The sequence below is a fragment of the Mangifera indica genome, chromosome 12 (genome assembly GCF_011075055.1).
Source record: "Mangifera indica cultivar Alphonso chromosome 12, CATAS_Mindica_2.1, whole genome shotgun sequence".
Lineage (NCBI taxonomy): Eukaryota > Viridiplantae > Streptophyta > Magnoliopsida > Sapindales > Anacardiaceae > Mangifera > Mangifera indica.
The window spans coordinates 7,134,342-7,206,430 of record NC_058148.1 but is presented as its reverse complement, the minus strand read 5'-3'; the positions used below and the strand labels follow the sequence as shown (position 1 = coordinate 7,206,430).

General features: G+C 32.1%; 4 protein-coding genes and 2 long non-coding RNA genes across 9 annotated transcripts; all 6 read left to right on the top strand.

Moving 5' to 3' along the window:
• Positions 1-139: 139 nt before the first annotated feature.
• LOC123192752 lies at positions 140-3,124 on the top strand. Its single transcript, XM_044605399.1, has 10 exons — positions 140-293; positions 721-763; positions 870-1,083; positions 1,165-1,266; positions 1,346-1,456; positions 1,538-1,639; positions 1,743-1,817; positions 1,886-2,052; positions 2,219-2,332; positions 2,679-3,124. The coding sequence occupies exons 1-10, from the start codon at positions 283-285 to the stop codon at positions 2,727-2,729; spliced, it is 990 nt and encodes a 329-aa protein (XP_044461334.1). The 5' UTR covers positions 140-282; the 3' UTR covers positions 2,730-3,124.
• Positions 3,125-3,239: 115 nt separating this feature from the next.
• On the top strand, positions 3,240-4,594 carry LOC123192753 (calmodulin-binding transcription activator 3-like). Of its 2 annotated transcripts, none has more exons than XM_044605401.1 (4): positions 3,240-3,648; positions 3,739-3,885; positions 3,976-4,163; positions 4,248-4,594. In XM_044605401.1, the coding sequence occupies exons 2-4, from the start codon at positions 3,817-3,819 to the stop codon at positions 4,408-4,410; spliced, it is 420 nt and encodes a 139-aa protein (XP_044461336.1). In that variant the 5' UTR covers positions 3,240-3,648; positions 3,739-3,816; the 3' UTR covers positions 4,411-4,594. The 2 variants fall into 2 exon arrangements, with proteins under 2 accessions (XP_044461336.1, XP_044461335.1); XM_044605400.1 differs by having other exon boundaries at positions 3,955-4,163.
• A 21,208-nt stretch (positions 4,595-25,802) lies between these two features.
• Positions 25,803-31,488, top strand: LOC123192751. The gene is made up of 14 exons (XM_044605398.1): positions 25,803-25,912; positions 26,032-26,120; positions 28,495-28,537; positions 28,645-28,858; positions 28,938-29,045; positions 29,127-29,234; positions 29,314-29,421; positions 29,526-29,585; positions 29,660-29,796; positions 30,056-30,160; positions 30,499-30,577; positions 30,685-30,779; positions 30,872-31,018; positions 31,104-31,488. Exons 2-14 carry the CDS (start codon positions 26,110-26,112, stop codon positions 31,185-31,187), a joined length of 1,299 nt encoding a protein of 432 aa, XP_044461333.1. The 5' UTR covers positions 25,803-25,912; positions 26,032-26,109; the 3' UTR covers positions 31,188-31,488.
• Positions 31,489-50,198: 18,710 nt separating this feature from the next.
• Positions 50,199-52,775, top strand: LOC123192711 (calmodulin-binding transcription activator 1-like). 2 transcript variants are annotated; one of them, XM_044605357.1, is made up of 9 exons: positions 50,199-50,354; positions 50,448-50,570; positions 50,654-50,769; positions 50,890-50,978; positions 51,409-51,451; positions 51,682-51,760; positions 51,843-51,950; positions 52,096-52,140; positions 52,580-52,775. In XM_044605357.1, exons 1-9 carry the CDS (start codon positions 50,318-50,320, stop codon positions 52,633-52,635), a joined length of 696 nt encoding a protein of 231 aa, XP_044461292.1. In that variant the 5' UTR covers positions 50,199-50,317; the 3' UTR covers positions 52,636-52,775. The 2 variants fall into 2 exon arrangements, with proteins under 2 accessions (XP_044461292.1, XP_044461291.1); XM_044605356.1 differs by having other exon boundaries at positions 51,840-51,950.
• Positions 52,776-59,352: 6,577 nt separating this feature from the next.
• Positions 59,353-61,312, top strand: LOC123192712. 2 transcript variants are annotated; one of them, XR_006496926.1, is made up of 5 exons: positions 59,353-59,560; positions 59,681-59,769; positions 60,391-60,590; positions 60,721-60,768; positions 60,932-61,312. It is a non-coding gene; the product is annotated as an uncharacterized LOC123192712 (long non-coding RNA). The 2 variants fall into 2 exon arrangements; XR_006496927.1 differs by having other exon boundaries at positions 59,353-59,606.
• An 802-nt stretch (positions 61,313-62,114) lies between these two features.
• LOC123192713 lies at positions 62,115-64,072 on the top strand. The gene is made up of 5 exons (XR_006496928.1): positions 62,115-62,252; positions 62,373-62,471; positions 63,133-63,336; positions 63,421-63,528; positions 63,691-64,072. It is a non-coding gene; the product is annotated as an uncharacterized LOC123192713 (long non-coding RNA).
• Positions 64,073-72,089: the final 8,017 nt, after the last annotated feature.

Sequence of the window (72,089 nt, the reverse complement as noted above, 5' to 3'; positions counted from 1 at the left end):
TACATGGCTTCTCAGACGTTTGTTTTTTTAAGAAGTACAGGGGAAAGTTAGTGAAACGGTGCGTTTTGAGTTATTCAAACGCAGCGTGTTGAGTTAGTCAAAACGCAGCGTTTTGGTTATATGGAGATAAAAGAGAGCAGTCCAGACTATTGCTGTGTTTTTCCTTCTCTCTTTTGTTTTTCACTTTGTCACACTAGAAGGCGATCTAGGGTTGTACATCAGTCCTTCAATCCAGCCTGAAATCGACGGTGATGATAAAAATATGGTGACGATATTAAATAAATGCATCTATGGTGAGTTTTCCTCTAACTGTTGCTTTCGATTTATAAAATGTAAGGTGTAGATCAATCCTGCCGGCCTGTAATGAGTTGTTCAGTTGTATAAAAGTTGTAATCAAGATATGTTTCAGTGAGTGGTTCTTGTTTTACCGTTAATCAATGAGAAGCTGAGGTATTTTTTCATTGTTGATATGTTCTTGAACGCTGGTGTTGTGTTTGTTGTTCTATTGTTGGTGTTTGTTTCTGTTTTGCTGAAGGAAAGATTAGAACTTTGCTGTGATTTGTTTAGCTCTTGGTGAACGGTTGAGTTGATATTAGTTTCTATGTGGAAGTAAATGCTTCAGGTTAATTGAGTTCACTTTTTGCCTTTAATTTTGAATGAAAGTACCAATTCTTTCTAGACTGATTTTGGTGCCAAGCTAATTGAATGCTATTGATGCAGGGAACATGGAGATATAGTTATCTTTCATTACCGAAAAATCGCGGTTAGCTCACATTATACCCTAAGGTCATGCTCCTTAACCCTTGCATATTGTGTACAGATACAGAGCCATAATTTGAGTATTTTTGATTTTTTTTTTTCAATGAAAGAAGAGTCAGGAAAACAGGAAAATTTGGAGACGTGGCATAGAAGCCATCATAGTAACCCCTCAGTCTATCCAAGAAGCTGGAAAAGCTATACCCACTTTGGTTTTAATGGGGTTTTCCTTTGGCATTGTTGATCATAGCAGTAACCAATTGCCTTTGCCTCCACAAACTGCAAATACAAGCAACCTGAACATTCAGGAAAATGTTGAATCTGCAGGTGCATTGTTGTCACTTCTTTATGTTCTCTCAGGTTTTTCTTAATAATCACGAATCAGTAGTGTCATGTAATTGGTTATAGCAGGTTGTTCTTCTAGCGTTGCTGATCATAGCAGTAACCGATTGCCTTTGCCTCCACAAATTGCAAGTAACCTGAACATTCAGGAAAATGTTGAATTTGCAGGTACATTGTTGTAGCTTCTTTATGTTCTCAAGTTTTACTTAATAATCAGGAATCACTAATGTCATGTAATTTGTTATAGCAGGTTGTTCCTCTGGCACTGTCAATCATGAGGACTACCAATTTCCTTTGGCTCCAAAAACTGCAGATACAGTCAACCAGAACAGCATCCAGGCTAATGCTCAATCTTCAGGTGAATTGTTGTAGCTTCTTTATCCATAGCTTTTAGTTTATAATAATTAACCACTGGGGTGTCATGTAATTTTGGTGACAGCAGGTTCTTCCTTTGGCATTGTCAATCATGAAAACTACCAATTGCCTTTGCCTACAGATTCAAGTAACCAGAGCGACATTCAGGCAAACGCTGAATCTGCAGGTGCTATATTTGTTGTCATTTCTTTTATGTTTCAAGTGCTTTCAGTTTATAATTATGAAACACTAGTGCTATTGGTAAATGTTCTTTTCTCATTATCTCTCAGATTTACAGCAGCATTTGATGCAGATAACAGAAAAAGCAGAATTCTCTAGCTCTTATATCTTTAAATCATTTACAGGTAATCAGTCAGTTTGCTTTGATTTATTAAACGATGTGTCTGCCAAAACACCTCTTGCTTACTTTCAGTTTCAGGAGATGGCATGCTACAATATGATTACGAGTTTGAAAACCAGACTTTTCCTCAAGTGACTACGAATGATTTCTTCACCAACCCTGCTACACCTAATTTCCTCCCCAGTCCTACACCTGGCAGCCTGAGTGAATTGCCAGACTTTATGGAACTGTCTTTGGAGGTGAAGCACCGATAAATATCAGTACATTTTGACTTAAAACTTTTCTTTGTTTACCAAAAAAATTTAGCCTGTAAATCAGTCTCATTGTTCCTAGTTCTGAATATGGCCCCATATTGTACAGTCATGATTTAGATCTTCCTTTTTTTTTTTAAAAAAAATTTGTTAGGGAAATAAGAAAAATCTTAAACGAGGGAAGGAAAGTCTGGGAGAGCTTCCTGCTAACAGCCTTGGTGAAGGATATCAAGATCATATGAGTTTTCAACAGAACCCAGAGTTGCAGGTAAAGAATGAATGATAGAGCTTGAACCATGTTGCTTTCAAGTCTCAACCGACACATACTCCATTCACATACATTTCTCACTTCTTTTGGTTATACCATGTTGCTCTCACTGCCAAAATGAAAGAATGAGCCAATGAAACAGCATTTATAAACACTTTCAGTAATAAAAATGCATGGAATTAGAACATTGATGTTAATGTTAGTAGGAATGCTATGACTGCTGTGTCATTAGCCTATATCTTAAGCTCATGCTCCATACAGATACAAAGCCATAAATGTGATCTTACTTTTTACCTTTTGTTTCTGAAACTGATAGAGGCCTGATCACAAAGGTATATTTTCGTAGGCCCAAAAAGAAGGAAGTGGGAGATGGTCCAGTGGAGAAAAGAGACGGTGATCCAGCGAGGCTCTCAGCTGAAGATTCAGAGAGCAGTGATGAGGAGGGCAATCTGGGAATCAAGGAAGCTGCACTGGAACAAAATGATCTTGTCCATCCAGTTGGTACAGATGGCAGCATGTGAGGAAGCAGAGTAGAGGATTCTGTTAGAGACTGCGCATCCTTTATATGGCAGAAAAAGGAGGAGGAAAAGGGGACTTTTATTCTGGAGAATTTGTTAATTGTTGGCTAAGTAGACTAGGAGAGGACTGGCTCTCGAATTCCAGTACTAGAATAGTTATTATTATTGTTATTGTTATTTTTGCTTGTTTTCCCTTGATTTGGAGAATTATGAACACTGGAAGTGAAACATGTATTGCTGTTATGGATTAATGAAAGGATCTGCAGTTTCCTTATTTCTTCTTGCATTAGTTAGCATTATTTGCTTAGCTTGGTTGAATGATAAATGCTGGTGCTGCTTGTTTGATGAGAATATTGGAGTCTGCTGTTAGATAAAACAGAACAGGTGATCTGCTGTGGGAAGAGTTCATAGGATTGGAATCAAAATTTGGAAAGGAAACCTGCCAACTTGCCAGGTTCCTAACAGAAACCATCAGGAAGACTGGAATAATTGTAAACGCAGCAGGAAGTTGCATATCTTGGCGATGCCATGTTCTCTGCCTGACACTGTTCATCATAACATTCAAGGATCTGCTGCATCAGGTTCATTCTTGTAGCACCTATTTTGTCTCAGAGCTTTTAGTATATAATTATATTCATACAACTTTATATCATTTACATCTTCTGTTTATTTTTTGTTTAAGGAGTTTGTGTGCCTTTTGAAAAAGAGATTGAGAATGATTTCCTCCCAAGAGCTGGTATACCTGCTATACCTTGTGAATGGCCGGAGTTGATAAAGAACGTGGAGCAGTTTCCAGAAGTGAGATAATAAATATTAGCTCTTTGACACTTGAGCATAATTTGTTACTAATAATTTCTAACTTGATATTTTTTTTCCTTTCACAAGCAGTTTATTTTTCCTGCTGTGAACCCTGTTGATTATTTTGGTGACATAACAAATGAAAGTCTCCTTATAAGATTCGAAAACATGTTATCTCTAAGCTTTGTCCATCCAAGTGGTCTCGGGAGCAATACGGGCAAAATTTCATTAGAAGAGGTATCAGAAAAACTTCTGTTGTGTTAAATTAATCATTCTTTTAATTTGAATAAAAATTATATGTTGCAGAAATTTCATTTCTGGCTCCAGGAGAAGGCATCTGAAGGTGAAAATGGGGTCACTGTTTTGGATGAGGGTGGTGCAGGTGTGATACACCTAGCAGCTGGTCTTGGATATGATTGGGCCATAGAAACCTTAATTGTTGATGCTAAAATTGATATCAATTTCAATGATAAAAACGGATGTACTGCACTTCATTGGGCAGCATATTGTGGCAGGTAATAGCTCAGATTTTTCATTTATTTATGGGTTTGATTAGGTACGTTTTCCTTTTTCTAACTAGAATTTGTTTGGATAAACAGAAAGAATACAGTTGAGTTTCTCATCTCTAAAGATGCAGCTCATGCATTACCATCTTTTCCACCTGGTTCCGGGGAAAACACACCGGCGAATTTGGCTTTTGCCACGGGCCACCAAGAAATTGGTCATTATCTAGAAGAAAAAGTAGAGCTCTCATGGATATAACCCTGACATTTCACCTTGACGAGTACTCTATATAACTTATAAAGTATAGACAGCTCCTAAAACGGTTTCTTTAAGTTATTGTTTGGTTGAAGAGACTAAGTTATTAATGTGGTGTTGTAAAAAATTGTAGAGATGTGAAAGGTGACTGTAAAACTATTAACGACAAGTTTTTACTTCCTTTTGATCCCTCTTTGTTTTTTTTTCTTTTCTTTTATATTCCATCATCAATATATGTTGCGGAAGGTGAGGAGTGCTGCTACTAAAATGGGAAAATTAGATTTAGATTTGGTATCGTGGAGCCAAATTCTATGCCCATTTGGTTTTGTTTCTCATTTAAGGCCCATTTATTGGAAAACTTTTCGAGATTTTTTTATATGACAAGAACTTTACTGAGAATCATCATTAATAATTTCTTGATACACTCATAATTTATTTTACGTTTTGGTTTAAGTTTTTAACCTTTTATTTCTTACGTAAACCGTAAGTATATTTTAAATATTTCCTTTTTAATGAAAATATATAAAGCAAATTAATCACACAAAAGTAAAAAAATCTAAATCGGAAGAAGAAAACATTTGTTTCAATTTGAATTAGGGGAAAGTTGGTGTAAACTAAAAAAATTTAATTAAGTTTGAAATTAAGAGAAAATGGTATAAATGAAACAATAAAATTATACATATTTATTTTAGATACATAAATATGTATACATTTATATATATCATTATATGATTGAATAATTTTAAATTAATAATAAAGTGATGAATAATTTTAAATTAATAATAAAGCGACATCTAATTACATGATAATATATATAAATATGTATATAATTATATAGAATACATATAGAGTTTATGGAAATAACACCCAATTATTGCTCATAAACGAAAACCAGTTTGAAATTGGTGAGCACATTAAAAAAAAAAAAAGGCAATTAAGTTTGAAAATGGGGAAATATGAGGTGCAAACAAAAATAGTACTTAAACATTACTATCTTAGGCATTAAATGAAGATTGAAAAACTTTTTTGTTTTTAACTAGAATAAAGATGAATTTAGTACTGGGAGATATTGATTGGTTTAATGGAGACTAAAAAGTGTAGAGCCTATGCAGATATAGCCACTAGAAGGGGTTGGACGAATTTGTCCGAATATATAAATGAGGTATTGATCGAAGTTTATTTATATTTTAACTGAGCATCTGAAAGTCAAAGAATTTTCAGCAGAAAATCACTTATTCGCAAATCAAATTTTACTTAAAATAGATTCAAAGATTAGTATAGAATGTTTAATGTTTTTATTTAGAGAAATAGTCATGTAGCTAGATAAGATCTTATAAGATTAATCATATGAGAAGACACAGACTTATATAATAGATATATCAGGGATGTCGAGGATAAAAGAATAGTAGTGGTACGTCAAAAATTATCATGTATTGGTGGTGGTGTCCCAATTCATTACTTATTTATTGAGTGTTTTCACACTCTTGTGTTTCTTTGTGTTGCTTTGCAGATAGGAGATAATGTTGGGTTACAGAGGATTAACGAGTCAATCATAAGTAGATTTGTATGAGGAGGGGGCTTTACTATTTATTTTAGATTATGATATCATATTTTCACTTCTAGATTGTTTTATGTATTTTAAAATTATACACACTTTGGATTATGTTTATGGATAGTATGTTTTGATATATGGATGATAATTATTTATTATATTTGATGACACATTTTTGCACATAGTTGAGTTTTGTTTATTATGGCTATGTTTATAATTTAATTTCTATTGGATTTGTCTCTTGAAAGAGGTGTTACATTGCGGTTTTAACAACTTAAAAATAGAGCTAATAAATAATACTTGTGTATCCTTAAACCTTTCTCAATGCAAAATGGTGAAATTACCGAGTGACTTACATTACCAACTTCACAATCTCCTCCCACATTAGGCTCAAAATTCAATTGTAATTTTGGAGTATACTTGATTGACAATATTAAAAGAATACTTCCTACACCTAAAAATGGCTATTGAGTGTATTTGAACTAAGCTTATTCATATCGCATTTGCACCCTTAACCACTATAATTATACTTGTATTTACCTTCCCCATTTAATTCTTTCCTTCATATCTTTCTTGTCTATTTTATTTTAAGAATAAAACTATACATACATTTTTTATATACAATTTAAATATACATATTATATGTTATCATAAGATTAGATGATTTTAAATTAAAAATAAAGTAATATTCAATCGCATGATGATACATCATCTATATACTTAAATTATATATAAAAAATATATACTCATAACATTACTCTTATTTTAAAGCATTACTTTTTTCCTATCAATATGCGGTGAATAAGTTCAAATCAAAATTTTGTATGTTTTCATATTTACAACTATCTTATAACTCTTATATCAATTCATCAACAAAAATTGTAAACATGTAATGACAAAATAAACATAAAAATGAACTTCATCAACAATGTAAACATAAAAATAAACATAAAAGAAATACACAACGAAGAGAAAATCAACAAGTCATTAACATCATAACCACTAATAACCAATTAGAAAACTCAAATTGATGGGGCATGTGCAAAGGCAGGGCCAAACTTATTAGTGAAAGAGGTCTCCATGTAAGAGTGGACATAAATTGAATTAAACTTGAACATCTTTTGATTCAAATATAACTTAAATAAAAAATAGTTTGATTTGAGTTCAGCTCAAATATGTTACGCTAATATTGATGATGACTCGGGTTCGCTCAAATAAAAAATGATTCGGTTAATACTTAGATCTCTTTAATTGTGATGATAATCTGAAATTATCTTGTTAGCTCATATAATTCATTAATTAAATTAGAAATGTGTCTAGGCATGTGTGGAAGATTTAGGCAGGTGTACATAAAAGCTAATCCAACTCCTAAACGCTAGTGCCAATATATCCAGCTTAGTTATTTGACCTCTCAACATCAATTTCTTAACACTAAAAGTTAGAAGTTAGGAATATAAAAATTCATAGAATAATATAGTGAAAAATAAAATAAATCTCAAACACAGTAATCACTTATTTTTTGAGCAATACTATAAGTACTTATTTTAGATATATAAATATGTACATACTTATATATGTCATCATATAATTACATGTTGTTTTATTTTTAATTTAAAATCACTCAATCATATGATGATACATATAAGTGTATACATATTTATATATTTTAAATGGGTATATATAATTTTATTGATATATTTTTGCATTCTACTTTGAATATATAATTTGAGAAATCTCTTGTACACACACTTTTGAGTATACAAATATATATATATATATATATATATATATATATATATATATATATATATATATATATTTTGTATGTCATCATGTAATTATTTAATTAAATATTATTTTATCTTTAATTTAAAATCATCTAATTATATTATAATATATAAATTATATAGGGAAATTAAAATAATTGCCCCTTTTACTGGGGCAATAAAAAATTTATCCCAAATTTTGGGGTTAAAGAAAAATATCCTTAAATTAAAGTATTTAAACAAAAATACCCCAAATATCCCCTTAAATACCAAAACTACCCTTCTAAATTAAATTATTATTTTATTTAAGGGTAATAAACAAATTACCCCTAATGTTGGGGTTTAAACCAAAATACCCCTAATCTAAAGCATTTAAACAAAAATGCCCCAAAATAATACCAAAACTACCCTTCCTCTATTTCTATATAAACCACATATCTTCCTTCATTTTTAACATATCTGAGAGAGATTTCTGAAGAGAGAAAATAAGTTCGTGTTCAGGATTTCAAGCGTGAAGAGAAAAGTTTGTCATTTCGAGGTATTTATCCTTATTATTACTTCAATCGTTATTATTTTATTAATAATGTAATTATATGTGATATTTTATATAATAAATTATAGTTATATGTAATAAGTAAAATAATAAAAATTAGATAGGTTATGTTGTCAATATTATAGTACTATAGGATAACATGATATTACTTCACTTATTATTATTTTATTAATAATGCAATTATATGTAATATTTTATATAATAAATTATAGTTGTGTGTAATAAGTAAAATAATAAAAATTAGTAGGCTATGTTTAATAATATTATTTTGTCAAATTGAATTATGGAATAGGTATAATTGTGCAATAGACATTTGTAAATAGTATTTTCAGTTGTATTATTTATGTTGATTATATATTTTATTTGGGCAATATACAAATTTACCCCAAATTTTGGGGTTTAAGCAAAAATACCCTTATATTAAAGTATTTAAACGAAAATGCCCTAAATATCTCCTTAAATACCAAAACTACTCTTTTAAATTAAATTATTATTTTTTTAAAGGGTAATACCAAAACATAATATATTTAAGTAGTTACAATATATAATTGAATTATGGAATATGTATAAATGTGCAATAGACATCTGTAAATAGTCGTATTATTTATATTGATTATATATTTTATTGTAGGATTAATTTAAATGGTTGGATATGTTTCAGTTAGATATGGGGGAAATTGGATAGAAAATGATGTCAATGTTATAAAATATGTTGGAAGTACTAGGAAATTGATTAAAATTCCAGAACACACATGATTCGAAGAGTTAATCCAAATAGTGAGCGACAAGTGTAATATAGATCGAAAGATATTCAACATTCAGTTAAGCATGAAACCAAAACATCTTGACGATGACATTCCTATAGAAATTTCGAATGATGAAGATATTGAGGTTCTTAACAGTCTATTTAATCTCTTCAAAGAATATGTTCCAGTTTTTGTTATAACTACAGTTAATGATGATAGTTATGAGGCTTAACAAATAGATGAAGATTTACAAGGTGGTGAGCCGAGCAGTTATCCAGAAAATCAAACAATTAGTGTAGAAGAGATTCAAAATATTGAGATAAATCTGAAACAAGAATTTATAGAGAAAGATTTTGCATATATAAATGAAGTTATTATTGATGCATTGTATCGCACAAAAGAATTTCTTAATAGGTACGAAGCAACTTTTCTAGATTGAAGTGAATTTGAAGGAAAGGTTGTACATAATATTCCAATTGAAGAAAAAACCTATGTTAATAAAGATATTGGAGGTACAAACAATTTTCTAGAAACAAATCTTGTTGGTGGGAATGTTTATACTAATGCATTTCATTGGTTACCACATTTTTTTGATTAACCATCTATATCCAAAAGCTCAAAAGCACCGATCGATGGTGATTCTCCAAAAGTTGATATATTATTTCTAAGTAAACAACATATCATTAATATGATATGTCAAAACGCGCTTTGTAGGGGATATCAATTTTTGGTGGATAAATCAGACACGATTAGATGGGTGGTTAAATGTTGTAATGAAGAATGTAAATGGGGTGCACGAGCAGTTAGGGTGGGAGAAAGTGATAGTTTTGAATTACGTCATTTGGATACCCATCACACATGTTGCAGAGATCAAATATTACCTCATTATAGGCAAACTGGTGCCCGAGCTTTAGGTCAAATTTTGAGGACCAGATTCATATTAGTTGATCGTGTTTATCGATCGAAGGAAATCATTGTTGATATTGCAAACCGATATAAAATTGATATATCATACGCACAAGCATAACGGGTAAGAAATTAGGCGTTTCAATCATTGAGAGGGACACCAGAAGAGTCGTTTATGTTGCTGCCAAAGTATTGCCTCAATTTAGAATGTTGTAGTCCGCGAACGGTGACATATACACTAACAGATGAGCAAGATCGATTTAAATACTTTTATATGACATTCGATTGTAGTATCTATGCATTCCAACATCATATTCGACTGGTTATTTACATTGATGCTACTTTCTTAAAGGGTAGATATTTGGGTGAACTATTTATTGCTGTTGCATTGGATGAGAATAATCATATATATTCCCTTGCTTTTGGGATTGGTTCTAGAGAATATCATAACACATGGTGTTGGTTTTTAACAAAGCTGAGGGATTGTATCGGTGAGATACCCCATTTGGCCATCATTTTAGATTGACATGTCAGCATATTTTCCGCAATGACTGAAGTATTCCCTAGTGTGCATCACGGTTATTGTTGTCACCACCTCTATTGTAACATGTGGTCCAAGTACAAAAAGAATGTCAAAGTCACATGGGTGTATTGGAAAATAGCTAAGGCATACACTGAATATGAATTCCAACAGGTCATGAAGTCACTAGCCCGTATGCACCCTGATGCAGCTACATACCTATGTGAGGTAGGTTTTGATCGATGGGTACAAGCATATTTTCTAGGGCATAGGTACAATGTAATGACTACCAATATTGTTGAGTCATTTAATGTCTTGGTCAGACACGCTCGAGGCTTACCTATTACGATGCTGATTGAGTTTATTAGAGGTACATTGTAGCGATGGTTTTATGAAAGAAGGAATCATACTAGGAAGTTCATATTCAATGTTATAATATGTTATAATTGTGTGTTAGTAGACTTATACTTGATTACTCACCAGGTCTGTTTATATTTATTCTATTTACAGATGCTTGTACCAACCCAGTCACACCTTGGGTTAAAGATAAGATTGCCAAACGTATACGAAAGTCTTCAAACTTAGAGGTGCGTCCTATAACAACTGATCGATACCAAGTCTTTGGTAGTGGCCAATATGATGCCTTGGTCGACCTAACGGAGCAGACATGTACTTATAGAAAATTTCAATTATCACAGATTTCGTGCATGCATGTTATTGTTGTAGCCAGATATATAAGCTCACAACCTGTATTCAGTAGGTGAATCTATATTACAATACAACTTTTTATCGTACAGTATATGTGGAGGCAGTTAATCCATTGGGAGATCAATCGGAGTGGATTCATCCAGAGGAGGCAAGTGTTATCCATCTACCGTTTGTGCATTGTCATCGTGTGGGCTGTCCAGCAAATAAAAACAGACGTCCTTTGCAAGGAGAGGTTGTTGAACAACTTATTTGTAGCCGATGTCACCAACCTGGACATACAAGACAAAATTACAAAAACCCTGTTCCAGTACTGAGTTCAGTACCATCAAGTTCAGGAAGAAAAAAGAAGGATGGAAAATAATTGCACTTGTTAATTGTACTTGTTGATTTTAATATAGTAGTTGTTTTTTGCACTTGTTTCTATAACTCTAATGTTTGTGGTTGTTAATTTTAATATAAATATTGTCTTTGTACTTGTTTCTGTAACTCTAATGTTTGTGCTATTAATTTTAATATAAATGTTGTCTTTGTACTTGTTTTTGTAAATCTAATACTTGTTCTGTACTTGTTTTTGTCGCTTATGGTAACTATATAAAAGACAAATGTATATAAATGAATCAATATTTGGATAAACATATATACAAATACAAATAACATATAAAATAATCATCAATCAATATCCTGAAAATATAACTGCGTGCTTAAATAAGTGCGTAGGCGTAACGAGTCCTCCCCTTCAAAGGATAACGATCGACAAAGTGCGAGACACTCGATGTATCATAACATGAACACCCCACAATCATTTAATAGGGGTGCCTGTTGCGGTATATCCACTACCCTATGCAGTGCAAATGGATCGTCCCGTGGACTTCAGCGCGTCTCAAACCAAAATGATGTCGCAGCTAGCAAATGTGATATCATCGACGTATGTCCCAACATCTTTCGCCTAAATAGCTTCGGTCAACAGTGAAACTCTATAAGGAGTTGTAAACCATAATCTTCCACTCCTTCAAATCCAACACCCCTGCTACCCAATGCACATTATCGAAGTTTATTGGGATATAAACCTGCACACATTGGTATAATACATATTAGATCTTAATCCATTATTCTTCGAAAGATACTTGAAATTCGTATACTAACCTCATTGATCATACCCCAAGGTTGCAAATGTAACTAAGATAGGTAATCTATATCCACCATATGTGTAAAGAACGAAGGGAAATGGTAGTTCTCTTGATCTCTCGTCCAGACGACATACTTATGAGGGATGTATCCAACAAAGCAACTCAAAACTGTCGTCCAGTTTTGTTGAACATTCGTAGTATCATCATACTGGCATCAACATAACACGTTAGGTAAAATGAATAATAAATTATTCAAACCGAACTTATTAAATTTTTTAAAAATCTAAACTTTTTAATACCTTCTTGTATCACTGGAGTCATAGTTGGAGAATTCACAAGTGAAGCTAAATCGAATACATTTTCTTTCGGGACCTGCTGTATTCAAATACACGAATTGATTAAATGGAATGATAAATTATTTCAGTTGTACTTATTAAATTTCTTGAAAATTCAATTGCCTGCTTTCAGTCCTCATGTGCAGGGATCTCAAAACATCATTAGTGACTTCGTTATCCTGGGAGACAATATCGATCACCTGTTTTCTTTTGCTTGGAGTGTTGAAATAGACCAAACGGAGATCCTATTGTAACAACAAATAAAGGGTAAATGACTGTTGAAATTAACAAATGTAACAATTAATAGATTAAATTTCTGACACTTCACCTTAACCTCCTCCCAAAGCGATACTAGAGCATTCGCATGTGGTGATCGATCGATATCGTCAATATCCTATGGCAACATTAATATTTAATATTAGTAAATCAAACTATTGAACAAAAAAATAACAAAGTATTCATTAACTATTGGTGTACGTACCTCTAATGTCGAAACATATGTCACAATAGGATCCGCAATCGGTGCAGCGACAGAAACGTCAAGCCACTGTCACAATATCGATGATAACAACTTTAGAGAAAATGAAAAATCGAAGGTGTAAATGAGATATAATATTATATATCCATGTTATACTAACCAGAATAATCACAGAAGGTGTCGAAGGGGAAGTCATGTGAAGTGATCCATCGTCGCTGACATTCTGTATCGAGGAGTTGTATTTATCGGGATTAATAGGTGTCATTAAGAATTCATATATAATATTTATTTCAAAAGGATGTTACAATTATCTAAACCATCGTAGAAGGTGCCATCGAGAAGACCTCATGCGATGATATATAATCACCGATATCAAAAGTCAATATCAGATCTTCTCGGGATGGTGTCTCATCAAACAACTGACGCTGTAATAATTTTAATAGATTAAAATTTATTTCAAAAGTAACATTTTTAAAGTTGTCGAAGCAGTTAGCACTCACATCGACAATAGGTAGAGATGAGAATGTTAGAGCCCCTATCGATAGTCTGTCACCATCGTCCTAAAAAGACTATAATAGCATGTACAATTATTATAAGGTTAATATGAATGCGTATAAAAATAGATGAAATATCTTGTAAAGTATTAACTTTTTTACCTGTCTGACAGTATCTGTATGGTGATGAGATCATTCGGCCTCCGTACGAGTCGTTGTATCCATTATATGACTCAATCTATCCTCCATAAGAGTTATCCTACCCTCAATGCGACTAAACCTATCCTCCATCTTTGCCTCTAACCTAGTAAGTCGATCTAAGATAAGATTTTCCCATTGAGCCAATGCAGCATCGAAGTGATGAATGGAGAAATCTGGTCCAGTGATAGAAGGATCATTTGATATGTGCTCAGGGGTATGAGGCATAGGTACGGGATCTAGTGATATATGCTCCTCGATAGGGTCGCTAATCGGGCAAGAATCAATGGGAGAGGGCTGAACATAAGCATCAATAGAAGGAGAAGCAACGATCGGAGAACTAACGTCAGGAGGACTCCATGGTGCATCTCCTGACATTGAAGAAGATCGACTATCCGACACCCCTGTATATCTGACGATATCCTCATACCACTCTGTGTCTCTCTCAACCGGAGATAAATCTATCAGAAGATTAACATTATCCTGCAAAATATTTATTTTCAATATTCATTATTGTTATATCCAAAGTATATGTTAATGTTTAATAAATTAGTACTTACTGTATCTCCAGTGAAGATAGTTGAGATAGAATCTCATCTCGAAATATCCTTCGTGTGCCATCTCAACATCCAGACAGCTCCTACAATCGGTGACATATCCGCCTATCGATATAACGAGTCCAACGTCTCATATATCCAAAACTACAATATCAACATAAATCAATTATTGTATATATTTACAATCATATTAAACTAATTTTATTTTAAACACAAATTTTTTGTTTGAATTAATAAATACCATAACTGCCTGAAACGCTAGTGGAAATCCCATGATGTCATACTGCTTAAGCTGGTTTTCTTTTTTCTTTTTCGGGCTGAAATCTATAGAAATTTGAGAGATATTATCGCATATAGAGCGATATGTCATTTGCCATACTCGTACTCTCCACGGGTATGCATTAAACCCATCAAGATGATCAGTTAATTGTACTATCTTCTGGGGAATTATTTTTCTTAAATCACTCTCTAACAACCCTATGTGAAGATAAAACAACAGTGTTAACTTCATTGCATCAGTGTCATCCTCCCTCCATGGTCTCTGCTGGAAAACACGGCTCAGATCAACATATGTAACTGATTTACACTCGTGAAAATATGTCTGGAGGATCCGATTTGTGACCTTCGATGGAATATAGAGGTCGATATCTATCAAATGACTGAATGAAGGCCTACCATAATAGCAAACTCATACACACTGAATCTAACATCCACATCATTAACTCGAAACCATAACTCTTCTTGTGAGGTCACCTTATTTACCGCTCGAAGGATGAAGGAATGTATTAGAACCTCACTAAATCGACTATCCTTCAAGTCCAGGAAGTATCCGAAACATGTATGCCAAAACAGTTGTAATTACCTCTCTGTTAATAATTTTTTTATCACGGCTCCCACATATCTATATCCACGTATAGTAACTTGAGCCTTAAAGTGTTTTTCGAGAGCAAATCGTATTTCATCCTTACCTTCATCCCTTGTTCTCTTTTGTCCAACTCCTTGTATGAAAATTAAATCACAATTATATTAAATTTATATCAAATTTATATTATAAATTATTCAATTCTATACATAGAGGCTTTATTCGAAAAAACAAATATCAAATTCGAATTCTACACGTAAAAAAACCTTAAGATGGATAAATTTCATTTTGCCCCTAATTTGAAAAATATCAAAAAAGCCCTAAAATTATATATAATTACTTCTACCCCCCCTAATTCCAACCACACGAAATCGTCTGGCGGAAAACTATGGAAAACCGCATTTTGCCACCACCATGCGAATTCGCGCGTCAACCACACAAATTGGGGGGGTTGATAGTAATTTCACGTGTCAACAAATTTTTCAAATTTATACTCTGCCCCACCACACGATGAAAAACGCATTTTTACCTCCAACCACACGATTACGTGTAGTCCACGAAATTTGAAAAGTGGAAAAAACTACCCCGTCTTCAACAATTCTCACCACACGAATTCGTGTGGTCACTGCGCCATTCGCGTGGTGACTGCCGAATTCGCGTGGCCACATTTCACCTCCCAAACTTCGTCTTTCAAACTCCATTTCAACAACAATAAACTTTACACCTAATCTAACACAACAACCCTAAGAAAATTTATCAAAATCAAGCATTTTCGTCAAGAATTTCAAATCGGAATCCTAACACTAAACACCCAAATTTCACATCAAATCGCTAAAATCTTGAACCGAAATGCATAAAGAGATGACAAAGGTTGTTTTACTAACCTTTTTGTCCATCTTCGTGGTCGGAAACGTCGTAAAAATCTTCTGAAAAAATCAAAGTTGTCGAGTGCATGAAAACAAGAATTCGTAATTTCTGTTTTTGTGTGTTGGTTTGTGATGAGCGTGGTTATGGCCGAATTTGTCATGGGGGCATTTTCGTCTCTTCACAATTTTGGGGCAGTTTTGCTTAACAGTAAAATCCAGGGGTAATTTCATTTTGCCCCCTTATCTTTGGGGTAATTATTTTAATTTCCCTTATATATATATTTGTGTACTAAAAAGTGTGTGCGTATAGTTTAATTGATATCATTTAAATATTATTAAATAAGCAATGTACGTATATATATTTTTAATACACAAATGTATACATATATGGTTATGTTATTATATGATTGAATATTATTTTATTATTAATTCAAAATTATTTAATCATATTATGACATAACCAAATATGTACATCTAATTTTATTGTTATTAAATTTAGGATGTTACATAGTAATAGTGTATCTAATTAATTATGGAAGAATCACATATATTAATAATACCCTTATCATATGCAATAATAATTCATGTTTTATAAATTATGAATATTAATTTGTATATTAACTATATATATTTATGTGGTTAAATATTTTTAAATTAAAAATAAAATAATTTTCAATCTCATAATATTCTCTATATTTATAATAAAACTGTGTGCACATACTTTTTAAGTATATAGATAATATATTATCATGTAATTATGTGATTTTAAATAAAATATTAGATAATACTCAATCACACGATAACTTAATATCTATAAACCTGACTATATATTAACAAAAATGTAAATATAACATTATTCTTATATTTACTAATGATCCTCATAATAATCAAAATTTTATATTAACAAAGGGTTTTAAGCAATTATAATATATATGAAAACAATTACTAAGTGTATTCCAACTCCAATAAGAAAAATTTTAACTCACTACTTTATTCATGTTTTTTGATTTTGTGTTTACTTTACTTTTTTTTTTTTTTGAAAAATATAATGCCTGTGCCAGGGAGATTTGGAAGATGAATAGAATTTATCAAATATGTTATATTGTTTATTACAATGAATTACCATTTCCCACCCAAAGTTTGTCCTAATGCCTTTCTAGCCCCTAATAGCTTAACAACTCTTTTCCACCTATAATGAAATTACTCTCTTAACATAAGCATAACAATAAAATATAAAATTATTATAATACCCTTTCGAGATTGACTCATGTTATCATTTATATATATATGAATAATATGCTTGTGAAATTACTTAAATACTTTGATTATGTGGTAAGTTTTCCAATTACTTCTTATAGACACCTTTAAATTTATTGGGTTTTTAGGATTTTCTAGGGTTTTTTAATTTTTTTTTTGCTTAGATGTTCGTCATTCTTCTGTACATTTTTTTTTTACTCGGTGTCAATAGTTACTGTGTCTACAATTACCCAAATTGCAAATACTTCATAGCATAGTTTTGATCATCTTTCCCAAACTCTTTAATCACCCTTCAACTCTTAAATCATCACTCCAATTTCTACCATTGCATCTATATCACTAAATTCAGTCTGCTAAAATGTTATAGCTTTAACTAGTTTTTGGTGGATGAGACCTCCACGTCGGTTTTGACACCATCATGCTCCTCGGTCGCAAAAAACCAATCTTTTAACCCAACTTATAAGCCCAAGCTCCCAATTTCTCATCCAAATCATTCAAATTTTGCGCCACCAAATCTTTTGCTAGACCTTAAAAATCACATTGCAATCTCTCATCAATCTTCTTCCATGGGGAAGAAATTGAGTGAAAGCAATCGAAGTTAGTGTTATTTTGATTCTTGTCAATCTACTCATAGAGAAATTTGATAAGAAAGATTTTAAGCTCATTCAAATTTTAGGTGGGAATAGCAATATTGATTTTCTTTGCCAACATGCAAAAGAAATAGCCTAATTGTCAAAGCATGACATGGGAATAGCAATAGTATCGAAAAAGATATTTAAGATTTTGCAAGTAGTAAGTAATAGTATAGTAAGGATTTTACTTTCTATTTTGAGGTTCTCCATAACCACTGATGTTCTTCAAGAGATGTTGTAGATTGGTGTTTTCTCGAAATTGTGTTTGGTGCTTTTGAGTTTAATGTAGCATCAAAATGGAAGAAAAAACCATAGAAATACTGAAAATACATACTCGAGCATTCATTTTTAGTATTTTGAGGGGAAAAAAAAAACAAACCAACTCTAAAATGACCTCACTATCATATTATTCAGCACCTAAAAATGAAGACAATGAGAACATCTTTAATAAAATATGTACAATCGTGAAATCATTTTTAAAAGCATTTAGATATGGAATGTTTGCACACAGGTTTAATAAGACACATCATCAATAATACGTTTATAAAAATATGATTATATCAATTATAATTTTAACACTTTTTCATATATCTTTTGGTTAATAATTCAAATATAAAGTATTCAATTAATTATTAAACTTAATATAACATAATATATAATTAAAATTCAATCATTAAAAAAAAATCACAAGAAGAGATTAGGAATTTGCATGAGAAAAAATTGAGTCTTTTGTTTTATATAGTTATAGTATTATGATAATTAATTAAAAATACAAGAGACATTTTTATACTTTAAAAAATTCATAAAAAATAAAAAATATAAAAAGGATAAAAATATGAGAAATAAAAAAAATACATATTTAATATATTTTAGATTCAAAAATTTAAATAAAGTATTTAATATGTTAATTAAATAAGAACACAAAATAAACATGAATGATTCATGCTTTCACTAAGTAAGGTTTCAACTGATAGAATTTTTACCCATGAAGAGAATTTTAGTCATTTGACGGAAAATTTAAAAAAATCTTCAAATAAAAAAATGCTTTTTATGTTTGAAAATGAATGAAATTGCGACACGTGTTCCCAAAGTGTTTGGGAACACTTTGACAGGTGCCCTTTCAACCTCTATACAACGTCCTAAAGGTTGGCTAGTGTCCTTGGCCTTTGGCTTCTTAGCCTCCGGATTCTTTTTCAAACGTGAAAAATGCTTTTTACGTTTGAAAATGAAAGATTAAAAAATTAATGTAATTTGTTGTTAACTAATATTGGTAATTTATTGTTAATTGTTTAAATTTCAATTTTTATTCAAGGGATAATTTGGTTACTATACTGAAAAAGGGTAAATAAGTAATTTACGTTTGTTTACAAAGTTAAACACTCTAAATTAATAAATTAAATTAATCTTTTTAAATTATTTTTTTAATAAAAAATATGTTAGAAAATTAAATTATGATGAAAAAAACACAAACTTATTTATGATAGGTAAGTTGAGTTTTCATTATCAATATCATTAATGTGAGATCTAAAATTTGAGTTTAATTGAATTTTTTACTTTGTTTAACTTTTAATTAGAGTAGGTAAAAAGAGTGAGTGGTTGTATTATTTTAAACATGGGACATCTTTATATTTATTCTTTTGTATTTTACAAAAAGTCTCATATGTAAAAAAATTATATCATTCATTTCTTTTATCCATTATAAATAAAAGTTTCAATCAAACTGAAATTTTGGGTATCCTATATATGTGAGATTGACGTAAAGAACTTAACCCATTTTTTTTTAAATCTAAAGTTTTTATTTCTTATCAATATTTATAATTTTTATATTATAATTATTAATTAATTAATTAATTATATTATAATTTTTTAATGTATCATAAACAGTGTGGATAGGGTCTGTCTGTGGGCCTAATGATCCTACGATAATAATGGATTGTGCCCTTTTAAGTTGTGCTAAATTTACATGCTTCGGGTTAACTTGTGATCCGATCTATTTAACATGTCTAATTAGGAACAAGAATGGAAAGCCAATGATTGTTGTAGCAGCTACTTGGAAGTGGACGACAAACTAGGCTATGAAGTCTTAAAAGTAAAAAAATCGAAGCGATAAAGTCTCAAAGTCAAAGAATTGAAGCGATAAAGTCTCAAAGTCAAAGAATCGAAGATAGGGAAGAAAAGAAAAGGCTTTTTATTTTGATTTGCAAAAAAAAAAAAGGCCCAAGCAATGAGTTTAATTTGAACTATTTGACAATGAGTGGATCTTTGACACATTCAGTCGCCAAATACCAACAAAGTCTCAATAATTTTTTATTCGACTTATGCTACTAGTACAGTATATTTTAATTAATTATTAAACTAATTCGTAGCAAGTATTTTTCAATTAAGATTAACCACATTATTAAATAAACAATAATATAAATTTTTAGAGTTTTAAAATTTAGAGATAAAATAATAATTTTAATTTTATCTTTAATAAAAATTAATATATATAAACAAATATTAAAAATTTTAATTCTCGTAAATATATTTTTGTAGTGGAAAATAGTTCTTTTGCGTTTACACATTTGCTTACGCCTCCTAGAAAGTCTAGCCTTCCAGAAATTTTAGCCCCTTTATTCTCTACCATAAATTCACTAATCAAGTTAGTCTAAAATTCATAATCAGATGGACCTCATTCAATGTTTCAACACACGGCACTCCATAATTCGGCACTCTATAATAATTATGGGTATTTCTCTTTTCTTTACAACACGACAAAACTGCTGGGGTGAGAAAATGGGTTCATACTGTCCCCAATTATCTTTCAATTTGGATGCTACCCATTTAATTAATCGTATTACAGGCAATGAACCGTCGGTTTCTTCTTCTTCTTCTTCATTCGCTGTCCATGCAATTAACATCTAAATCAAATTTAGGACAATTTTAGGGTGATTTTTGATTTGGGTATGACTTCGAATCGATTGACCCGCAATAGGATTGGAGGTTAGGTATGACCTTCCAACCAACCAACATGATGATGACTGCTTGCCATTGGAATTTTCAGACGACATCAATATATTGTGTGAAAACCATTGACCAATTATATTATTTACTAGAATTACAATATCCAATAAAAATCTTAAAAAGACAGTTGTCCAGTAGAAATCTTGCAGAGGTAGGTGGGTGGGATAAAACAGCAAAAGAGGTCTTCAAACTACTTCTGGAGAAGAATCAGACAACATATTGATATTAATTATATCAGCAGTTCACATTTTTTTTTAAACTGATTTTTTTTTTTTTTAACTTGAACTAGTGACCTGTTTTAGTAAAAAATCCTGAAGAATACATCAAACTACTTTGAATTTGCTTACTATCGTCTTTTTGCTTAATTTATTGAAACTTCATTTTAAAATTGTGTATTTTGCAAGATTGAGTCTTGGCCGTTGATGCGTAACTGCATTCGGCTTTTCCAGTATATGTGTTTTTGGAATAACAAATATTTTGGTATTCAATCTGTTGTTACAAAATGTTTTAATAAAAAATTGCTATCCATATTTGGTTTTTTGAATTGGATTATTTCAGTTATTTAATCCACTTTATGCAATCTTAATTATGTAAATAAATTCATTTTATGCATATTAAGGTTTATATGAAATTATTTTTAAATAGATTTTTTAATATATGTGTGCATAAAATTAGATGTCATATGATTGATATGATCTTAATTAATCATAAAGTAGCTATAATATCTTTAATTATATCAAAATTATGTATTCAATATTATGAGATCACACATAATTATATGACATTAATTTTAATTAATAATTGTAAATATGATAAATTTTATTTTATGAGAATTTTTATTATTTTTACATGATTAATTAGGATGAAATAACAAATTATTTTTTTAATTTACCCATAGAAATTAAGAAGATGAATATAATTTGATAGTTCATCATAATGTTTTATGAGCAATGTTATGTATACACACTTTTGATGCACAATTTTTATGTATAAATAATATGTAATCATGTGATTGAGTGTTATTTTATCTTTAATTTAAAATTATCCAATTATATGACATATTATCTGTATATCCAAATATTGACCAAAAGAGTGTAAACATAGTTTTATTGATGTTTTATATATGTATGTAAATCTATTTAAATTAAAAATTTAACCCAAATGTAGTTTTTATGTTATGTGGTTTTGAAAAGTCTTTTAATGGCTAAAATGATCCTAAATGGGGTAAATAAGATCTTTAAAAATTTAATACACAATAATAAATATGAGCAAAAATTAAAGTTGAGAGAAAGAAAGTGTTCAGTATTTATAATGGTTTAAAACTTTCTCTTTCAAATATTTTTATGTCAACTTTCTCAATTAACCAACTTGAAGTTTTAATATTCACTTGAACTTATACATTTAGTTTGTTAGATATTTTGTCTAATATACTAGTTATACAAGATTTAGTCTGCAAGAAATTGAATACAAGTTTTGAGTGTAAAATTTGTCTCTCAAATGTTGAATTCATAGATTGAGTACAAAGGTTTTATCAAGAATTTGATTTGAGTTTAGTGAGAGAAAGTGAAAAGCTTTGAGATTATAGAATTAAGCTTAAGAATGATTCAATATGGTCTCTAACCTTTTCCAACTTCAAATGAGCTCCTTTTATAATTGATATATGTTAGAAATCTTGATATAGTAATTGGGGTTGAAAATCTAACTGTTGATATTTGAATATCTATTGTATTGGGTGTTTCTAATTAGAAAATCTACTATTCAGAGTAAGTCAACCTTGGTCATACCCTCAATAGTCGACTTTTATTCTCATTATATAGTGATTGGGGTTGAAAATCTATTTGTTCATATTCAAAAACGACCAATTTATCTTGAAAAACATGGGTGAATGGGTGTCATCCCTAAAATAAATAGGTATTTTCAACTGGAAAATTTACTATTTAGAGCAAGTCAACCTCAACTCAACAGTTGACCTTTTTGTCTCATTTCACACACCTAAATAGTTGTCACCTTTAAAGTGAATGGGCATTCGTCTTCTCATGTCTTAAAGCCTTCAAAATTCCAAAGTCGTGAACAATAATATGAATAGATGAAGAACGAGGACTTGAACGATTGAAATTTGCATTGTGAATGGTTGTCACTATCTCGTGAACGAGCATCACTAGATATTTGACTTGAAACCCCTTGATCATGATTTTGACTGCGAATGAGAGCAATAAATACGGAATATCTTATGAGTCTTTATTGTCTAGGATGCACATACGTCACTTTTTCTGATGAACGTGCGTTCACTTAGTTTGTTGACTTTATCCTGTGTTGACTTCATTTAAATCCGAACAAGTATAAGTGACAAGGACGCTTTCTAATACCCAGCTTGAAATTAGAACTTCAAATTTATAATGCATTTGACTACAAAAAGTTCTAAATCCTCATGCTTTAACCAACTTAGAAAAGAGCTCATGAATAATAATCATAATCATATATCCTAAAGCTTTTTTCAATAAAAGTTGATCAATTTTTCAAAGTGACTACATCACCAACTTCACAATCTCCTCCCATGATAGGCTCAAAATATCATTACTAGTGAAAATTCCTAATAGCCTGAACAAATTAAGCGTTCCTTACTGGTGGAAGAAAGTGACCGGCAAGGTTGAGTGACCGAGAAGCCAAACAAACTTGTGCACGAGAAGTGCTCTGAGATGCGAGTTATGGATAAATCAATGTGCTTTAATACGCTTCTTCCACCAATAATAAATCCAGTCAAATTAAGGTTACTTCTGTTAGTATTCATGCATTTGACAACGGAGTTTACAGAGTATTTAAGAAAGATGAGACGTTTTTGTCTTCTCTACGTTGAGAAAATTAAACATATAATACTTTACACAAATTTTCAATTCATATTTGTTTGGTATCAAAGATTGTGAGAATCCTGATGGAGCATTTATGGCATTACAGAAGCATAATATATAATCTTCACGGCAATCAGAAGGTATTTACAGTGGACGTGGTGGGCATTTTTTTTCAGCCATGCATCTATAAATGAAATAGATTTACTTCTTGTTAAGTAATTTATTTGTACATTAAGTTGGAGGTTTAAATATTAAACATGATGCAACAACAACACCTAGCATGTGAAATATTTTCAATATCAAAATATAAACCAAGGTGGGTTAAAACAAAAAGTCAAAGAAAAAGAGGGCTTAATCGTATTTTAATCATTAAAAGTCCTATATTTCAAGAGAAAACAAGGTTGTTTTCGTGGCCGACTTTATTATTATGTCATCTTTATGAATAAAGAATGATTAATTTCCGTGCTTCATGTGTAGGCCTAAATTAACTTCGATATTTCCACCTCCACGTCAGACAATGTAATTGAGACTTCAAGCAACTATTGCTTTCAATTAGTTATTTTTTTATTGTCTTACATCATACAATAATTTTCCATGGAAAAGTTAAAGGGGGGGTAGTTTTGCCAACTCACTTGCTCTATAGCATAATAGTACAAGTTTTTTTAATATGGAAAAATATATTTGATATTATTCAATTTAAACAATTATACAATGTTTTTAGACTATGAAAAGTCATTGAGGAAATCACAGAAGCAATAACTTTTATTATTTTATAGTTAAAATGTTATATTAATTTTTTTTCTTATATCAAACAACATCATAACAATTCTATTTATTACTTTAGAAATTAATTTTATTGCAAATTTAGTTTAATGTTTTGTCTCACTTATTATTAAATCTACATTTACCATGCATGAATCATTTATGACATACTAACATTTGGGGTGTAACCAGAAATTTTATTTAGTGTTGTGTCAATTTGAACTTTGAATCAAAGAGTATCCGATATCACACCTATTAGGGTATTCAAAATAATATGATAATTGAATTAATTTTTGAACAAAAAATAGATTATTTTAAAAATCAGTTTGGATATTAATTCAAGAATATAAAAAAACTGATTTTTTAATTTGGTTATCGGTGTATTTAATTTTTAAAGTCGGTAAACCGATCTGAACCTGTTTTAAATATTAATAAAATATTGAATATATTTTTAAAAAATTGGAAAAAAATAAAAGAAGATAATTATTTAAAATTTGATTTAAAACCGGTTAACCGAGACTTCGTTTCAATTATTTGGCATTTTTTATTTGATCTAAAATTAGTTACCCTGTAAATTGGCTTGGTTTTGATTTATAATTTTTTTTAACTGAAAATATGATTCGATTGAAAAAGTTAGCAAACCGGTTTTGAACACCGGTAACATCAATCAATATTTAAACCAAGTTTATTTATATTATCCCTCTGCTCTTATACATTGACAATTCTACCCTGGAACGTACTGTTCACACGAATTTTGGTTTTGTATATTAACATTTGGCGCTTGGCTGCTTGTGGCTCTTCACGACGTCTCCTCCAAACTCTGCTACTGTCTCTGATAGTAGTGCTCTTTTCATCTTAACACTCTCCCAACGTGATCTCATCTAACTCCTCTGCTATGGCGCTTCCGGCTACAGGCGATCCTATAGGACTAAGTAAGTATTCTTCATATCAAGCGAACTCCATGTTTGAGAACAATTGAATTGTTTTATCGGTGTAAATAATGCTGATTGATTGATATTATACAGCTTCCGAAGAAATACCGAAACAGGCCCAACGTCGATGGTTTAGTCCACTTGAAATATGTGTAATATTTGCAACACATGCAATCCTTAATAAAATTATATCAGAACGACAAGAAGTATTGTTTCCTTTTGGACACCTTTTCAAACTTTTTATTTATATTTTGGTAGTTCGTTGATTTGCATTTATTTCTTTTTTCAGGTGGTGCATTTTTTGCAATTTACCAGCGAAGCCTAAAACATTTTAGAAAGGACGGTCATGACTGGGCTAAAAAGAAGGACGGTAAAGCAATACAGGAATCTCATGAGAAACTCAAGGTTTTTGTCATAATTTGAATTATATTTGAAAGAGATTTTAATATGCATAGGCATTCCTTTTTGTAGAATTTATATTCAAAGCTATCAATTTAGTAGATTATAAGTTTGAATTCTTTCAGGTCGACGGTGTTGACAGGTTAATCTGTTTGTATGCATACGGAGAAAATGAGATCAATTTTCAGAGGCGTATTTACAAGATGATTACAAAGTAAGACATTTTTCTTGGGAGATATTGTTTCTGTTTTCCCTCTGGTTTCTTTTTTTCTAAATTAACTTTGCTTCTGAGCCTACTTCAATAAAAAAATAAAGAAAATGAAAGTGTGTCTTGTTAAATTTAGTTTTCAGGCGTTGACTGGCCTTTGTGATTGCCCTTCCCGATCTTTAGTATTGGAGCATGTTGATGTATGCTCTGCTTTGGCAATTTGATCTGTGTCCCCTATTCAATTTCCCCATACATGGCTTCTCAGACGTTTGTTTTTTAGCCAAAGGCTATTCAACCCCAAGTTTAAGTGCTATCCCAAGACACACCAATGAGGTTTGAAAAATTCAAAATCCCACCCATCTGTTAAAAATCATAGTTATGGTTAGGGGAAAAATAGTCATTTAATAAAAAAATTATAAAAATCTAAAGTTTTATTACATGTCCCCCCCTCAGCTTGAAAATCTCACAATTTAGCCCCCACCTAAAGTTTGAAAAATCAAAATATTCCCCCCAGGGTTTGCAAATCAAGGTCGGAATCATCAAAGATGGCCATCTTCGATGGTGTTGGCTCTCCATCCAGGCTCAACTCTCCCCGCTAATCACTTCCCAGCCACCAACATAGGCTATTTCCTCCAATGAAGACGAAATCATATTCGTTGGAGTGTCTTTATCTTGGACAAAGACAATTTCGTCTTTGTCCAAGACAAAGACGATTGTCGATGGTCTTAGATGGTCACGTTGTCTCCATCTGAGACCTCTGATGGTCGTTTTTGTCCGAGATGAAGACAATTCGATGAAGACGATTTCGTTTTTATTGGAGGAAATAGCTTACGCCAGTGTCTAGAAAGTGATCGACAGAGAAAATTGAGCCTTGATGGAGAGCCAACACCACCGGAGACGGTCATTTTCGACGATTCTAACCTTGATTTGCAAGCCCTAGGTGGGAAATTTTGATTTTTCAAACTTCAAGTGGGGGCTAAATTATGAGATTTTCAAGCTGAGGGGGGCCAAAGAAATAAACTTTAGTTTTTTGTTAAAAGACAGTTTTATGCTTAACCTTAACTGAGATTTTTAATAGATGGGTGGGACATAGTCATTTGGCCTTGTTTTTTTTAAGAAGTACAGGGGAAAGTTAGTGAACAGTGTGTTTTGAGTTATTCAAATACAGCGTGTTGAGTTAGTCAAAACGCAGCGTTTTGGTTATATGGAGATAAAATAGAGCAGTCCAGACTAGTGTTGTGCTTTTCCTTCTCTCTTTTGTTGTTCACTTTGTCACGCTAGAAGGCGATCTAGGGTTGTACATCAGTAGGGATGGCAACAGGGAGGGGATCTCAATCCCCGTCCCCGTCCCCGTCCCTGTAAGAGATATTAATCCCCGTCTCCAACCCATTCCCGTTAAGGGAATGAAAATGATTCCCCATCCCCTCCCCGCAAAGAAAAATCCCCTCCCCATCCTCTTTCCATCCCTGTGGGGAAAAATCCCCTCCCTGTACTTGCAAAAAAAAATTTTTTTTTTTTACGTTTTAAACATAATATAAATATATTAAATAATATAATTAAGTAAAATTAATCCACTATTTCAAATATAACAAATATAATATATTAACTACTTGAATATATACAACAAAAACCTAAATAAATTTGAAAAACATAAATAATTTAAAACTATAAAAAATATATTAGTATTTTAAATAAATATATAAATATAAAGGGATGGAGATGAGGGCGGGGCGGGGAGGGGACACATGTATCCCCATCCTTGGCCCGTCCCCGATTGCAGGGATTTTTTTCATCCCTGTCCCTGTCCCCTTCTCCCTTTTTGTCAGGGAATCTCCTCTCCGTTAAGGTCAAGGCCTCTAAAGTCGGGCCCAAATTGCCATCCCTATACATCAGCCTTTCAATCCAGCCTGAAATCGACGGTGATGATAAAAATATGGTGACGTTATTAAATAAATGCATCTATGGTGAGTTTCCCTCTAACTGTTGCTTTCGATTTATAAAATGTAAGGTGTAGATCAATCTTGCCGGCCTGTAATGAGTTGTTCAGTTGTAATCAAGATATGTTTCAGTTAGTGGTTCTTGTTTTACTGTTAATCAATGAGAAGCTGAGGTATTTTTTCATTTTTGATATGTTCTTGAACGCTGGTGTTGTGTTTGTTGTTCTATTGTTGGTGTTTGTTTCTGTTTTGCTGAAGGAAGGATTAGAACTTTGCTGTGATTTGTTTAGCTCTTGGTGAACAGTTGAGTTGATATTAGTTTCTATGTGGAAGTAAATGCTTCAGGTTAATTGAGTTCACTTTTTGTCTTTAATTTTGAATGAAAGTACTAATTCTTTCTAGACTGATTTTGGTGCCAAGCTAATTGAAGGCTATTGATGCAGGGAACATGGAGATATAGTTATCTTTCATTACCGAAAAATCGAGGTTAGCTCACATCATACCCTAAACTCATGCTCCTTAACCCTTGCATATTGTGTACAGATACAGAGCCATATTTTGAGTATTTTTTATTTTATGTTTTTCAATGAAAGAAGAGTCAGGAAAACAGGAAAATTTGGAGACGTGGCGTAGAAGCCATCATAGTAACCCCTCAGTCTATCCAAGAAGCTGGAAAAACTATACCCACTTTGGTTGTGACGGGGTTTTCCTCTGGCATTGTTGATCATAGCAGTAACCAATTGTCTTTGGCTCCACAAACTGCAAATTCAGGCAACCTGAATATTCAGGAAAATGTTGAATCTGCAGGTACATTGTTGTAGCTTCTTTATGTTCTCAAGTTTTGCTTAATAATCATGAATCACTTGTGTCTTGTAATTGGTTATAGCAGGTTGTTTCTCTGACGTTGTTGATCATAGCAGTAATCAATTACCTTTGCCTTCACAAACTGCAAATACAAGCAACCTGAACATTCAGGAAAATGTTGAATCTGCAGGTACATTGTTGTTGCTTCTTTATGTTCTCTCAGGTTTTTCTTAATAATTATGAATCACTAGTGTCATGTAATTGGTTATAGCAGGTTGTTCTTCTTGCATTGCTGATCATAGCAGTAACCAATTGCCTTTGCCTCCACAAACTGCAAGTACAAGTAACCTGAACATTCAGGAAAATGTTGAATCTGCAGGTACATTGTTGTAGCTTCTTTATGTTCTCAGGTTTTACTTAATAATCATGAATCATTAGTGTCATGTAATTGGTTATAGCAGGTTGTTCCCCTGACATTGTTGATCATAGCAGTAACCAATTGCCTTTGCCTCCACAAACTGCAACTACAAGCAACCTGAACATTCAGGAAAATGTTGAATCTGCAGGTGCTATATTTGTTGTCTCTTCTTTTATGTTTGTAGTGCTTTTAGTTTATAATTGTGAAACACTAGTGCTATTTGTAAGTGCTTTTTTTCTCATTGTTTCCCAGATTCACAGCAGGATACAGATGCAGAATTCCCTAGCTCTTATAACTCTAATTCATTTACAGGTAATCATTCAGTTTGCTTTGATTTATTAGACTATGTGTTTGCCAATACACCTCTTCCTTACTTTCTGTTTCAGAAGTTGACATGCTACATCGTGATTCTGAGATTGAAAACCAGTCTATTCCCCAAGAGACTAATAATGATTTCCTCCCCAATCTTGCAATACCTGGTAGCTTGACTGAGCGGATGGAGTATACGAAACGGTCTTCAGAGGTGAAGCACCTATAAATATTAGTACTTTTTGACATAAAATTTTTCTTAGCTTTACTGGAAAAAAAACTAGTCTCTAGATCAATCTCGTTGTCACTTCTGTTATGAACATAGAGTAATGGTAATTTTTGTGGATGTGTTTGATTGTTGACTTAAATTGCGGATTTGTTAGTTTTAATTGTCTCCTTCCTAGTTTTGCATATTGCCCCATATTGTTCACATGTTTTGGATCTTAATATTTTTCTTTTGTTGAATGTGCTAGAAAAATAAGAAAAATCCTAAACGAGGGATTGAAATTCTGGGAGAGCATCCTGCCAACAGGTTTGGTGAAGTTCATATGAGTTATCAACAGAACCCAGAGTTGCAGGTAAAGAATGAATGATAGAGCTTGAACCATGTTGCATTCAAGTCGCAACGAACACATACTCCATTCACATATATTTCTTACTTCTTTTGGTTATACCATGTTGCTCTCATTTCACAAATGAAAGAATGAGCCAAAGAAACACCATTTATAAACACTGCTGTTAGATAAGATGCATAAGCGCTCTGCCACAAGGCCGAGAATTAGAACATTGATGTTGATGTTGGTAGACTTTGTTATGACTGCTGTGTCATTAGACTATATCTTAAGCCCGTCCTCCTTACAGATACAGGGCAATATATTGGGTCTTACTTTTTGTCTTTTGTTTCTGAATCTATCAGAAAGGCTGGAATAATGGTAAACGCTGCAAGATGACAAATACAAGCAATCTGAGGAATATTAAAGCATCTGCTGCATCAGGTGCATTCTTGTGGCACATATTTTCTCTCAGAGCTTTTAGTTTATAATTATATTCATATAAGTTTATATCATTTGCAACTATATTTGTTGCTTATTTTTTGTTTAAGGAGGTTGCGTGCCTTTTGAAGTGACTGAGAAAGATTTTCCCCCAAAACCTGGTATACCTGTTATGCCATGTGAATTGCTGGAGCTGTTTCCAGAAGTGAGATGATAAATATTAGCTCTTTGACACTTGAGCATTAACTTGTAACTAATATTTTCTAACTTGATATTTCTTTTTTCCTTCTCAAGCAGTTTAGTTTCCCTGAGGATTCTGGTAATTATATTGGTGATTATCCTAGTGGTTCAATATTTGAAAGTCTCCTTCTCCCGGATGAGTGCTTGATATCTGTTATGCCATTTGAATGGCCGGAGATAGACAATTCGGAGTTGTTTCCAGAAGTGAGATGATAAATATTAGTTCTTTGACACTTAACTTGTAACTAATATTTTCTAACTTGATATTTCTTTTTTCCTTCTCAAGCAGTTTAGTTTCCCTGAGGATCTTGGTAATTATATTGGTGATTATCCTAGTGGTTCAATATTTGAAAAGTCTCCCTCTCCTGGATGAATGCTTTATATCAAATTATCCAACATGAAAACACACGGGGGAACTTGGCTTTTGCTGCAGGACACCAAGAAATTGGTCATTATTTGAAGAAATAAATAGAGCTTGCATTAGCAGCCTTGGAATTTCACTTTGATGAGTACTTTCTATAAATTATATATTATAGACAGCTCCTAAAACTGTTTTCTTTAAGTTATTGTTTGGATGAAAAGACTAAGCTATTAATGTGTTGTTGTAATAATTTGTTGGGATGTGAAAGGTGACTGTAAAACTATTATTGACAAGTTTTTACTTCTTTTTGATCCCTCTTTGTTCTTGTCTTTTCTTTTGTTTTATATTCCATCATCACTATGTGTTGAGGAAGGCGAAGAGAGCTGCTACTAAATTGGGAAAATTAGATTTAGATTTAGTATTGTGTGGCCAAATTCTACGCCCATTTGGTTTTGTTTCTGATTTAAGGCCCTTTTACTGGAAAAGTCACATATAGCCCTATCAAATTAATTAGTATCCCCCCTTTTAGAGATTTATATATATATATGACAAGAACTTTGATGAAAATCAGTAATTATGTCTTGATACGTTCCTACTTTATTTTATGTTTTGGTTTAAGTTATTAACCTTTTATTTCTAACATAAACCGAAACTATATTTTAAATATTTATTTTTTAATGAAAATATATAAAATAAATTAATCACACATAAGAAAAAAAAATCTAAATCGAAAGAAGAAAACATTTGTTTCAATTTGAATTAGGGGAAAATTGGTGTAAACAAAAGAAAATCTAATCAAGTTTGAAATTGAGAGAAAATGGTATAAACGAAAACCCATCTGAAATTGGAAAACACATAAAAAAAAAAAACTTTAATTAAGTTTGAAAATGGGGAAATATGAGGTGCAAACGAAAACCGTAATTAAACATTATTATCTTAATCATTAAATGAAGTTTAAAGAACTTATTGTTTTAAGCAGAATAAAAATGAATTTAATACTGGTAAATATTAATTGTTTTAAGTAGATAATGATTGGTTGGACGAATTTGTGCCAATATCCAAATGAGGTATTAATCGAACTTTACTTATTTCTAAACTGAACATTTGATGATGTCAAAGAATTTTTGGTCAAAAATCACTCATTCACAAATCAAATTCTGCTGAAAACAGGTTAAAAAATTAATATAAAGTGTTTAATGTTTTTTTTTAAAGAGAAATAATCTATCTACCATTATGTCACAATAACCTGAGCTCGACCTATCTATCAGGTGGCCAACATAAATAAGTTACAACTAAACAAGGACTTCAAAGAATTGAACTAAATTATTTTCTCTGGAAGGCCTATTGAAATTTCAATATAGAGTTCAAGAGCAGAATTATACCTAATTTAAGTGTATTAAACTTAACAAAAAGCAATAGGGATGTAAATAATTTAGTTAAAACCGTAAAATCGAATTGAATCATTTAAAAATTATGATTTAGTTTCTAAAATGGTTTTGTTTAGGTTAGAAATTTTTTATACTATTTTTTTTTGTTTGGGTTATGGTTTACGCAATTTTCAAACTTAACCAAATCATAACCGTATTTTTTATGATACATATATATAACTATATATTATCATTTTTTTTACATGTATATTGTATATATATTTCATATTTATTTTACAAGTTTATATTATCTCTTAGAAAACCATAATTCAATTAATTTTATTAAATAATACATATTTGAAAATAAATTATTTTAATCAGTTTAAACTGTAATTCAAACTAGATCAAACCGTACTCTTTTAGTTTGGTCTGATTTGAAACTTAAAATGGTTTAGTTTGGTTTGAAAAATTTTCAAATAGTTTCTTTCAGTTTGGTTTAAAAAAGCTCTCATATCGCACTAAATCGGATCATACACATCCCTAAAAGCAAGCACTTAGGCCTGTCCAACAAGTATGTCTATACAAAAACTTACCCAACAAAAACAACAAAAGGGCAGCATCAACGGTGGTATCATCTCTTGTTACATCATGCGCGTTGTCATTAATAGCAGCACTTAAGTGGGCAAGGGCAGTATGAGTTGAAGTAGAGCTGCTGGGCCATCTGTAGAAGGCAAAAATCACAGCAGCAAAGGAGACCATCCAGTCGCCCAGGGCAGAAGCAGAGGCTGAGGAGGTTGCAGCAATTTTGCTGCATAATCTATCCTGGATGTCAAGAGGATGGCAAAAGATTAGGGAGTCAAAGCTAGGGTGAGCATATCTTTGAAGGTGAAACTTCTTCACAGCCTGAACAGACAGAAAATCAGGCAGCAGAAAGATGCTTGGATGGCCTGAAAAACTTTTAGACCTGTGCAGCAAAGTAGTTGTGAAATCAATTTTTGGCCAAACCAGCAGAAAACTTGAGCAGAATCTGTAGAACAGAGCAGGAAAAAAGCAGCAGCTGCAGGAGGCTATGAGCATCTGGAAGATAATCCTGGAACAAACTGAGAGATGCAGTAACACAGGGAGGTTCAGGAGCTGCAGCTGGGGACCAACAAAAGCTGATGACCAATTGAAGGAGCAGATCATGCTAGACACAATGCAGACAGGAGGAATATCCAGAGGTCTCCGGAAATCTTGGGAGAGGACAGTGTGCAGGGAATCAGAGCAATGTCTGGGCAGAAGAAAGCAGAAAGACCAGAGCAGGAGAAGAGGCTGGAGCCACAAAGGTCTCTGAAATGCAAGTCTGATGTAGATGTGTACACACTGATTTTGGAGGAGTCTTTGTGACAGAACCTGGAAAGGAGCTTCACAGCAGGGAAGTGGATTCTGGGCAGGAGAACAGTGAATAAACTGGGCAGAACTTGATGCAGCAAAAAATTCCCAGTCTGGGAGACCATAGCTTCAGACTTGCAGCCAGCTTCGTCAAGCAAAGAGACATCTATCCAAACAAAGGAATATCTTCAGAGAACATAGAAATCAACTAACAGGATGCATGGAGGCAGATTATACCAAACCACTTCCAAGCTGTAACCTGCAAAATGAACACACACATTAGGAATTTTTTTTTTTTCCATTTCTGGGCCGTTATCTCCAGTCCACAGTTGATCTCCAGTGTACAAACTAATGGCCAGAACCTTCTTTCTCCCAGCTCAGCTTTTATGAATCAGCTCTAAAGATGCTTGTTGGGAGACCCCACTTCTTGGCAATGGTGGCATTTTTAATGTTGAGATCTAATATTCCCAATTTCCGCTCTTTTGTCCCTTATTAGTCTTCTAATATTCTCAATTATTCTCTCCTTGGTTTGCATGCCATTACAGAAGCTTATATTGTTTCTTTCTTTTCATATAGAATACACGCAAGCAACAAGACACATTTTAGACAAAATGTGCTCCAGACCATTCCCTCTCCAGTCTTTAGCAATAAAGTCAATGTACATATCCCACCTTTGGGGACTATAGTCTTTGGTCGCAATATCGAGGATTTCCCTCCATATGTGTTTGCTGAACTCACATTTAAAAAAAAGGTGATCAATGGTTTCTTCATTGTTGTTGCAAAGGACACAAGTAGCATCACTTATTCCCCCATATCTGACAAGTTTGTTTTTAGTATTAAGTCTCCCTTTCATTGCCAACCATGGAATAATTGAGTGTCTAGGGATGTAATTTTTATGCCACACTATCCACGCCCCTTCAACTTATTTTTCCTTGTTCTCATTTCATCCCAAGCCAACTTAATAGAGAAACACCCATTGGAAGTAGGTGTCCAAACAACTTTGTCTTCACCACCCAAGGGTTAAAATAAAGGCTCTCCTTAATTTCCATTAAGTTTCTGGAGTTAGTTGAAGACCATTTCCAATGATCTTCTTCGATAACTTCATTGACCATGGTGTGGGTTCCAAGGCCCGAAGCATAAATAATGCAGCTCCCAAATTTATCAAGAAAGGGCCCAAAGGGATGCCAATTGTCATGCCAAATGGAAGTACTTTGGCCGCTGCCTATGATGATTTTGGTTCTTAGCTTTATCTTCCCTAGGTTTCATTAGTTTTTTTCCATTACCAAGGACATTCTCCTGTGGCTTCGCTTTCCAAAAGATTTTTCCTTTTCAAATGAATCTTCTTAATCCAGTTAACCCAAAAGGACTCACTATTTGGTTGTAGAAGGTTCCATAAATTCTTGGTAGCCGTGGCTCTATTCCACTCTTTGCTTGTCATGAGCCCCAAGCCACCTTCATCTTTAAGGACATAAACATATTCCCAAGCAACCTTAGCTTTGTGATTTCCACACTTGCCTAAAAAGAAGGCTCTCAAATTGTCATCAATCTCCTTGAGGATCTTTGAAGGGAGGATCAAGAAGGATGACCAATACACTTGCACGCTAAAAAGGGTAGCCTTGATAAGTATAAGTCTCCTAACATAGGTGAAGGATCTACTTATTGAGATGATTCTACCAAGGATCTTCTCAATTAAACATTTACGATTATCCATTGAGAGATTGGAAGACACCAAAGGAACCCCAAGGTACTTAAACGAAAGCTCGCCCATGTCAAAATTAAAGATACCACTAATAATGATTCTCTCTTCACTTGAGATCCTGTACTAAAATATATTGCTCTTGGTATGGTTGGCCTTGAGACCCGACCACTTGTAGAAGGTGTCTAAAGCCTCTGATCAATTGCACTACTTTAGCATATACTTTACCAAAAATAATCAAGTCATCCGCAAAACATAAATGAGTGATCTTACTATTTTTGCATCTCTAGTGAAATTCAAATTCTTTCCTGCAGGCAACTTTATCAAGAAGCCTAGAGAAAAGTTCTATAGCAATGAAAAAGAGGTAAAGAGAAATGCGATCACTTTGTTTGAGCCCTCTAGAGCTTTTAAGAAACCCACCAATTCTCTATTAAGTTTGATAGAGGAAGGAGTGGTTATGCATTGCTCCACCCATCTTACATATTAGGGAGGGATCCCAATAGTCTTGAGGATAGACAAGATAACATTCCAATCAATCATGTCATAGACTTTCTTAAGATTCACTTTTAGAGCAAATTGTTTCCTTTTCTTATCATCTTTATGGAAGTTAAGAAAGAGCTCTTGGCAGAGAAGGATATTATAACCAATGCTCCAACTCCCAACAAAAGTTGCTTGAGCCGTATTAATAAAGCTAGGAAGATGCATTTGAGTTTATTGGCTATAATCTTTGCAATGCATTTGTAAAGGACATTGCAACAAAAGATAGGTCGATAATCTTTACAATATGATGGACTATCACACTTAGGTGCAAAAACAAGGATGGTGCCGTTTATTTCCTTTTGAAGGTAGCCCAAAGAGAAAAAAAAATGCTTGATGGCCTCACAAATATCATTACCCACAATATCCTAAGCAATTTTGAAGAAAAGACACTAAACCCATCTAGACCTGGAGCCTTATCGTTACTTATGGTGAATATAGTGTTTTTAATATGCTCATTTGTAACCTCCTTGATCATCTCCTTGGTAGCTCCATTGAAATTTGATAGTTAATGAAGTAATCAAAGATAGGCTCTCTACTCTCCATGCCAGGGCTGGATAAGACATTCTTGAAATGTTTGATAAGAGATTATTTAATAGTCTTTTTGTCGTTGCTAAAGGTCCTGTCTTATAAAAGAATGTCATTTATAGAGTTCCTATTTCTTTTTTCTTTAACACAATTGAAGAAGTAATGAGAATTATGATCCCCCTCTTTGAGCCACTAGATTCTATATATTTTTGTCTAAATAACGACTCCTCAACCTAACTAAGCTTGTTGGTTGAGGTTTTTTCTTAATTAACTCAATAGTGCAGAGGTGTTAGCAAGTCTAATTTGGACCTTTCAAGAAAGAATTTAACTTCCTTAACTCTCTCTGAAATACTCCGAAATTCTTTTTTATTAAGCTCTTTCAAAGCTTTTTTGACATTTTTGAGTTTGAATATCACCTTTAACATTGGACTTCCAATACACTTTCCATTCCATGCTTCTTTGACAATGGGAAGGAATTTTTCATGGCTAACCAAAAAGTTGAAAAATTTAAACGGAGTTCTCCTAACATCTTTTGCCAACCCCCACTCAACAATGTTAAAAGAGTGATTTGAAAGGCCATAAGGTTTAAAGATCTCGAAAGATTCATGGAAGACGTTACTCCACTTATCATTGATGAGCACTCTATCAAGCATGCATTCAATTCTTCTTTCTCCTTCACTCTTGTTTCAAGTAAAAAACCCATATAACGAAGGTTTTCAAGATGAACACTATCACAACAATTATTTAGGTCATCCACATGGGAATCCATGTGTGCATTCCCACCCTTTTTCTAATAGCATTGAAGTCCCCAAACACCACCCAAGGAGCCTTATTGGCCATTGTAGCAAGTCTTGAAATATCCTCCCAAAGAATACCCCTCTTACTAGGGGAGTTGGATCCATTGGCAGTGCTATCGTTTGTGCTCAAATTAAAATCCTAAATTCCTACAACAAAAATGTAATAAAAGAAAGTAAGGATCGTTCTCTCAAAAAATTCCAATTAGTAAGTCGTTACTTATCTTGCAAAACAATAGAACTGGGGGGGGGGGGGGGGGGGGGGAGGGTTTATGAATTGAATATGAAATGTAATAAAAATCAGTAAATGAAATTCAACAAAATAATTTAAAATGGACAATCAATTTGACAAACTTTGATCTACGATCACATCCACCGTTAGATCTACAATTGATCATTGACACCTAAGAGTATCAAATTAATTATTTGAATATTCGTTGTGGTATTAATTACTTGTCTTTCTTTATCATTAGTAAACCAAAACATCTATTTCAGTTAACCCTTATTAATCAATAACTCGGATACGATCTCGAATTTAATTAAACAACAACATTAAGATTTAGAAAGACGAATGAAACAAAACAACACAAGCGTACGATGTTGCATTTAATCTAATTGAATATTTTCCCTAGGAATTCCAATTCCTGACCCTGCAAACAATAAATCCTAGTTGCCACTTCGATTAGGTGGATTGAACAATTATGGGTTCAACATCTAAACTAGCAGTAGATTATATTAATCAATAAACTAATCGCGCGTTTTAGCAATCAACCAATACAATCATAATAAATTATTTAAAAAATAATCAATACTTGAATAATTAAAAAGATGCATTAACGAACACAAATCTCACAATCCTTTAGTTCAATAGGTTCAGATCCTTTCAACCAAGAGAAAATATTTTAGCCATTGTTAGTCATACTCAGATCTCCCATCATTCAGATAAGATAAAAAAAAAAAGGAATATATATATATATCCTTTCCAATATGAATTTTGTCTCTTCCTTATATATGCCTTATCTATCAAAAAATATTCCCCTTTTTTCAGCTAACAATCACCCAATTTCTAGAAAACAAATTTTGACTTTCCTAGGATATCTCAACTGATTTGGAATTTAAAATTTAAATTTCGATTTTTGTTCTCGTCATTGCATATGCCTACACCTAGTCAGCATCACAGATTTTGTTGACTAGTAAGTCTACTATACTTTTAGTCTTTTTGGCCCAAATTTAGCTTTGGAAATGTTCAAAGCTCCCTAAATGTAAAAGACACATAATTTCATTAGATTGAATTAAATTTTCGTGCAATATAAGGGAATTAGAAATCAACATAATGACAATTAACAATGCTATCAAATTTCCCCACACTTATCTTTTGCTTGTCATTGAGCAAACCACAATTATCATTTAAAATAAAACAAAAAGGCTCAATCAATTCATTTCTCATGATACCAAAAAATATGTGCATACCTTAAGATTTAAACCAACCAGGACTCAAGCAACAACACACATCATAATCAATCTTCATAAGGAGATACGCACAAAGACAAATTAAGACAATCGCATTCTAAAGCACATATAAAGTTTTTGGTGAATCTTCCACGGTTATCACTCATACCACTCATGTGTTTAATGGTTTGGTGTTTTGCTCAAGTTCTTCCAATGCAAACATTCTACCATAGACTTGCTTATGCACCAAATCTCCACCACTTAGATTATATACATGCATAAATCAAAATGACTTTATTTTAAGTTGTAATGGGGTTTCGGGTGAAGGCAAGAATTGACAAATACGAAAGGTTAGAACCATGAGTATTAACAAAGCATTTAAACATATAGAGAGAACATAAATCTAAAACTGAAATCATTACATTCACTGTATTTCTCTTGTAATTATTTGTTACTACCATTTTTTTCTTTCTTTCTTTTTTTTTTTTTTTTTTTTTGAATAATTAAGAAGATTTTGAGAGTAAAGATAACAATAACAAATCTTCATGCCGACTTCTTATCGTAATCTCATCCTAGTGCATTTAAGTCCCCTGTTCCCTTATACTTAAATTTTCAAGATAACAGATTCACCAAACAACAAAATTTAGTTTAAATGCCCTGTTAACGTTCATGGTTGGGTGAGGATATTTGCTTGAAGGCTTGGGTTTGTAATATGATTTTAACTCAATGACTCAAAGGCTTTATAAGACTCAAGAGGCTAACTAGGGAAACTGAAACAGGTGGGCTTTTTAAGCTAAAAGGTTTAGACAAGAAGACCTTTATCATTTTCATGCATGCATATATCGATGCAGTCTCAAAATGGTTCAAAACAAGTTTTAAAGATATACTCACATAGGAGAATACCACTCATCAAAGAGAACACAAATAGAATTGTATGCTTCAATCCTTTTTTTTTTTTGGCTCAAAACTCACGGGTTAAATCAATTCACCTCAACTTCAAACAAAACTCTATCACTTAATTATCAAAATTTGTTTAAGTGCATACTCCTAGTTAATCTAACAAATTAATGTGCATTGCTCTCATACTTAATTTGCTAAATCCCATGGCATGCACATGATTTAATTCATTCAAAATGAAATTAATAGAACTATTTGGTTGACTAAACTAGGGGAGAGTACACCAACTATCATATTAATGAAGAACACAAACACAAACCAAAATTTAACCAACAAAGAACAACAACACAAACAAAACAAGATAAAAAATAAGGCATAACCAAAAGAAGAATAACACAAAGAAGAACGAAAGAACAGAACAGAAGAACAGGTAAACCCTCCCCCACACTAAAACCAAACATTGTCTACAATATTTAAACACAACACATAATAAATAAAACTGAAATATAAAAGAAAAGGGAAAGAAGACTTATCTAAATTTGTGAAAAAAAAAAACAGTAGTCAGTAGTATGAAGAGAGGGGCTAAGGTGGTGTGAACCCTTGAGAATCAAAAAATGCCATCAGATTGTGCTCCATGTGATCTAATTTTCATTCAAATCTATGTAGTAGTGTATCAAGATTATCGAACGAAGGAGCATAAAATGGTGATGAAATATCCACTGGTGGATAGGTGTTGGTTGTAGTTACTTACGTTGCTATTCTATGATGCCTACTAGGCTGAAAAGAAGGCATGATTGTTGGTCTGGGCTACAAGAAGCTAAAACTGCCATCTGATTATTTTGTCACAAGTCTCATCCTCTCTAAACAAGTCATATCCAATGGTTCCACCTTACAAGTAATATGCATATTATGGTTAGAAATATCTAATAAACCCAAATTAATTGCTAATTGAGTGATATAAGAACTAAGGATCAAAGGTTTATTTTTCTTTTGGATTATCGATTGGAATTGAGTAAGTAACCAAAAACCTAAATGGACTTGAATATTATGTTTCATACACTACAAAAAATAAAACTCAACCTTATCAAAAGTACCTGTATTATCCCACCTCTCTGAAAAATTAAAAGCTAAAAAATGCTATAAGTATTTAAACATAAGACTTTTTAAGTAAGAACTCTTTGAGGCATTAGGGTTATATGAAACAAAATTGACAAACCATTCATGCCATAACTCAACAGGTTTAAACTCAAGACTGTAATCACAGTGGGAACGTACATATCGCTCACTCCTGGCATCATCTTTCTTTAGGAACTTCAATGCAATGTTAAACTCAGAAATTGAAAATGAACATTCTCTCTCCATTACCCTAAACTTAACTATCCCTTTAGTAAACAAGTCAAACTCCTCATTATCATTAAATTGAAATGTTGTATAAAACTCACGTGTCAGCTCAATAAAGGCAGGACAGTTCATATTTACATAATTTTTCCAACCCATCCTATTAACTAATACATCAAATTTATTACAAATGCATAATTGATCAAGAGTTTGAGTATGAACATACTTACAGGGGTAGATTTTATGTTCACATATGGACCCATACCTCTGTTGATCTTATTTGTCAATAAAGGTGTTGAATTTGCCTAGTTTAAGCTTTAGGCTACTAAAGAGCTCGACTTGCTTCCCCTTTTGCATGCGAGAACATGGACCAGATTAGGTTGAAAGAGTGGCGCATTGTCATGGCTGAGGCGATGGTGAAGAAGATGATGATTGAGGTGTTGAGCCGGATGGAGATGAAGACTGTAAGTCACGATTGACAAAGAATGTTTCTGGTTCTGGTGATGGCTCGTGTGGAGGGGTTTCTGACGGGTGGCCCTTGTTGGCCTTTGATGTTATGATTGGGGCTTTGCCATGGCGGTTTAGGATGAGGGTAGAGGCAGCTAAGGCTTGAATGGGAAAGAAGGTGGTGTGTGGCCTTTGGTAAATATGGTTTAAAAACACATAAACAAAATAACTTACATTTAAGCATATGTGCCCCTTATGTTTTAAAAAAAATAACAAGAGCTGAACATTTACAAAAACACATAGCCTAGCCCCAGAACACTAAAATTGCATATTGTTCCTCCATGAACTAAAGGCCAATTGACATCTGGGCAGAAGGAAGAAGATGACTCAATAGTAAAAAGAACTTATATATAAAAATTAAAATGAACATAATCTAAAATAACAAAAAAAAAAATAGCCAAATAAACATAAAAAATCTTAAAACTAAAATTTAAAATCGAAATTGAAACACTTAAAACTAAAATTTAAAAACAATTGCCCATGAAAATTAAAATTGAGAGATTAAATAAAATGAGATTGAAAGCTTGGATATATAACCTGATTATTAGAATAAATTGCATTTTACTACTGAAGGTTTAGTCTAATGCATTTTCTAACCCTTAATAGCATAAATAACACTTTTCTACCCATAATAAAATCTCTGCTACCATAAACAATACAATAAAATATATAATTATTATGATACCCTTTCTATATTGATTTTTGTTATTATTTATTTATATGCTTGTGAAACACTTTTATTATGTAATAAATTTTCCAAATACTTCTTATAGACATCTTTCAATTTATTGGATTTGGGGGATTTTTTAGGTTTCTTTTTTTTGTCCAATTGTTTTTAATTCATTTGTATATATATATTTTTTAACTTGGTGTCAATAGCTACTATGTCTATGGTTGCCCAATATGCAAATGGTTCAAACCATCATTTTGATGGTTTTTCCTAGACCTTTTGATCCCCTTTCTACTCTTTAATCATCACCACAATTTCTACCACTACATCTTTATCACTAAGTTTACTATACCAAAATGTTATAGTGTAACGAGTTCCCCATGGATGAGACCTCTACATCGCATTTGACACCACTGTGCCCATCGGTCGCAAAAACCAAATCGTCAACCCAACTCAAAAACCGTAAGCCCTCAATTCTTCATCCAAATCATTCAAAATTTGCACCACCAAAATCTCCCACTAGGCCTCAAAAGTTGCATTGCAATCACTCATCAATCTTTTTCTATGGAGAATAAATTGAGTGAAGGCAATCGAAGTTGGTGTTGTTTCAATCCTTGTTGATCTTCTCTTAGAGAAATTTGATAGGAGGGATTTCGAGCTCATTTCTAACAATTGATTTTCTTTATCAATGGATGAAAGGAAGAGCTTAATTGTTGAAGCACGATGTGGGAATGACAATAATGTTGAGTTATGCTCATTGTTTGCACATATAGTACCATCCATAATTATTATACAACATATAGTTGTATAACATATATTATTAAATTTGATAAGACAAATATTTTATGTTTATATAAGGTTGACAAAATTTGGTTTAATATATGATTATAAACTTTATGTTATATTGTCCTAATAGAAATTATATATTTTATTGATTGTTTAGGTTTTTTATTTGTACTATGTTATGAAATGTTATATACATAAATTTTGAAATAATATTTATTTGATAAGATATTTATCTCTCAGTTATCAATTTTATGGAGTCTTAGACTCTTGACATTAAGCATTTGTAAAACTAAATGAAAAATTTTTTATACTTTATTTAAAATTTAATTAATTATGATATAAAATTGATATATGCTTGTATGATATTGGGTATAAATCACTGTATGTTTTATAAGATATTAATTGACAATTGCATATATATATATATATATATATATATATATATATATATAAAATCTCATTTAATAATTTATAATACCAAAAAAATTATTAAATAAAAAAATCATATCTGAGTTATGTTACATATTTAAAAGAGAAATGAACAAAAAATATATAAAATTAAAAATAATTTTGTATCATACCATTAAAAAATTAAACTTTAAATTTGAATTTGCATATTGTCTTATTACATATATTGAGAAAGACATATTTGGTACTGTTTTTATTTTTTAATAAAGTAATTATGTAAGTCTTCAAAATATAAAGAATCGCCGGGGAAAATTATAAAGGTAATAACTATGTACATTTTTAAAGTTGAAATCTTAGATTAAATTAATTTTTAGCTTATGATATATGACATCTTAATAACTATATTTATTACTTTGGTAAGTTGATTTTATTGCAAAATTAATAAGTTTAATATTTTGTCTCCATTAACTAAATTTTTTGGCTATGCCTTAGGTTTTAGTGTGTCATAAATGTGCTGCTTGTTTCCTATGTGAGCTCGAGCTCAAGCTCATGTTTCTACGTAATACAAGCTCAAGCTCATGTTTGTTTATTGATTGATTAAATCAAGCATGATTGAACTGAGTTGATAAGCAAATTCGAGTCAGTTTAATTCGAATCCAACCTAATCATAAACATGTTAGTAAAGGTTGTAGTTGTAGAGTAATAAGTGGAGTCACTTGACCCCCATAGATTATTTTAATTGATAATTAAACCCACCAAACATATATTTGTGACCCTGTTAGATAATTAATAATACTAGAGAATAGATACGAGTCATGTGACACCATTAAAAAAGAAACCAATAAAAATATATTTAAAAGTAAAAAATGATATTATATCATACCATAAAAAATCTAAGCATAATATTTTAATCTACATATTGTTTTATTACATATATTAAGAGAACTATATTTGATATTATTCTATTGAAACAATTATACAATGTTTTAGACTATGAAAAATGGCTGAGAAAATTATAAAAGTAATAACTTTTATTATTTTAAAGTTAAAATGTTATATTAAATTATAAAAGTATAAAGGGTTCATGCATAGTAAATATAGAATTGCTAGCTCGTGTCATTGCGTTATGTTAGTGTTGTGTCAGTTTAAGTATTGGATCAAAGAGTATCAACATCATACCAGTCAATATAAAAACCAAGATTATTATTATTATCATCCTTTTTTTTCTTCAAAATTCACAATTCTACCCCTTGGACTTACTGTTTACACGAAGCCTTTGGACTCACTGTTTACACGAAGCCCTTGGACTCACTGTTTACGCGGAGCCATTTTATCTCTATAAAATTTGTCAAGGCTAATGACACAACCAGCTTCATCTCCTTCTTCAAACTCTATTACTCTCTCTGGTTATGAGCTCAGTCCAAACTTTCCTTCTCTATAATTTCTTTTCATCTTAACACTCTCCTAACGTCATCTCATCTGTTTCTGAAACTTGTTACCACTCTTTCTTCTCTTTCTAAATCCACTCATTGTAGAGAAAGCACCTTGTTTCTATAACTTCTGTCCCATTTCTCTTTATTTCTGTTATGGAGCTTTCAGCTACAGCCGTTCCTAAAAGACTAAGTAAGTATTCTTAATAGCAAACGAGCTCCATAGTTGAGAAGATTTTAATTGTTTTATTAGTTTAAATGACGTTGATTGATTGAAATTATACAGCTGCTGAAGAAGTGCTGGACCTGGCTCAACAACGATGGCTTCGTACCCCTGAATTATGTGAAATACTTGCAAACCATGAAATCCTTAAAATACTTTTTATATCTCAACGACAAGAAAGGCCGACAAGTATTGTTTCATTTTAGACCCCTTTCATACTTTTTATAAATATTTTTCTATTTCGTTAATTTGCATTTATTTCTATTTGCAGATGGTGCATTTTTTGCCATTGACATGCAAAGGCTTCGAGAGTTCAAAAAGGACGGTCATGTCTGGGCTAAAAAGAAAGACGGTAAAACAATTCAGGAATCTCATGAGAACCTCAAGGTTTTTGCTATATTTGAATTATTTTTGAAAGAGATTTTAATATGCGTATGCATTCATTTTTGTAGAATTTATATTCAATGTTGTAATTTTTAGGCCAAGATTAATTGATTTGGGGAATATAAACGTGAAATTGAGAAAACATTAATCAACATACTTGGTTTGGGTTTAATAAAGAAATCTTACCTTCGAGACAGAAGTGTTCCTTTAGTCAAAACCATCTTGACTTTTATCAAGTTCAATTACATACACATATACACAACTCTTAATCAAAACCAATTAACTATACACAAACAATATATAGTGTAAACAAAGCAAGAAGACCACTTGACTTTTGTCGGAGAGGAGTTGTCAATCGAACTACAAAGAGAAAACCGAAAAACCCTAGCAAAGCTTTTCTGAAAAGCCAAAATGCATAAGCAAGAGAGGGTGTAAATTGTGAGAGAATGATTGTTAACTAAGGGTTAATCAACCCTTTTATACTTAGGGTGCGTTTGGTTTGTGTAATGTATTATTACTAAAATAAAAAAAATTACCTTGAAGATAGAATACTGAATATAAATTATTACTAAGTTTGATAAAATTTAATAAAAAATAAATAAATAAAAATAATTATTGTGTTTGATTAGGAATAATAAAAGAATACTAGTATATCATTTTACTTGAATATCTTTATGTATAATTATTATAAAATATACTTCATATTACTTATTATAACAATTAAAAATTAGAGTATTTTTATCCTAAAAAACTAATAAGTAAAGATATGCTAGTAATAAAATCAAAATTACTTTGATAATTTTTAAATACTAAAGTAAATATAGTAATAAGACTATTTTCTATATTACCTATCATTTTACTATTGGTAATAAAAAATTACAAAAATATTATATTATTAATAAACCAAACAAAGTAATATTAGTAATAAAAATAGAGTCATCTTAACTTTGTTAGGGTTTAGGATAAAAAAAAAATCTGATCTAAGGACAGCTTTATTAAAATGACTAAACAAACCCTTAACGCGATATTACCATACTGCCCTTACAGTTTTTAGGCACGTTTACATCCGGAGCTATCAATTTAGGGGATTAACAAGTTTGAATTCTTTCAGGTTGGCGGTGTTGAGATGTTAAACTGTTTGTATGCATACGGAGGAAAGGAGAAAAATTTTCATAGGCGTATATATCGGATGATTAAAAAGTAAGACATTTTTCGCGAAGATATTGTTTCTGTTTTTCCCTCTGGTATCTTTTTCCTGGAAATTTTTTTCATCTATGGCTTTTCAGCTTTTATTATTGTCTTTTTTTTTTTCAGTTGATTCGGAAATAAATGCTTCAGGTTGATTGAGATCACTTTTTGCCTTTAATTTTGAATGATAGTACAAATTCTTACTAGACTGACTTCGGTGCCAAGCTCATTGAATGCTATTGATGCAGGGAACATGATGTAGATATAGTTCTTTTTCATTACCGAAAAGACCAGGTTAGCTCACATCGTACTTTCCAATTGCTGTAGTTAGTCTGTTACTTATAACGAGAAAAGGTTGATCCAGGCATTGTGCTAAGCATTGATGCTGATTTTATTATGGATCTTGTGACCGTTGTTTGTAGGCTATACCCCAAAATCATGCTCCTCCCTTGCATGTTGTCCGTACAGATTCTGAGCCATATTTTAAGTCTTTTTTTTCTCTCTGAAACCATCAGGAAAACAGGAAAAATTGTAAACGCTGCAAAAAAATAACCAAAGTAACCATTCAGTCTTCTCAAGAAACCAAAAAAGTTACATCCACTTTGGCGGTAACGGGTTCTTCCTGTGTCATTGTTGATCATAGCATCAAGACAAAGACAAGCAACCTGAACATTCAAAAAAATGTTGAATTTGCTATTGGTAAGTGCTTTTTTTCTCATTATTTCCCAGATTTACAGCAAGATTTGATGCAGATAACAGATGCAGAATTCTCTGGCTCTTATAACTTTAATTCATCCACATGTAATCAGTCAATTTGCTTTGATTTATTAAACAATGTGTTTGCCAATACACCTCTTGCTTACTTTTTGTTTTAGGAGATGTCATGCTACATTATGATTCCGAGTTTGAAAACCAGTCTATTCCCCAAGAGACTAAGAATGATTTCTTCACCAACCTCCCCTATCCTGCTACACCTGGTAGTCCGAGTGAATTGCCAGAGTTGATGAAGTATATGGCAAAGTACTCAGGGGTGAAGCCCGGATAAATATTAGAACTTTTTGACATAAAATTTCTTTTTTTTACTAAAAAAACTTGCCTGTAAATTAGATGTTTAACCTGTTATTTTTATATATATTTTACATATTTTTGTTATATTCTAAAAAACTATTATTTAATTAATTTTATTCTATCGACCTAATCTTCTCATCCTATCACTTGAACAAAGAGCAATTTTAACACCTGAACAAAGGGCAATGTAGAATTCAGGGATCATAATTAAGGGAATAATCTCACTTTCACTTGCCCTTTATTTCTCTTTTTCAAGTTGTTTATATTATATATTTTTTCTTTGCAAATCAACAAAGGCCTATCTAAACCAGGGGTATAATTATATTAAAGGTAATATACTTCGATTGAGTCCTGATATAGTAAAAGTTAGTTGCAAATTGATCAATCCTATCAATCGAATAGATTGTTAATATCAATACAATATAATTATAATTTTAAAATAAGTTTTAGACATGTTAGCATGATAGTTAAACCAATTTGACTTATTAGTTAAGTCGCAATTTAGTATGATTTATCTCAATCTAATCTAATTATTAAAATTAATTTGAATATAATTTATATTAAATTTGTCACCGATTCTTGGTTGAATCAACTGAACCGTTTTGATTATTAAAACATCAATTAAAGATCTTCCTTTTAACCCAACTCATTTATTATGTGTAATATTAAAATAAAATTATACACACAAACAAATTGTACAACTTTTTGTGTATAAACTGATGTGATAATTTGTGATTAGATGATATAATCATTATAAATATACATAATATCACTCAAATAATAATTATTCAATAAAATAAGTACAACTTTATATATAAATAATGACATGTCAATATATGATTGAGTGATTTTGAATTATAGATAAAATAACATATAATTATATGTTGATATACCCTTGTTTATACACAAAATTGTGCTCATTATTTGTGCATATAGTATAATCCATAATTATTATACAATACATTAGTTGTACACCATATATTATTAAATGAACATAGTTGTACAACATAGATTCATTCCTTTAAAGCAAAAATGTCCAATTATACTGTTCACAAAAGGCACTGTTCCAATTTATTTTTTTATATAAAATTTGTTATTTTTTTATCTGTACTCATAATTACTTATTAAAAAAATTTATAAAATATAATTATATATATTTTTTAAAAGAACACGATTTACGGTTTGATTTGATTTAAAAATTATACAAACAAGACCCTATTTATTTGTGAATTCCTAACAGCTTTTCTCTAATAAATTATCTAGTTTTCCCAAAAAAAAAGTAAAAGAGATTTGTCTATTGTTTCTTATCATGTTTTATTCATTTTAGTGTTAGAATTATACGATTAGAAGATGATTTAGTTGGTTTTTATGTTAGAATTTTTCGATTTGTACAATTGATTATTTAGGTTGATTCTTGAGTATGTTGAATAATTTTGTTAAGGATTTTGTGTGAGAATGAGTATAAATTTGATTGTTATTGTTTTAAATATATTATTTTTGGATAATTATATGAAAAAATAAATTATAAACAGTACCTAAGGGGTGAACAGTGCAATTTAGGGAATAGTGAACAGTGCCTCGGGTGAGCAGTATAATTAGACATTTTTGCTTTATATAAATGATATTGAATATTTTTGCTTTTAGCAAGTTTAATTTAATAGCTTTTAGCATCTTACTTATTATTATATCTATTACTTTAGAAATTAATTTTATTGTAAAATAAATGAGTTTGATGTGTTATTGCTCTTACATAATTTTCCCATCCAATGGAAGACAAATTGGAAATTTGTGTGGGAATACATTCAATGATTTGGTGGTCCCACATGTGAATATAATTTTCCCATCCAACCAATGGAAAATTGTTTTATCTCATGGACTGGAGGCGGCAAAACTAGTATAAATTTCCCCTGCTCTCTTCATTTGTAAGACATATCCATATATTTGATTATTAATTCGACTCCAGCCTTTCATCTTTTCTTCATTTTTCTTTCAATTCTCTTTTTAGTTATATAAATTTTGTAACAATTGCATTATATTTTCATTGAGTCAATTTGGACCTATCGAATTGCACATCAATTAATGTATAAACCAAGATTATTATTACCCCCTCTTCTTTTTAAATTCACATTGTTCACTGTTCACGCGATATTCCACACTCTACACCTTGCCGCACTGTTCACGCGTTCATTCACAATCGTCGCGTCCCCAGGAATGGACCTAATTGGGTAGGTGTTAAAGCGATGTTCGTCGTTAATTAATTTAAAAGAACTTATATGTTAAAATTTACCGCCGTTACGTCTCCTGGTTATGAGCACAGTCCCTTGTACACCCAAACTTTGCTTCTGTAAAATTTCTTTTCATGTTAACAGTGTCCTAACGTCATCTCATCTGTTTCTGGAACTTGTTACCACTCTTTCTTCTCTTTCTAAATCCACATTGTAAAGAAAGCACTTTGTTTCTATAACTTCTGTCTCATTTCTCTTCATTTTAACTCCTCTGTTATGGAGCTTCCAGCGACAGGCGTTCCTTTAAGATTAAGTAAGTATTCTTAATAACAAACCAAGCCCATGGTTGAGAAGATTTGAATTGTTTTGTTGGTTTAAATGACGTTGATTCATTGCATTTATACAGCTCCTGAACAAGTACGGGAACAGGCTCGACAACGATGGTTTCATACAACTGAATTATGTGAAATATTTGCAAAGCATGACACCCTTAATATACATATATCTCAACCACAAGAAAGGCCGACAAGTATTTTTTCATTTCAGACTCATTTCAAACTTCTTATATATTTTTTGTTACTTCGTTCATTTGCATTTTTTCCTATTTTCAAGATGGTGCATTTTTTGCAATTACCATGCAAAAGCTTCGGGAGTTTAGGAAAGATGGACATGTCTGGGCTAAAAAGAAGGACCGCAAAACCATTCAAGAATCTCATGAGAACCTCAAGGTTTTTGCAATAATTTGAATTGGATTTGAGGGAGATTTTATTATGCATAGGCATTCATATTTATGGAATTTATATTCAATGCCATCAATTTAGTAGATTAACAAGTTTGAATTCTTTCAGGTTGGCGGTGTAGTGATGTTAAACTGTTTGTATGCATATGGAGAAACAGAGAACAATTTTCAGAGACGTATATACAGGATGATAAAAAAGTAAGACATTTTTCTCCGAAGATATTGTTTCTGTTTTCCCTCTGGTTTATTTTTACTTTAAAACTTTTTTTCCATATTAAATTTGCTTAAAGAAATAAAGAAATTGAAAGTGTCTTTTTAAATTTAGTTTTCAGGCGTTGACTCGCATTTGTGATTGCCCCTCTCGATCTTTAGTATAGGAGCATGTTGATGTATGCTCTGTGAAATTAACAAAAATATTTATGCTTACTTCTTTGGCAGTCTGATCTCTGTCCCTTATACCATTACCCCATCTACAGCATTTCCGTTTTCTTTTTTTTTTTTTTAAGTTGATTTGGAAGTAAATGCTTCAGGCTGATTGAGTTCACTTTTTGCCTTTAATTTTGAATAAAAGTACAAATTCTTTCTAGACTGATTTCGGTGGCAAGCTAATTGAATGCTGTTGACGCAGGGAACATCGAGATATAGTTCTTTTTCATTACCGAAAAGACCAGGTTAGCTCAGATCATACTTTTCAATTGCTGTAGTTAGTCTGTTACTTATAATGAGATAAGGTTGATCCAGGCATTGTGTTAAGCATTGATGTTGATTTCATTATGGTTGTTGTGACTGTTGTTTGTAGGCCATATCCTTAAATCATGCTCCTTGACCCTTGTATATTGTCGTTGTTGATACCGAGCCATATTTTGAATATTTTTTATTTTATGTTTTTCAATGAAAGAAGAATCAGGAAAACAGGAAAATTTGGAGACGTGGCATAAAACCCATCAAATTAAACCCTCAGTCTATCCAAGAATCTGCAGGTACATTGTTGTAGCTTCTTTATGTTCTCAGGTTTTAATTAATAATCATGAATCACCAGTGTCATAAAATTGGTTATAGCAGGTTGTTCCTCCGGCATTGTCAATCATGACGACTACCAATTGTCCTTGGCTCTTAACACTGCAGATACGGGCAACCAGAACAGCATCCAGGCTAATGCTCAACCTTCAGGTGAATTGTTGTAGCTTCTTTGTTCAGAGCTTTATGTTTATAATAATGAATCATTGGTGTCATGTAATTTTGGTGATAGCAGGTTCTTCCTTTGACATTGTCAACCATGAAAACTAACAATTGTTTTTGCCCCCAAACACTACAGATTCAAGTAACCAGAGCAACATTCAGGGAAATGCTGAATCTGCAGGTGCTATATTTGTTGTCGCTTCTTTTATGTTTTTAGTGCTTTTAGTTTATAATTTTGTGTTGAGGAAGGTGAAGAGAGCTACTACTAAATTAGATTTAGCATTGTGAAGCCGAATTCTATGCCCATTTGGTTTTGTTTCTCATTCAAGGCCCATTTATTGGAATTTTCCTTATGTTGTTTTGCTTAAAATCACTCGTTGGCAAATCAAATTTTGCTTAAAATAGGTTCAAACGCTAGTATAAAGTGTTTAATGCTTTTATTTAGAGAAATAGTCATCTAGATATATAAGATCTTATAAGATTAAACATATGAAGGATGTCGAAGATAAAGGAATAGTAGTGGAATGTCAAGAATTATCATGTATTGATTATGGTATCTTGATTGGTTACTTATCGAGTGTTTTTACACTCCCGTGTTCCTTGTGTTATTTTGCATGTAGAAGATGATGCTGGGTTGCGGGGGATTAATGGGTCAGCCATCAGGAGATTTGCATGAGGAGAGTGTTTTACTATTTGTTTCAGATTTTGATGTCATATTTTCACTGTTGGACTGTTTTATGTATTTTAAGATTATGCACACTTTGGATTATGTTTATGGATTGCATGTTTTGATGTATGGATGATGGTTGTTGGAAATTTTTGGACATGTCATTCTATAATTCTGTAAAATAATAAGTGTACCTGGATTTTGGTTTGTTCGTTAGATCATTCGAATACACTCTGAGAATCAATGCTAGTCATTTCCACAATCCCATTTGCCTAAGTATTGCACTCCAATGATTGACGCTAGTCATTTCCACAACCCATTCAAATACACACACAACAACAAAGGTTGCAAAGGTTCTAAGCAAGTAAAGCCCAAAGGAACACCGACGATACTCCAAACAAAGAGGGTTCGAACTCAGATTGCAGAGGAGACAAGACTGTCAAAAGGCAAAGACAAGGAAGAATTAGTAGCAACAACACCTAAAGAAATTTCAAGGAAAAGAGAGCTTAGCAACCCATCAAAATTAAGGAGGGAGAGAAAGAGCCACACACCAAAGAACTTAACTAAGGGGAAAACATCATGAGTAAAGAGATAAAAGTACTGAGTAACTTAAGCAACACACCCTATAAGAAAACCACCACCATGCTAGTAAGAGCCAAAAATCAACCCACTCTAATTCATATGATCAAAACTAAACACCTAGACAGAAACCAACCAAACAAGGTACCAACCCACACAAGAAGGCTTAAAGAAACACACCCACCTATAAAGAAACCCAATGCAAGAACCACTAGACAAAAGCCCACAGAGGCAACAAGCCAACAACCTACACAAACTTCCTACCCAAAAGAGTGCCTAACAAAGCCTAGCCAAAGAGCCTAACAAACCACACACCATACAACTTACCTAGGCCCAATTCAATGCAACTACTCACGAGCTACCAACAAGACAACTTAAAAATTAAAAAAAAAAACCCTGTGCCAACACACAACTTATAGAATACAAAAACCAACACTTTGACACCTTGCCAACCAGCTAAAGGAGAAAAAACCCAACACTGTAAGCTAGAGCAAAAGACCACCCTCTACAAGAAACCACCACCAGACCCAAAGCATACAGATGCACTAACCTAGAAAACAAAGGGACACTAGAACTCTTTAATAAAAGAGATCGAAACAAGGACAACACCAAACATACGCCCATGACCACCAAGTCTAAAAACTACCCATGCAAACCTAGAATTAGGAGGAGGGCCAACAGAAAATCAACTACCAAGAGGAAAATTAGAACAGTAAGAAGGGGCATAAGTCAACCAAGCAAGGGAAGAGAGAGGGGAAGAGGGAGGGGGGAGAAGAGGAGACATGGAGAAAAAGAGGCAAAAGAGACCAACCAATGTGCAGATGACACTCTAGTCACTAGGATAGGGGACGAATGGAGCAGGAAGGGAAGGATTGAAAGGTGCTCGTTTTCTTGCTTTACTTTTTACTCTACATTCTCCTTTTCTACTTCATAACAATTACCTTATATTTTTAGAAAAATATAATTCCCATGCTAGGGAGATTTGGAAAATGAATAAAATTTAGACAGATGCTTTATGCTTTTTAGAAATTCTACCTATCTTCATCCTTAACTATAAATCAAATTAACAATCGGGTTATTCTAAAATTTATAAATAATTCTATCAAATATATAACCTTTAAAAGCATAAATAACACTTTTCTACTCATAATGAAATCTCCATTACCATAAACAATACAATAAAATATGCAATTATTATAATACCCTTTCTATATTGATTTTTGTTATTATTTATTTATATGCTTGTGGAATACTTTTATTATGCAATAAAATTTCAAATTACTTCTTATGGACTCCTTTCAATTTATTGGGTTTTGGGTTTTTTTTTTGTCCAAATGATTGTAATTAATTTGTTCTTTTTTTCCTTGGTGTCAATAGCTACTATGTCTATGGTTGTCTAAGATGCAAACGTTTCGAACCATTGTTTTGATTATTTTTCCAAGACCTTTTGATCCTCCTTCTACTCTTCAATTATCACCACAATTTCTACCACTACAGCTTTATCACAAGTTCACTCCACCTAAATGTTATAGTCTGACAAGTTCTCGATAGATGAGACCTCCACATCACATATGACCATCGTACCTTTCGGTCGCAAAAAACCAATTCTTCAACCTAACTTAAAAACAATAAGACCCTAGTTCTTCATCCAAATCATTCAAATTTTGCGCCACCAAATCACCCATTAGGCCTCAAAAGTTGCATTGCAACCACTCATCAATCTTCTTCTATAGAGAAGAAATTAAGTAAAGGCAGTCGAAGTTAGCGTCGTTTTGATTTTTGTTGATCTTCTCTTAGAGAAATTTGATAGGAGGGATTTTGAGTTCATTCTATTGACAAATGATTTTCTTTGTCAATGCATGAAAGTAAGAACTTAATTGTTGAAGCCTGATGTAGGAATGACAATAATATTGAAGAAGATACTTATGGTTTTTCAAGTGACAAATGATAGTATCATGAGGATTTTGCTTTCCATTTTGAATCTCTTAACAATCAATAATATTCTTCAGGAGATGTTGTAGATTGGCATTGTTGCAAAATTGTGTTTGGTGCTTTTAAGTTCAATGTAGCTTCAACATGAAAGATAAAGCTATAGAAATATTGAAAATGCATGCTCTGGCATTGGGTTGAGCATGCATTTTTAGTATTAGAGAAAAAAAACCAAACCATCTAAAAATGACCTCATTATCATATTATTCGACAACTAAAATGAAAATAATAAGAAATTTTTTTTAAAAAAATATATACAAATGCAAAAATGGTTTCTAGAAGCATTTCTCATAAGAATAAGGAAGGCAAAAGCAAAATTCAATTGAAATGGGCCCCTCACTTAACGCGGAGTTAAGGGTGTATATAATTGAATTCAAAATGTAGAATCAGATCAAATCATTTAAAAATTATGATTTAATTTGGTTTGGTTAATAAAATGATTTGGTTTGGGTCAATAAATTTTTGAAAAACAATTTTTAATTTGAATTGCAGTTTTGGTGGTTTTCAAATTGAACCAAACCGTAAATCGTATTTTTTCAAAATACACATGATTTTTCAATAAGTAATTAAGTATACAACTTGTTCTTTGCATATTTATTTTATCATTTTTTACATATATTATATATATATTTCATATTTATATTATGCTCTAGAAAACTATAATTCAATTAATTTTATAATATATATTTAAAAGTGAATTATTTTAATAAATTCAAACCATAATCCAAACCAAACTAAATTATATTTTTTCAATTAGTTTGGTTTAATTTGAAAATTTTTTAAACTAATTTTTAAAATTTTGTTTGAAAAGACTTTCAAATTATACTAAACCTGATCGTATATATCTTTATGTAGAGTTTTACAGTAAAGCAGGGTCATGAATTCAGCCTTTTTGAGTTAACTTTATTTGGTGTTAATATAGTCCGTCCACCTAGAGAATTCAGGGATCATAATTGAGGGAATAATATCACTTTCACTTGCCCTTTATCTCTCTTTTTCAAGTTGTTTATATAAACCAGGCGTGGGAAAATGGATTCCATCCGGTTCAAAAATATATTTCCATATGAATCCGACCCATATAATTAACCATATTGAAGGTACTATAAGTTGGATTGGGTCTTGATCTAGTAAAAGGGGCCGTTTGCAATTCAATTAATCCAATTAGTTGAGTAAATTGTTAATATCAATTTAATATAATTACAATTTTAAAACAGGTTTTAGGCACATCAGTATGACAATCGAATTGATTTGACTTAACAGTGGAATCACGATTTGATATGATTTATTTGATTTACCATTAAATCAATCTAATATAATGATTAAAATTAATTTTAATCATAATTTATATCCAATTTGTTACTGATTCTCTGTTAAATCAACCGATCCGATTTAATTATTAAAATATTAATTAAAGATTCTCCTTTTAACCCAACTCATTAATTATGTGTGATATACACATGTTAAAATATGACAATCCCTATGAATTTGATTTGTTTACCACATTTTATTTATTATTTTATATAAAAATAACAATAAAATTATATACATTTATAATGATAATTCCAATTTGAGTACTAATATATCACCGAAAAATTAAGAATTTTAAATTAAGAATGTAAATAACACTTAATCATATAATAATAAATTATTATTAATACCTTAATTGATAATTATTATAGTATACATAACATCACTCAAATAATAATTATTCAATAAAATTATATATACAAATAATAAATATAACTTTATACACAAACAATGGTATGTGATCATATGATTGAGCAATTTTGAATTAAAAATAAAATAATATCTAATTATATGATAACAAATCATTATTTATATATACAGTCATACTCATTATTTATACACATAGTATCATTCATAATTATTATACAATACATAGTTGTACAACATATATTATTAAATTTGATAATATAAATATTTTATGTTTATGTAAGGTTGACAAAATTTGGTTTAATATATGATTGTAAACTTTATTCTATATTGTTGTAATACAATCAATATATTTATTGATTGTTCAAGTTTATTATTTGTACTATCCTATGAAATGTTATATACTTAAATTTTGAAATAATATTTATTTGATAAGATATTTATCTCTCAATTATCAATTATATAGTCTTAGACGGTTGACATTAAGCATTTGTAAAACTAAATAAAAAAATTTTGATACTTTATTTAAAATTTAATTAATTATGATATAAAATAAATATAATAGTATATTTATATAATAGTATAATACAAGCTCAAGTTTAAGCTTATGTTCTCTTATTGGTTGATCATATGGAGCGTCAATGAATCGAATTGATGAACGAACTCGAGTTAATTCGAAACAAATCCAACCTAATCATGAACATGTTAGTAAGGGGTGTAGTTGTAGAGTATTAATGGAATCACTTAAACCCCAATGGTTATTTTAATTGACAATTAAACCCATTAAACATATATTTGTGACCCTATTAGATAATTTATAATACTAGAGATTAGATATTACTCATGTGATACCATTAAAAAAAGAAACAAATAACAAAAATATATGAAAGTAAAAAATGATATTACATCATGCCATAAAAATTCTGAGTATATTATTTTATTTTATATATATTGAGAGAAATATATTTGATACCATTTTATTGAAATAATTATACAATGTTTTTAGACTACGATAAATCATTGAGGAAATTATAGAAGTAATAATTTTTATTATTTTATACTTTTTTTTTTTTTCTGGTTAATTGAGGAAATGCCATATTATACATTTTTTTTCTTATATCAAACAGCATCTTACTCACTACATCTATTACTTTAGAAACTAATAAAATTTCTGGCTACACAAGTGTTAGTGTGTCATGAATGATTTATGCATGGTAAATATAGATCTAATAGTTTGTGTAATCACATTATGTTAGTATTACCCAATCAAATTTGGGATCCAAAAGTATCCAATGTCACACCAGTCTCTCCCACACCCCTCCCTTCCCTCAAGTTTTATGTGTTCTCAAAATCATACAAGTGGAGTTTGAAAAATACAAAATCTCACCCATAAGGTAACTTCTATTAAAAGAGATAAAGATAAAATTATCATTTCATTAATAATATTAAAAATTAGAAAAATCATTATGTTTTCTCTCCACAATTTTAAAAACTAATACTCTTACCTCTGCCTAGGGTTGGATTCGAACCGAGCTCATTCAAGCTCGAGCTTGAGCTCAGTTCAAACGAGCCTTAAACGAGCTAGCCCTATAACAGCTCAGTCGAGCTGAAGCCCAAGCCTAAGCTTGAGATACTGCCCAAAATTTTCAATTAAAAATTTTGATACAAAACGATACCGTTTTGACCAATATGTATTAAAACGATGTCGTTTTAATAACGAAAAATGAGTCAAACTGAATTCAAACCGAGTTTGAGCTTGACTTCCATGAGCTCGAGCTCGGCTATATGTAAACCCATGAATCGTCGGCTCGAATCCAGCCCTACCTCTGCTTAAAGTCTTCAAAAGTAACATTCCCCCCCCCCCCCCTTCAAAAAAACCTAGGGTTTTTTTTTTCAAAAGCTCTCCGATCATCTGAGAAAACGCTTCAACCCATGAATCATCGGCCACCCTTCATCTCTCCGAAGCTTTTAATCCCTAGGTTTTGGGGGGCGGGGGGAAATGCTACTTTTAAAAGTTAGAAAACTTTAGGAAGGGGTGAAGTTGTTAGTTTTTAAAACTTAAGAGAAAATAGAATAAATTATATTTTTTTTAATATTGTTAGTAAAATAACAATTTTTACCCTGCATCTAATAAAAACTTTTAATAGCAGTTGACTCATAGGTAGGACTTTGGGTTTTTCAAACCCCATGGATGTAACTTTACAATGCACTTAAACTTAGGTGGGAAATTGTCCTTTGGCCTTATTATTATTATCCCCTCTTCTCTTTAAATTCACAATTCTACCCTTGGAACGCGCTGTTCCCCCGATGTTTTTATTTTTTATTTTGGGTAACTGTTCACACGATGTTTGTCGTTACTCAATCTCTCTAAAATAATTATATATAAACCAAGATGATGATTATTATTATCACTGTTTACGCGCGGCCACTTAATCTTCATAAAACTCTCTCGTTATGAGATGAGTACAACTGAATTATGTGAAATATCTGCAAAGCATAAAACCCCTAACCAGAGAGTTTTATGAAGATAAAGTGTTTTATGCTTTGCAAATATTTCACATAATTCAGTTGTACTGAGCTAATAATCAGAGAGAGTAATAGAGTAGACGTGTCTGTCTTTCTTAAACTCTCTAAGCCTTTGGCTCAAAAGGAGGACAGTAAAACAATTCAAGAATCTCATGAGTGCCTCAAGGTTTTTGCAGTAGTTTGAATTGGCTTTGAAAGAGATTTTAATATGCGTAGGCATTCATTTTTATGGAATTTATATTCAATGCTATCAATTCAGTAGATCAACAAGTTTGAATTCTTTCAGGTTGACTATGTAGAGATGTTGAACTGTTTGTCTGCATATGGAGAAACAGAGAACAATTTTCAGAGACGTATATACAGGATGATAAAAAGGTAAGACATTTTCCTCGGAAGATATTGTTTCTGTTTTACCTCTGGTTTCTTTTTACTGCAACATTTTTTCTATATTTTTCTATAATGAATTTGCTTCTGAGCCCACTTCAGGAAAAAAAAATAAAGAAATTGGAAGTGTTTCTTTTTAAATTTAGTTTTCCGGCATCGACTCGCATTTATGATTGCTCTGTAAAATTAACAAAAATATTTATGCTTGCTGCTTTGGCAATCCGATCCCTGTCCCTTACACCATTACCCCATCTATGGCTTTTCATTTTTTTTTTTTTTCAGTTGATTTGGAAATAAATGCTTCAGGTTGATTGAGTTCACTTTTTGCCTTTAATTTTGAATGATAGTACAAATTCTGTCTAGACTGACTGCGGTGCCAAGCTCATTGAATGCTATTGATGCAGGGAACATGATGTAGATATAGTTCTTTTTCATTACTGCTGTAGTTAGTCTTTTACTTATAATGAGATAAGGTTGATCCAGGCATTGTGTTAAGCATTGATTTTGATTTTATTATGGATCTTGTGACTGTTCTTGACCCTTGCATATTGTGTACAGATACAGAGCCATATTTGAGTATTTTTTTACTATTTTTTATTTTTTCAATGAAAGAATCAGGAAAACAGGAAAATTTGGAGGTGCGGCATAAAACCCATCAAAGTACCCCCTCGGATTTTCGAAGAAGCAGGAAAAGTTATACCAACTTTGGTTTTCCTCTGAGATTATTGATCGTATTAGTAACCAATTGTCTTTGCCTTCACAAACCACAAATACAAGCAGGCTGAACATTCAGGAAAATATTGAATCTGCAGGTACATTATGTTCTCAACTTTTACTTAATAAGCATGAATCACTAGTATTGTGTAATTGGTTATATAGCAGGCTGTTCCTTTGACATTGTCAATCATGACAACTAACAGCTACCTTTGGCTCCAAAAACAGCAGATACAGGCAACCAGAATAGCATCAAGGCTAATGCTCAACCTTCAGGTGAATTGTTGTAGCTTCTTTATTCATAGCTTTTAGTTTATAATAATGAATCACTGGTGTCATGTAATTTTGGTGATAGCAAATTCTTCCTTTGGCATTGTCAACCATGAAAACCACCAATTGCCTTTGCCGCTGTTAGGACTTATGTGTATGTGTCACGTAGGGGAAAAAGGAAGCAAAGGAAGAAAGCAAGTCCCGATGACACTTGACAGCCAGGGAGAGGTGCAGTTGGCTAATCCTCACATTCCTGAACCACACAGCACAACACTCACACGTGGCAATACAGAAAGAAAGGAGGCTGCTGTGGTACAAAAGGGTGTGCAGAGGAGAGGCAAGGGCATCAGAGAATTTGGGAACAGAATGAAAAGGATTGAAGGAGAGTGCAGGCTTCTCGAACGCCTTGCTTAATTTACCATTTCTAATCTAAGTAATAGAAGTAACAATAGTCATTTCCATTTTTCCAGAACTGAACTGAATTTGTGTTGCTGAATACTTTGTCATTTTACATTCAGTACTCAATATAGTATTACAATTTCCAGAATCAGTCCTATTACATAAACTGCCCTATTGATCTGTGTGTCTTGAAATATTGCTGCTTTGTGTTGAGATTTGCTGGAGTTGTCGTATGTGTGTGTTGCTGCTGGTTGAGGAGGAACTGCAGGAAGTGAATTCTTGAGAGTTCAGGAAGGCTCTGCAGATTGGGAGAAAACCAGGTACCTATCAGTTGGTGTCAGAGCCGATGACGAGAATGGAGGCAAAAGTGGAGGGATGGAGAAGGAACTTGAGACAGTGGAGGGGAGACTAAACGACCTGGACAGAAAGTTGGGAAACATGGGAGGAAAGATGGAAAATGTAAATGGGCAACTGGAGAGTGTTGAGAGTGGGATGGAGTCGGTCAAGGAATACCTCCGGGAGGTGAGCGAACTACTGGTCACCAGAGATGGTGGCACAACTGACTTTTTGAACGTATTTAAACTTGGGTGGGAAATAGTCTTTTCGCCTTACTATTATTATCCCCTCTTCTCTTTAAATTCACAATTCTACCCCTGTAACGAACTGTTCACCCGGTGATTTATTTATTTTTTATTTTGGGTAACTGTTCACACGATGTTTGTCGTCACTCAATCTCTCTAAAATAATTAAATATAAACCAAGATGATTATTATTATTATTATCACTGTTTACGCGATGCCGCTTACCTTCATAAAATTTGCCAGGTTAATGATCATCTCCTCCTTCAAAATCTATTGCTCTCTGGCTATTAGCTCAGGACAACTGAATTATGTGAAATATTTGTAAAACATATAACCCTTAATTTACATAAGGGTTATATGTTTTGCAAATATTTCACATAATTCAGTTATACTGAGCTAATAGCCGGAGAAAGTAATAGAGTAGACATGTCTGTCTTTCTTAAACTCTCTAAGCCTTTGGCTCAAAAGAAGGACGGTAAAACAATTCAAGAATCTCATGAGTACCTCCAGGTTTTTGCAGTAGTTTGAATTGGATTTGAAAGAGATTTTAATATGCGTAGGCATTCATTTTTATGGAATTTATATTCAATGCTATCAATTCAGTAGATTAACAAGTTTGAATTCTTTCAGGTTGACTGTGTAGAGATGTTGAACTGTTTGTCTGAATATTTGGATGTTGACTTATAAAGAGAACAATTTTCAGAGACGTATATACAGGATGATAATAAAGTAAGACATTTTTCTCGGAAGATATTGTTTCTGTTTTCCCTCTGGTTTCGTTTTACTGCTACTTTTTTTCTATAATAAATTTGCTTCTGATCCCACTTCAGGAAAAAAATAAAGAAATTGAAAGTGTTTCTTTTTAAATTTAATTTTCCGGCGTCGACTCGCATTTATGATTGCCCCTCTCGATCTTTAGTCTAGAAGCATGTTGATGTATGCTCTGTAAAATTAACAAAAATATTTATGCTTGCTGCTTTGGCAATCTGATCTCTGTCCCTTACACCATTACCCATCTATGGCTTTTCAGTTTTTTTTTTTTTTTTCAGTTTATTTGGAAATAAATGCTTCAGGTTGATTGAGTTCACTTTTTGCCTTTAATTTTGAATGATAGTACAAATTCTTTCTAGACTGACTGCTGTGCCAAGCTCATTGAATGCTATTGATGCAGGGAACATGATGTAGATATAATTACTTTTTAATTACTGCTTAGTTAGTTTCTTACATATAATGAGAGAAGGTTGATCCAGGCATTGTGTTAAGCAATGATGTTGATTTTATTATGGATCTTGTGACTCTTGTATACCCTTAACTCATCCTCCTTGACCCTTGCATATTGTGTACAGATACAGAGCTATATTTGAGTATTTTTTTATTTTTTCGATGAAAGAATCAGGAAAACAGGAAAACTTGGACATGCGGCATAAAACCCATCAAAGTAACCCCTCGGTAAATCCAAGAAGCAGGAAAAGTTATACCCACTTTGGTTGTAACAGGTTTTACATTATTGATCGTAGTAGTAACCAATTGTCTTTACCTTCACAAACTACAAATACAAGCAACCTGAAGATTCAGAAAAATGTTGAATCTGCAGGTACATTGTTGTAGCTTCTTTATGTTCTCAGCTTTTACTTAATAATCATGAATCACTAGTGTTGTGTAATTGGCTATAGAGCAGGTTGTTCCTCTGGCATTGTCAATCATGACAACTAACAGCTGCCTTTGGCTCCAAAAACAGCAGAAATAGGCAACCAAAACAGCATCCAGGCTAATGCTTAACCTTCAGGTGAATTGTTATAGCTTCTTATTCATAGCTTTTAGTTTATAATAATGAATCATTGGTGTCATGTAATTTTCGTGATAGCCAATTCTTCCTTTGGCATTGTCAACCATGAAAACCACAAATTGCCTTTGCCGCTTTTAGGACTTATGTGTATGTATCATGTAGGGGGAAAAGTAAGCAAAGGAAGAAAGCAAGTCCCAATGACACTTGATTGCCAGGGAGAGGTGCAGTTGGCTAATCCTCACATTCCTGAACCACAAAGCACAACACTCACACGTGGCAATACAGAAAGAAAGGAGGCTGCTGAAGTACAAAAGGAGTGTGCAGAGGAGAGGCAAGGGCATCAGAGAACTTCGGAACAGAATGAAAAGGATTGAAGGAGAGTGCAGGCTTATCGATCGCCTTGCTTGATTTACCATTTCTAATCTAAGTAATAGGAGCAACAATAGTCATTTCCAGTTTTCCAGAACTGAACTGGATTTGTATTGCTGAATACTTTGTCATTTTACATTCAGTACTCAATATAGTATTACAATTTCCAGAATCAGTCTTATTACATAAACTGCCCTATTGATCTGTGTGTCTTGAAATATTGCTGCTTTGTTTTGAGATTTGCTGGAATTGTTGTATGTGTGTGTGTTGCTGTTGGTTGAGGAGGAACTGCAGGAAATGAATTCTTGAGAGTTCAGGAAGGCTCTGCAGATTGGGAGAAAACCAGGTACCTATCAGTTGGTGTCAGAGCCGATGACGAGAATGGAGGCAAAAGTGGAGGGATGGAGAAGGAACTTGAGACAGTGGAGGGGAGACTAAACGACCTGGACAGAAAGTTGGGAAAGATGGAAAATGTAAATGGGCAACTGGAGAGTGTTGAGAGTGGGATGGAGTCGGTAAAGGAATACCTCCGGGAGGTGAGCGAACTACTGGTCACCAGAGATGGTGGCACAACTGACAAGGGAAAGGCGCCAATGGAACCACATCCATCACCGTCCCTGTCGTCATCGGTGAGGGAGGTTACACCCCGGCCACCCGTAAATAATACTGAGACGAATCAGGAGAAGAGACACAAGGAGATGTGGTTGGCAATTACGTTGCCAAAACCGACGCGACCTTATTCCCGCAATGCTGTTAACGAGGGAGGATCCCTTGGGCTTGGTCTTACACCTAAAAATGGTTCAAGTTCTCTGAAATAAAAAATAATTTGGTCTGATTCAGATCAAGTTTAACTCAAATTTATGATTCAAATCAATGGTTTGATTTTTTTAGCCTAGTTCTGTTTGAATCATTAGTTTGAATTCGTAGCTCATTAGCAAAACTACGTTGTTTTCCTTAAATAATAAGTAAAATTATCGATTTGAGTCATGAATTCTAACAAAATCATGCCGTAAATTTGAACCACCAATAAAACAAGCCATAAATTCAAACCGTTAATGCAAGCTATGAATTCAATTCAAACTTGACCTTAACCCAATCACAAATTCAAACCACTAATGTGAGCTATAAATTTAAACCGAACCAAGCCACGAATTTGAACCATCAATTTAAACTATGAATTCGAGTCTAACGCAAGCCTAATTGAATTGAGCATCTTCTAGATCGAGTTTGACTCGATTTAGAAAACGAGTTAAATCTTTCAATTCAAATTCAAATTAAACGAATTTAACCCAAGTTGAATTGTGCTAAACCCACTTCCAAGACTAAGGTTGCTCGATTTGGATCCAACCTTACCTCAATGGCTCTACCATTATTTAGCAATCAAGTATTGAAAACTTAAAAAATAAATACCATTAATCCTTGAGTAAAGGAAATAATATAAAAGAAAAAATGCAATAACACAAGTAATTTTTTAAGTGGAAAAACCTTTTTCAATGTAAAAAGAACAAAAAAAAAACATGGATATCTAACATTTGACTTAAATATAATAAAATTAAAATGTTTACATCAGTCATAATCTACAAAAAATGTTCATAGAAATTGAAAGATCAATCACAATTCTATTACAAGAAAAATACATAAAAATTTACAAAAAGTTTGATTAAATTTACTAGATAAGTAGTCGATCTTTGGGTTTTATAAATACAAATCCACTCATTAAATCAAAAATTAATTGTCCAAATTAAAGATTCACACATCTCATTGTGTACTAATAAAAAAATCAAGTTAGAATAACAAATTTAAATATTTGAATATTTGAATATCAATTATTTAGTTTAACAAGAATTTTTAAAGAGTAATATTATGCATACCTATTTTGAATACACAAATGGATATACATTTATATGTGTTTATTAGAATTGTACCCTAGAACCAATCGAGTTTTGTGTATTTGTAGTTGAATATTCATTTATTTATTATTATTATTAAAGGGTTTTATCATTTATTCATATTTTTATTTTAATAATATGTTCATGAAAATGATATATCCTTAAAATAATAGAACTGTGACAAGAGAATCAGATGACTGATCATGAGAACCCTATATACACATTCTAATGGTTCATTCTAAAAGTGTCTATAATCTCGATATTACATTAATCAAAGACATAAGTAATGATTATAGGATTATCATAGTATTGAGTGACCCTACTTAAAGATGGCAACAATTCCTATGTGTGGAAGCTATTAACTAACGGTTTGGTACAACACATGGATGTACATTGTAGACGTATTCACTAGACATACCTGAATAAGGATTTCTATATAAATGGTTACTCCAATTTACATGGAATAAATCCTCTAACTCACGAGTGCTTGTTATCTTTTGACTTGAGGTCACCATACCATTTCGTACAAAGACTTTATGGTTTGACAGCACCAGACGTGCCATTATAAAAAGGGTAACCATAAAGGTAGTTGTTGGCCATACCAAAATTTGTATGGAGGTTGTGGTGGATCAATAAATAATTCATTACTCCTAAGCACAAGAGTAAATATCCCTAATGGGAATATTAAAAGACATCAATGACTTCTTAAAACTGTGGCCACAATAGAACCGGGTCGAAGCTTGGTCCAGATTATTCGTTCATTAGTAGGCATTAGTTCATATCAAGGATTTACTAAGATAGACACACTTTTGTGTCTTAGTCTTGAGAGATGTTAACTGATAAAAGGATTATATTACATGTAACTGTGATGTTGAAAAACCTTTAAAATTGTTTGTTAACATTCTATTGACCAAGTGACCATGATGTCTTGCTAAAAGTTAATGTTGGTTTATGTTTGAATTCTATACGAATCCAGACACTACTAGCTCAATAGAAAGCTTATAGGTCACACACATATATGTAGTTGCTTTGGACTCAGAAGGCATAGGATTATCTAAGATGAATCCGATGTAGATACTAAATAAATGGTTTTGAGTCTTGGGAGGTCCTAGGGACTAATATGTAATAACCCTAAAGTTTATGGGTTGTGGAGAAATTTTGATTGAAGTGGGCTTATCCATTTGGATTGAAATGGCTCAATTAGCCTTTTTCAAGAGGAAAAATGAGCATTCCTCCCGCGGGAACGGTCATTCTTGTTTACTCAGATTTGGATATTTTATCTAAAATCTTATCCACATGTGCAACAAGTTTTGGGATTTGCAGATTATAAATGAGATAAGATAAAAAAACGGAATGACCATTCATCATGGATTTTATTTAAGGAAGTGCATGATCATAACATTTCTTCTTCGTTCCCTCGACCAAATTACATAGAGAAAATTTGTGCCCTTTAAACTCCCGCCTTTCACATGTCCTATATTAGGACTCCTAATAAACCACTATGAATGTCTTCCAACCTTTATTCTATCCAAGCTCTACATGGATACTTAAGTTCCTCACTACCTTGGTTAGAGAGCGTGTTCTTTGCCACGTAAAGATTGGCGAAGCCTACAAACATTGGTATGGTCTTCTTGAACTATGTTAGGTTGATTATGCATGTTCATGTAATAACTTGTGTATAATGGGATCCGGTTTTAGAGCATTCTTGCTTGTTTAAAAATTTTTTAAATTGTTCTTCCATTGTTGTGGCCAGTTTTCGATCACCAAAGTGCTCAACTAATGGTATCAAAGTCTCTATTAAGTAATGTATTCATGAATTATTTATAATGTATGATTAGTTGGTTGTCTATTCTATATATGTTGATTTGAGACTAATCTATATGGTTTGCAATTCATGTTGTTGCATGTATTGTTGATAATCATTTGAACGTAAATGTGTTGTATTATTGAGTTTTGCTACTTTGATTTTGCTTGTTTATTTGCTTTTTTTTGGTATATGATTTTTACGTCCAATTGATGGCTTTCGATTTTGTTTTTATGCATGAAATCGCTTTCATTTTGAGTTGTAACACATTGTGAACGTTGTTGTTGGAATGAATTGGCTTTTTACGCCATTTTGTAACATTCCAACATGAGCTTGTCGGATTTTAGGAAGATTTTTTTACGAATATTTCATGACATAACCTAGAAAATGGGTTGAGAATGAACGTTCATGCAATGGTGAACATCCATTCCTCAACTCACTGGATAGCTCTACCAAGCGTTTGGTCTTCTTGTTCCTAAAAATTTTACAAAGGAACGAATGTCTTTTCGTTGAACGATTCTTCCTAGTTAAATTTTTTCTCATGCATCATCTCATTCGTTTGTTGTTCGTGTTCATATTCTTATTCATGGCTCTGGAATTGTATTAAATTTCAAATGAAAAGTAAGGCACAACCATGTGTGTACCCAACACATCTGTGTATGATGAAAATTACAGATTTTGCCCAGTTTGTTTGACATGGACCAAACTATAATTTTTCAAAGTTTTTGGGTTGAATGAAATATGTAAAAATTGAGAGAGTGAACTGTAATTTGACACTTGGATAAAATAATTAAAATTAATTATTGTTAATTTTGATTATGGATGTATGTATAGATGTATATTCATGGTGTCCGATATACAATTACAAACCTATGGATACTTATTTTTCGGTATGAATGTTTATAATATTCTATTTTGAAATAGGACTTGTGTGCTTGCCTTTTCTATCATTCTAGATGTATTTCTCTTCTCACCTAACTCTCATTGAATGTAACTCAAGATTTATGAAATTTTATAAAATTGTAAATTTTATATTAGGTTTGTGTTTTTTTTTAATTAGAAAAAAAAATGTAATTAGGATTAAGCTGAAAAGTAAGACCTAGGTTGGTCTATCAAGTTCCTTTTGGATCGAGGACTTGACATTAGATTAAGTTGTATACCAGCTCATTTACTTTACATTATAGAAATGCATGTTTAGGTTTTATTTTACTTTAAAATATTACCTCACATGCATACTAAAATTGGTGAGCCTTAATTTAAAATCCCTCATATAAATATTAAGTCAAATTAAATAACCTGGTGCCTTCCAATACAATAATTCGATTAAACCCCTATTCATTTTAACCTTGTATGCCAAAGTGAAAGGTGAAGTTATACTAGGCAGAAAATAGAATGTTGGTTACATTAGGTCCAACTTAACTAATATACTTTACTTGTTCGCTAGAGCAAATGTTGGGTTTATTAAAGGCAGAATAGGGATAACATTTGTCGATGCGTGGTGGTATATAGAATCCACTCTATTGTTACCAAGAGTCATAATTTAGGTCGCATAATTTGTTAGGGACTTGAGATTATAGACTTTTGCAATTAATTTGTTGATTTACCTAATCGGATCAATTTCAACTTTTTTGCCAAAGTGAAAGTTGAGTTGATTTGATGGGATCTCAGTCTACTAGAAAGTCCATCGGAACTTCTCAAGTCCAACAGTGAAGGTTGTTGACTTTAGTAAAATAGTAGGAGCATTTAATTTAAAATCCTAGTTAAATGTACTAATAATAATATATTCAATTACTAATCTTGTAATATGTATCTTGTAGACCAAAGATATCACCATAACAACACCCACCTATTGATCGATTTTGGAAAAGGAAAACATGTTGATTGGTAGCAACTTCTCATAATGGCATAGAAATCTAAAAATTATACCACATCAAAAGAAGAGGTTGTGCATTCTTGAAGAGGTTCCACCCCATAAGCCTACTCCTGATTCCCCTAAGAGGAAAAGGATATTTATTCCAAATATCTTAGCGACTTTGTAGAGGTTTAGCGTCTTATGTTGTCCTCGATCTCACTTGAGTTGTAGAAGCAACATGAGGAGATGGATGCACCATCCATTCTCACTCATTTGTGTGAATTGTACCATACTCGTGCTAGAGAGCTAAATGTTATAAGGTGTCAAGCATATTATATAATTGTAAACTCGTTAAGGAAAACTAAGTTGACTTTCATATAGTCAAGATGATTAGCTACATTAAGAGGTTGGCAAACTTGGGTTTTATCATGTACAATGAGGTCACCATTGACCTGATATTGAAGTCTTTTCCTCAGTCTTGGGAAAATTTCATAATGAACTTTAACCTGAGTGAAAAGGAGAAATCCCTCAAAAGGTTATTGTATATGCTTAAGACTATAGAGTAAAAGGTTAAGAGGGATCCAATGTGCTTATGGTTAAAACCAAGACATCTAAGGTCAAGGTCGAGGTCAAGGCAAGGGCAAAGGTAAGGCTAAGCCCAAGCCCAAGCCCAAGCCTAAAGCCCAGAAACAGCCTATCACTATTCAACAGGTCACTAAGGGTGTCAAGATGGGAAAAGTAGTTTGCTTCTACTATGGCAAGTCTGGTCATTAAAAAGGATATTGCAAGGCCTTCCTTGAAAGCAAGAAGAAGAAGACAGGTGCTTCTACCTCATATATGTTTGTCATTAAGATTAATTATTTTTCTAGTACATTTTGAGTTGTAGAAACAGAATGTGGTTCTCGTATTTGTTCTGATATACAGAAACTATGGCATAATAGATTGCTTGACAAGAGAGAAGTTGACCTATGAGAGTTAGAATTGGAGTGAGTATTGTTGCATTAATAGTAGGAACTTATTATCTTCAGTTGCCCTTAGGGCTTGTTTTAATTTTAAACAATTGCTATTATGTACCTATTGTTTTGAGGAATTTAATATATGTATCTGTTTTAGATATTGGAAGAAATTATTTTTCTATTGTTGGTGGTGGTATAATCACAACCTAAATGACAACCTATGGAAGAACAGTATTGAGTAATGGTTTATACATTTTAAAACTTGATAATGAGGCACTTAATATACAAAACAATTTTTTAAAAATAAATAATTTGAACACCACGTATCTTGGAGGAGTCTTAAGCAGTCATTGATTGCTACAACTACTATGAAGGCTATGTTCATTTCTTGTTTTGAGGTTACATCACATGGTGTATAGTTGAAGAGTCTCATCTCTGGGCTTAGGATTGTACATTTTATTTCTAAGCCAATAAAGATTTATTGTGACAATTCAACTGTTGTTTTCTTGGCTTAAAAAAATAAAAGTAATAGTCGAAGTAGATATATTGACATTAAGTATTTAGCCATAAAAAAATGTGTAAAAAAGAATAAAGTGGTCATTGAACACGTCAATAATGAATTGATGATTGTTGATCCTTCGACAAAAGGTATGCCACTAAAGAGATTAAAGATCATATAAAGCGAATAGGAGTTGGTTTCATATTGTAATTGTGATGGGGTTTGGTTTCGTATTATGATTCGATGTATATACATCTTTGAAATAATGAAACTGTTATTCAGTTAATTGCTTTTTCTCATTTTTTATGTGCATATTTTTTTTAGAACAACAATCATTTTAAACCTAGAATTAACATAAGATTTATTTATTAAGTTATAAAGAAATGGATACATTACGATACATTGAAGATAATACTCATTCTTAGAGGTTTTATCACCATGATTTGTGTATTTTATTTATTTACTTCAATATGTGGATTTTCGGATTACAAACCAAGTGGGAGAATGTCGGTTGTTCCTCCAAATAGTAACTACTTTAAGAAGTTAATTAGGGTATTTTGCGGTCTATAGCGGTCCTTAAATCCTTTAGTTTTACATTTATTAAATTTTAGTTTTACATCCTTAATGGTAGAATGTATTTAAGCTTTTCTTAATGTCCCTGAGTGAGTGATTTTTTAATGAGCGCATATATCATTATATTGTGAAAATCAAATCACTTGAAAGACACAAATCCTAACAAGTAATTGATGATATTTTGCAACAAATTTTTCAAGCATTGGCGGGAGGTTAGTATTTACATTTTGCAAATTATGAGTTTTGTTTCCATTTTGCATATGTTTTTATTTAGTTCATAGATAAAAACTATATTTTGTCTAAAAGTAATATACTCTAAAAATTATTCAGATTTATTATTTGTACTATGTTATAAAATGTTATATATTTAAATTTTGAAATAGTATTATTATTTGAAATAATATTGATTTTATAAGAATTTATCTCTCAATTATCAATTTTACGGAGTCTTAGACTCTGGACATTAAGCATTTGTAAAACTAAATGAAAAAAATTTGATACCTTATTTAAAAATTTAATTAATTATGATATAAAAATGATATAATAGTGTATTTATATGTATGGTATTGGATCTAAATCACAATATATTAGTAAGATATCAATTGACAATTATATTTAG

Excerpts from the sequence above, each read along its gene's own strand:
- LOC123192752 (XM_044605399.1), top strand. Across the intron at positions 1,267-1,345 it reads GGAAAATGTTGAATTTGCAG|CAGGTTGTTCCTCTGGCACT; the intron begins GTACATTGTTGT and ends AATTTGTTATAG. Across the intron at positions 1,818-1,885 it reads TATCTTTAAATCATTTACAG|TTTCAGGAGATGGCATGCTA; the intron begins GTAATCAGTCAG and ends GCTTACTTTCAG.
- LOC123192753 (XM_044605400.1), top strand. The coding sequence starts at position 3,817 with ATGTTATCTCTAAGCTTTGTCCATCCAAGTGGTCTCGGGAGCAATACG. Across the intron at positions 3,886-3,954 it reads GCAAAATTTCATTAGAAGAG|AAATTTCATTTCTGGCTCCA; the intron begins GTATCAGAAAAA and ends TATATGTTGCAG. Across the intron at positions 4,164-4,247 it reads TGGGCAGCATATTGTGGCAG|AAAGAATACAGTTGAGTTTC; the intron begins GTAATAGCTCAG and ends TTGGATAAACAG.
- LOC123192751 (XM_044605398.1), top strand. Across the intron at positions 29,422-29,525 it reads GGAAAATGTTGAATCTGCAG|ATTCACAGCAGGATACAGAT; the intron begins GTGCTATATTTG and ends ATTGTTTCCCAG. Across the intron at positions 29,586-29,659 it reads TAACTCTAATTCATTTACAG|AAGTTGACATGCTACATCGT; the intron begins GTAATCATTCAG and ends TTTCTGTTTCAG.
- LOC123192711 (XM_044605356.1), top strand. The coding sequence starts at position 50,318 with ATGGAGCTTCCAGCGACAGGCGTTCCTTTAAGATTAA. Across the intron at positions 51,452-51,681 it reads TTCATTACCGAAAAGACCAG|AATCAGGAAAACAGGAAAAT; the intron begins GTTAGCTCAGAT and ends CAATGAAAGAAG. Across the intron at positions 51,761-51,839 it reads GTCTATCCAAGAATCTGCAG|CAGGTTGTTCCTCCGGCATT; the intron begins GTACATTGTTGT and ends AATTGGTTATAG.